Source organism: Natator depressus, chromosome 5, assembly GCF_965152275.1.
Source record: "Natator depressus isolate rNatDep1 chromosome 5, rNatDep2.hap1, whole genome shotgun sequence".
Lineage (NCBI taxonomy): Eukaryota > Metazoa > Chordata > Testudines > Cheloniidae > Natator > Natator depressus.
Window position 1 is genome coordinate 118,239,088 of NC_134238.1, and position 57,096 is coordinate 118,296,183.

A 57,096-nucleotide genomic window follows, 5' to 3' on the forward strand; every position below is an offset into this window, starting at 1 on the left:
GTATACATGCCTGCACTGTGTGTGGGCTCAGCAGCTCTGATTCAGCAATTCTGATCCCAGCAGCCTGCTTGTTAACCCCCAGCCACACTCTGCATACAGCAAGATGACCCCAACACACTCCTAGTGCTGAATTTTCCCAAAACTGTGTGCTCTGTGAAGCCCATCCCTCTTCTGGACCATTCAGGGAGATACTTGGTTCATTTGCTCCTTTAAAGAGACAAAACCCAACAGCCTGCCACAATAACTGGAGTTAGCAGTACTTTAAAGCAAACACTGCACTGCGTTGGTTTACATTAAAAGTAAAACAAGTTGATTAACAAAATAACAATTATAGGAGCTGGTAGGTGATGTTCTGTGGCCTCTGATGTGCAGGAGATCAGACTAGATGATCATGATGGTCCTTCCTGCCCTTAACGTCTACGAATCTAAAAGGAGATAGGATTTTAAGTGAGTTCAAGTATAAAGGATAGAGTTAGAAGTTACAAGCAAATAAGAGTGAAAAACGCTTTCTAGAGACTAAGGTTTAACAGAACAAGCTACAGCCTTCATTCAAGGTAGACTTCTTACCCATCTACCTTCCAGCATGATGCCTGACCAACCCCTTTAGTCAGGATCTCCCACAAAATCCAAAGTGCTCAGTTCCTTTGTCTTCTTGCCCCTGCCTTTATAGTCCAGTGAACTTTTGAAATGGATTCGTCTGATGATTACCCCACAAAGTAAAGTTCATGCAAGCTGTGGGAAAAGCAGCATGGAGTCTGCTGGTGAAGGAAATTTCATGCTGGTTTCTTCCCCCACTTGGTGGTGATTGCTAAAATGCAAATTACTTAGTTCCTCCCCTCCATGCCCTGCAGTGTAATTGAATGAACATTAAACATGTGACTGAGAAACTCCTCCCCCCATCATGATAGTGTGAGGTTTTGCCTCTACCCCTTGTTAGCTCAATAGATCTGTTTATGCAATATGTAAATCCATTTTCATTCTCTTTCAAAAGTAACTCCCTGGTGGGGAAACCACATCCCTTTGTCTAGAGTGGAATAACTCCTGCTCAACTGGCAAACACAGTTTGAGAACTATAATTTCAGTTTATGTCTATAACTTTGCATCAGTTGCTTTCATCTACATTATATGATGATAATAATAACCAGTGAGTTATGAGCTTGTTATTGATACCTGGCATGATACACATCAGGTATGTTTCATGACTTTAAAGAATTGGGGTACACTAGAACTTGGCAGGCCAGCTGAAACTCACTAACAGATGCCAATGAGCCTCTTGCCCTCTTGGTTGGAGTGCCGTTACAGTCACAGACTGTGTTACTATATTAAAAGTTGTTAACCCTGTCAGTGCTGGATATCTTTGAAACTTTATTTGGGTTTCAGTTTTCATGTATTCTGTAAGCAGGCTGTATGACGACCAGCGGCCTGATTCCCAGTTCTGTTTGAAATCTGCACAGCACAGAGAGAGAGGAGAGAGAGAGGCTTTATGCCACCTTTGTACTTCTTGGTATTCTGGGCCTCAAGACTGCTCTAATTTACAATCAACTGTCCATGGATACAAGGGTATGCTCTGGCAGTTGAGAGTAGCAGAATACAGCAGTGCTTTCTTCCTGGCTATGCCTCCAGCACAACCCTACCCCAGACATTAAGAAGGGGCATATAGCACCATTATGCCAGTTATGCACCACCCAGAGAATCCCCTTACACAATTATCCACTCTCTGAAGCCTCTGGTTTTATGACTCTTTATGCTGTCAGAGTGGTGTAAAGTGGCCCTGGGCATATCGTTGGCATGTATGAGAGAGATACTGATCCTGTTCACAAAAGGAGACGAATAAGCAAAGGGCAATAAAAGCACACCATAAAGACTGTGCAGCATCTCCCAGGCAGGATAAATCACCTGGGAGCTTGGTACATGGTGAAAATCCTTTAAAGACACAAGGACAGCCTATGGAAATGAAATAATAAACAGACATCTTTTGCCGGAAAGAAGGTGTGTAACTAAGCAGTACAATAACTGTGAACCCATCTGATAAAGAACCAGGGATTACCTCTAAAGCTTGGTGAAAGGGGATACCTGTTTCTACCGGAACAAAAAGAAAGGGTCTATTAGGAGTTAGAAATATTTTATCTTTACAGTCAAACATTTATCTGTTTGCCAGTTAAAATTGTTCTTATTTTTCTCATTAACAATCAATTTAACATTTTGTATTCCCTTTGGCTTGAGCTCCACCAACCTCTAAACCATGTATATTTTATAGGGTACAAATATTTATGTCATCTGTGTGCAAAGGACCTGGAAATCTATTCATCTTGATAATCTGTCTACAATTATAGGGACACCCAGTAACCATAGTATCTAGAGTGAAAAGACAATTTGCACAACTACTGAGTCACATTTTAAAATCACTCAACTTAATTCATTCCAGGATTTTAAAGCGTGCAGCAAACACTGAAACACAAGCAATGAGCCCCAAAATACACCCCTCTAAAAATAATAAAACTCAGAATACACCAAAACCCAAAATACACTATAAAATGTTATTTTAAAAGTTTCATGCAGTTTGAAAGATTTTAATGGGATTGTCCATTTTAAATATGAGAAATATTTTTGAACCCAGTAGACTCTTTCCAACTGGTGGAACTTTTTTTAAGGGTGTTCACTGCATCATTATTATTATTTTAAATGTATAACCAGGTGTCATAAATATAAAGGGAAGGGTAACCACCTTTCTGTATACAGTGCTATAAAATCCCTCCTGGCCAGAGGCAAGACCCTTTCACCTGTAAAGGGTTAAGAAGCTAAGATAACCTTGCTGGCACCTGAACAAAATGACCAATGAGGAGACAAGATACTTTCAAATCTGGAGGAGTGGGGGGAACAAAGGGTTCGCCTGTCTGTGTGATGCTTTTGCCGGGAACAGATCAGAAATGCAGCCTTATACCTGTTAGTTAGTAAGTAATCTAGCTAGAAATGTGTTAGATTTCCTTTTGTTTAATGGCTGGTAAAATAAGCTGTGCTGAATGGAATGTATATTCCTGCTTTTGTGTCTTTTTGTAACTTAAGGTTTTGCCTAGAGGGATTCTCTATGTTTTGAATCTGATTACCCTGTAAGGTATTTACCATCCTGATTTTACAGAGGTGATTCTTTTACCTTTTCTTTAATTAAAATTCTTCTTTTAAGAATCTGATTGATTTTTCATTGTTCTTAAGATCCAAGGGTTTGGGTCTGTGTTCACCTGTACAAATTGGTGAGGATTCTTATCAAGCCTTCCCCACGAAAAGGGGTGCAGGGCTTGGGGGGATATTTTGGGGGAAAACATCTCCAAGTAGGCTCTTTCCCTGGTCTTTGTGTAAGATGCTTGGTGGTGGCAGCATACGGTTCAAGGATAAGGCAAAGTTTGTACTTGAGGAAGTTTTTAACCTAAGCTGGTAAAAATAAGCTTAGGGGGTCTTTCATGTAGGTCCCCACATCTGTACCCTAGAGTTCAGAGTGGGGAAGGAACCTTGACACCAGGGCTAGTTTAATTTAAGCAATACAAGTGACTACTTGAGATTTCATAATTGTAGGAAGTCTGTGGTCCAACACTGACTTGGGAACTCAGTAACCCCCCTGATTTCTCCTTCTGAAACCAAAAGAAGAGAAAACTTCACGGCAACTTGCAGGCTCTCAGAAAAACCATAAATCATACAGAGTCGACTAAAACTACTTAAACAATGCACACTGGCTGGACTTTTTCCAGTAATATGAGCTGTAAATAGTGCTATGCACAAGCAGCAACATCAACAATGACCAGTGAGCAAGGAGTGAGGGAAGGAAAGCATATGACTTCTGAGTAGGGCCTGTGCATGTGAAATACTTCCTGGTCATCATTACACAGCAGTTTTTTCCGAAGTCACTGAGCTTTTAGCAGTCACTGAGAGCCATGAGCTATGTAAGGAAACGTAGGCCCGCCCTCAGCATGTTGCTGTGACTAATGCTGCATACAAGCATCTCTCGCTGTTTGATCAAAAGTTGCTTTAACGCCAAAAATTCCACTACCTACTGCCCTCTCTTTTTCGCCCAGGTGACACAAAAGAGGCCCACTTTAATTCCAGAGAAACAAACACATATAGGAAATATTTCCGTCCATGTAATCATTTTTTATTTTCCATAATTAAAAAAAGAAAAACACCCTTTTATTTCTTAACATCTGTTTTCAATTTCCCCAAAGACAAAATGCATTTGCACTATGACACTAAGCATCTTCACCCAGACCTCAGGGTTCTTTTTTGCTTTATTGCTGCAAGTGCACGCCAAAGCACATCACCACAATTTTTACTTTGTACATTTTGAATGTATGTGTTTTGTATTTCTCTAATTTTTTTTTTATCTGTAGGTTTCTTGTGTTTTATTGTGTTTTCATTTATATAGATAAATATGAATACATAAAAACTGCCTTCCTCAGAAAATTTTAGTTGAAAAACGGCACGTCTTTAAACCAAAATATTCCAGGTGAAAACCAAAACTGTTCAGTATTTGAATTTTCTACCAACAAATTGAAATTTGCTGCGAAATCCTCGCTTTTTTTTATTATTATTATTTAATATACAAGTTTTAGTGCCCTTTGTGGATTTGGAGGCTTTCATCTCACTGGCCGTGATTCGGTTTTCAACACATCTCACACATTTTATTCCATTACCTCATTTAATTCTTGCCCCTTGGCATCCCTATTATTTCGGGGTAGGGGGACGTGCCTGCGCCCAGGTTAGCAATCGCAAGAGCAGCCTAGGGCATTGTGACCTGGTGTGCGGAGTTCCAGGGCCACTCAGATTTGGCCCTGCCGCCCCGCTGTCACAAGAGAGGGGCGGCTAGGCCAAATCTGAGCTACTAGCTCTGTGACCCCACCTCACCCTGCCAGGAGGGGGGAACTGGGGCAGGAGCAGCCACTGTGGGGTGAGGGCAGGCCAGGCTCACTCTCCTGCCCCCCCTCCCGTAGGGCCTCCCCGCTGCAATTTTTTGGAAGAGTGAGAGCCTCGCTTGCAGATTTGGCCCTGCCCAAAAAAACACTCGGTGCGGCCCCGCCCAAGGCAGGGAGTTGGCTGGCTTCGGCGCTGCCCTGTGTCGCTCCCAGGCCGAGGAAGGAGACCTCTCTCCTTTGGGGCCGAGGGGGTGACACCTGCTCTGCGGGGGAGCCAGTGTCCGCAGCCGCCCTCTCGCTGCGGGGCGGGAGACGCGGTGTGGGGATTCCTCAGGAGGATCCCCCCGCCTCAGCCGCCTGACAGCTCAGCGGAGACCCGCCGCCCAGCGAGCGGGAGGGAAGCGGGGGGTGAGGGGGGGCTAACTCGCGCCACTCAGCGCGCGCCCAGCTGAGGGGGAGGGAACGGACACCGGCGAACAGGAGCTCCGCTGCGTCAGCCGTTCGCGCACAACCGCCTCTTCTGGGAAAAGGAGGGGCGGGACGCGAACCGCGCGTGCGCACTGAGGCGGGGGGGGTTGGCCTCTATATAAGCAGGGGGCGGCCATGCCATCCCACATCGACGGGCCAAGTCTCAGTGAAGCAGTGTCTCGTGAGCGCAAGCCGGGTGACAAAGATGGTGAAGGCTGTGGAGAACCTGGTGAGCGGCTGTTAGTGGCGGGGCGCCCTTCACCAGTGTCTCGGGGGCGGGCAGGGCTGTGCGCCGCCCGCCCGCTGCGCTCTCCCTGCTGCCCAGAGCCGCTGGGGGCTCGGGGCGGTTCAGTGCTCGCGGGAACGCGCGCGGGCGCAGCCCCGCCTCGTGCCCGCGCCCTAGGGGGTGGGTGGCCCCTGCCGCTGAGGGGGGCGGCCGGGCCCGGGGCGGTTCTTCTCCCCCGCCTTGCCTCTGGGGCGGCGGTGTCCTCGGGGCCTGGGCCGCGTTGCACGGCCGCCCCCACCCCATTGCTGCGGGGGGGGGGCAGGGACTCTGCGCCAGGCCTCGGGGAGCTGCTCTCCTGAGGAGCCTCTGGCTGAGCCAGCGGCCGGTCTGCGCGGGGGAGGGGATCCATTACCCTCCCCCTTCCGGCGGGCCCCCTTGTCGCGTGGGTGTGGAATGTCCTCTTCCCCTCCCCCCCCCGGTTACTGGCCGTTCGAGCGGTCCCCTTGCATGGCGCTGCTGCTCCTAGCTGCCAGTCACGTTGGCCGGAGCGGCGGTCGGCTGCAGGGTGAACTGTAGGCCCCTGCAGCTCGGGTTGGCGCTGTCGGCGCACCGTCCAAGTGGGCGCTGCATGAAGTTCATTACAAACCACTTCAGCAGAAACTGATGTCGGGCACGCCCTGCGCTGTGAAAGTATAGCTCCTGACTTGCCACTGGCAGGGGTAGCGTTTTAGAGGCCTTGATGCATCCGATGAAGTGAGCTGTAGCGCACGAAAGCTTATGCTCAAATAAATTGGTTAGTCTCTAAGGTGCCACAAGTACTCCTTTTCTTTTGCAAATACAGACTAACACGGCTGTTACTCTGAAATCTTTCCTTACAATGTGTATGATAATCAAGGTGGGCCATTTCCAGCACAAATCCAGGGTTTAATAAGAACGTCTGGGGGGGGGGGGGAGTGTGGTTAGGAAAATAAGGGGAAATAGGTTACTTTGCATAATGACTTAGCCACTCCCAGTCTCTATTCAAGCCTAAGTTAACTGTATCCAATTTGCAAATGAATTCCAATTCAGCAGTCTCTCGCTGGAGTCTGGATTTGAAGTTTTTCTGTTGTAATATCGCAACTTTCATGTCTGTAATCACATGACCAGAGAGATTGAAGTGTTCTCTGACTAGTTTATGAATGTTATAATTCTTTTACGTAGAGACTGTCCAGTTTGACCAATGTACATGGCAGAGGGGCATTGCTGGCACATGATGGCATGTATCACGTTGGTAGATGTGCAGGTGAACGAGCCTCTGATAGTGTGGCTGATGTTATTAGGCCCTGTGATGGTGTCCCCTGAATAGATATGTGGGCACAGTTGGCAACGGACTTTGTTGCAAGGATAGGTTCCTGGGTTAGTGGTTCTGTTGTGTGGTATGTGGTTGCTGGTGAGTATTTGCTTCAGGTTGGGGGGGCTGTCTGTAGGCAAGGACTGGCCTGTCTCCCAGGATTTGTGAGAGTGCTGGGTCATCCTTCAGGATAGGTTGTAGATCCTTGATAATGCATTGGAGGGGTTTTAGTTGGGGACTGAAGGTGACGGCTAGTGGCGTTCTGTTATTTTCTTTGTTAGGCCTGTCCTGTAGTAGGTGACTTCTGGGAACTCTTCTGGCTCTCAGTCTGTTTCTTCACTTCCGCAGGTGGGTATTGTAGTTGTAAGAATGCTTGATAGAGATCTTGTAGGTGTTTTGTCTCTGTCTGAGGGGTTGGAGAAAATGCAGTTGTATCACAGAGCTTGGCTGTAGACAATGGATCATGTGATGTGGTCAGGGTGAAAGCTGGAGGCATGTAGGTAGGAATAATGGTCAGTAGGTTTCCGGTATAGGGTGGTGGTTATGTGACCATCGTTTATTAACACTGTAGTGTCCAGGAAGTGGATCTCTTGTGTGGACTGGACCAGGCTGAGGTTGATGGTGGGATGGAAATTTTTGAAATCAAGGTGGAATTCCTCAAGAGCTTCTTTTCCATGGGTCCAGATGATGATGTCATCAGTATAGCGCAAGTAGAGTAGGGGCGTTAGGGGACGAGAGCTGAGGAAGCGTTGTTCTAAGTCAGCCATAAAAATGTTGGCATACTGTGGGGCCATGCAGGTACCCATAGCAGTGCTGCTGATTTGAAGGTATATGTATATATATATATATATATATTTTTGTCTACACTGTAAAGGTGACTCTGATGAAGACAAGTTCGGTGTCATCTGTTGATTAGCTTGGCTGCTACTGTAGCAGTGTAACAATTATAGGAAGCATGCAGATTCCCTTCGGGGGGGGGGGGGGGACATTAGGTCAAGAATGGTTTGTGATCATCTGTGCAAGTAGTTTGCCCAGTACTTTGGGAAGTGGAATAAAAGGGGGACCCAATGTTGACAATAAACCAGGTCACCTTACTAGTGGACTTAAGTACTTGGCTTGTCACAAGATAGTGTTTCCAGAGAGCTAGCTATGTGTAGGCAAAGCTGCTGTGATTGTGTCCTCTTAGTTTAAAACTTAAGCTGTTAAATAAAAATTATTCTGGTATTGAATTGGGTCCTAGTTTCTTCATGTAACCGAAAACTGGGTTTCCCAAGGTAGTCTTCAGCATAAAACTGAAGCAGATCATACCCACTGGTTCCACCCTAGTGAATTCCATTGGCTTTATGGATGCAGTGAAGTAGAGAACATGACTAAATGTCTGAATCGCATGTCGGGGTAGTTATTGGTGGCCAGGTAGGTTAATGTGGTCTCTGAACCAGTATTTTAGTGCTCTGTTGCCTTATAGCTTCCCAGGTTATCTAAAGTGTAATGCTGGTTCCTTCAAAAACTGAATTGGTTTCTTTGATCCCTTAACATCAAGAATTGTTAAAATGGCACATCTTGTACATGGCCACAAATAGGAATAAATGAGTTTTATATTATACAATTTAATTATAATTAGTGTCACTGTATTTCTAAGGACTACAAATTCATGTGACATGGCTACCTTGAAATCCAGGCTGTAGCAACACAACTAAATCCAATTTGTACAGATGACCGTCTCTGCACTCTACAATACAGCAAATTGCATAGCAGAATTTCCTTGTGGATAATGTTCAGCCAACAGTAAAATGGTACATGTTCTGTTCGTCTCTCAGTTTTATCTGTAGCATACAAGTTGGGCTGCTTTTGTCAGCCATCTGGCTAAATTTCTGAATTATAATATACTAAAGGAACACAGCAGTCTTTTAAAATACCTTAAGGTGGCTTGATCTAGAGCTAAGCAAACCTAGTGAGCTTTTAATTGCATTCATTTAAATGTTGTGTGGGATTGTACCCTTTGAGTCTTGTGCTCAAATTTAAGCCAGATGGTTTAAGTGAAATTCAGGTAACGCCTCAGTCTTGGTACAAAATATAAATCTGCTTCCCAGACTCCTTGCAGTGGTGTTGGCTCAAAACTAGCCCACTTTCACAAATGTAGATGGTGTTTCACTAGAGGAGTCTCACAGCTCTAGCTATATCTGCTGCACATGTAAGCTGCTTAAATAGAAAGAGTGGTTCCATCCTTTGCTGAACTTATAGAAGACTTGGCTGTTGGTGCAGGAACATGAAGAAAATTGTTTTCCTGGTGGAGTCTAAATGATTGTGCAGTTTTTAACATACAACAGGAAAACAAACAAAAGGTAGGGCTTTGATAGTTATGGGCATAAGTCACCTGCTTTGCATCAAAACCTACTGCTTTGGTGGTATTTAAGGGTAAAAGTTCTAAAATGTAGGATGGAAGAACTGGACAGACTTGACTGATTGCAGTTAAAATGGCATTTTCAGAAACAGTTGACTGGAAACAAATGTTTGTATATAAGGAGAAGCTGTGTTTCTATCTGATTAGAATGATAACAAGTCTAATAAAAGAGACCCTCATGCATCAAACATACCAGAACACCAGCAGTCGGAAGCACCTGCTTCACTAGTTAGAGCAAGTATTTGATTAGAGCTCAGCACACTCTCTCCCTCCTTCACTCTTGCCTTACTTGCATGCCCAGTTTCTTTTTAATGTAAACTTAAAAAAAAAAAAATCTAGACTCAAGTATTTCTTTTGTTTGGCTTTGGGCCAGCTAGTACAACAAATCTGCTGCTACAACTTGGTGGGTAATTCCTACATGAGAACTTGTTCTATTGCTGAAAAAGTAATAAGGTTACTGTAATAGCTTTTGGGTTGGTGTGGGAGACCCTTTTTTGGACTCATGCTAGTGTATTAAAAATTCACTGATTCTAAAGAAAGTCTTGGTATGCAACACTGGCCATTAGGATTGAGCCACCAGAATATCCAGTCTGGAAACGGAGTATGACCTTCAAAAACAAGATTAGAGCACACTTGCAAAAATAAAACTTGGTGTTGAATCTCTTCTCTACAGGAAGAATTTAAGTCTGAATTGAAATCTGCTGGTGATAAGCTTGTAGTTGTTGACTTCTCAGCCAAATGGTGTGGACCATGCAACATTATCAAACCTTTTTATCATGTAAGTAACAATTCCAAACTCAATACTCTGCTAGTTTTTACAGCTGAGACTTGACTAGTGCAAGGATATCCTACTATAAAACTAGGTCACTATAGATGTCTGAACTGTCTTATGTTAGTTGATACTCATGGGGGAAGACTTGCGAGAAAACCTCAATTGTGATCTACGTGTGACTAACCAAAACAATGATATTTCTAACATTGTCCAAACAATTCTTCACCACTCTCTTTAAAGCATTCTCCCTCCAAAAGAGTGAAATGCTCTTCACCACTTATTGTGGGGATCATAACAAACTGACAAGGTCAAGAAAATTGAAATAAAATTCATAGTCTCTGGTGCCATAAAAGACAGCCTTGTCAAATGATTTTGAAGTCTAAATCTCAAATAACATTCTAACAATCAAAATGACAGAATAGGCTGAAGTGATATTAACACTTATGACCCAAACTAGAAAAGTAAAGAACTGTAACCCTGCATGCTAACTCTGAATAGCCATCAGTGAAAACTAATCATGATTCATTAGTGTAAAATGTGGCTGTAAACTATTACAAATGTGTAGCTGGGAAATTGTACTAATATCCTGGTACAGTAGATCCTCAGAGTTATGAACACTTCCAGAATGGAGGTTGTTCATAATCTGATCAAAACATTATGGTGGTTCTTTTAAAAGTTTAAAAAAGAACATTTACTTAATACAGCATTGAAACTTTACTATGCAGAAGAAAAATGCTGCTTTCCCTTTTTTAGTAGCTTAACATCGTACGGTACTGTTTGCTTTTTTGTGTCTGCTGCTGCCTGATAGCATACTTCTGGTTCCAAATGAGGTGCTTGACTGGTCAGTTTGTAACTGAGGCTTTACTGTATCTGCTTACTTTATCAAGAGTAAACCTTTTTGATGAATGAACATACTTCACCTGTGACTCTCCAAAGTCTCAGCTCTATTAAAACTTTGTTCTAATTCTCTTGAGGAATTGAGTCAAACTTCCACAAATCATCAATTTTCTTCAGTCAAAAGAGAAACATTACAATCTTTAAAGCTATTAAAAAGGAATACATGTTTGAGATTCATTTCAAGGAAGAGAGTGCATGTATCACTCTGTAAATCTTACTCTTCAGCTGACTTGCAACTTGCTTAATGGTTTTAAAACTTAGGCACATGCAAATATAATCATCCTAGAGACAAATCTGTCACATGACCTTGTGGTTGAGGGAAATGCCCTAATTTCCTAATAAAAGATCTCAGTAAAAAGCATTTGAAACTAAAACGTACTGCTAAAAATCTTAATGACTTCTATTGTACATGTAAGTGAACTCTTGATGCTCCAGCTAGTGACATCATTGCTCTATGGCAAATGAAACTTTTTTACTTTTTAGTAAAAGATACTAACTGGTAAGACTTGTTTTTCCCCAAATGAGGCTCTTATAGAAGACTATCCTAGAGCACTCTTAAACAAGGTTTATGTGAAATAAAAACTGCAATTTTAACAATTTTTTTTGTTTTAAAACTTTAGAGTCTTTGTGAGAGGTTCCCAGACATAGTGTTTCTTGAGGTTGATGTGGATGATGCTCAGGTAAGGTCCTCAAACAGTATTACTTGTTGGTGCACTGTGGCAGAATTGGCAGTAAAGGTTAACTTTGCCATACAATCTAATACTGGGAAACCTTGTCTCCTAAAACTTGAGGTGGACTTTGCTCTCAAAATGGGTCAGTCCCTGCAACAGTAGTTACCTAGAGCAAGAAACTAGGGATTAATTGTTATTTCTAAAGGGGGTATTTTAGTCCCCCTGTTGGAGAAATGTTGAATTACTATCATGTACTTTAATTCCTAGCAAACACTAATTGACAAGAGATCGGTCTGATTGCTAAAGTGATCTTGATCCTGTACTCCTTGCATATCCAAAGCTCCTGTTGTCCTCAGTGTATGTGAATAACAAACTTGATAAACATTCAGACTAGACTAAAATATCAATTTTAAAGTCTCAATGTTAATAGGGAGATTTCTCTAATATTTGGAATCAAGCCATATTAAAGTGTAAACTTGAGTTCGTTTTCAGTTCTTCTAATGAAGCTGAGATCCTTTCAGGAGACTTCTTATGTTCCTAAAAGCTCATGGTTTCAGGGTTTCAGCTGGCTATAACAGTCAGTTAGGGATTCTCTTGCACTCTTACACCTCCTCTATTGTATTCTGGGTTTTTAATATCCTTCCTCTGAAGCATTGGGGTGACCATTGCTGCAGATGAGACATTAGATGGTGAGGGACAGGGCTCTGAGGTGGTATCACTGTGCAGTCTCTGGTGCCTGGCTAGCTGGTTCTTGCTCACATGCTTAGGGTGTAACTGATTGCCATGTGTGGAGTTGGGAAGGAATTTTCCACCAGGTCAAATTAGCTGTGACCCGGATGGGATGGGAGGGGAAGGGGGTTGTTTTCCTTTGCAGCATGTGGATGCAGGTCAGTTGCCAGAATTACCTGGGTATATTGCACAGTCACTGCCATGCTATTGTGGGGGCCTTGGGCACAGGTGCACCTTGATCCTTGCTTTTGTTGCTTGTGGCACATAAGTCTAGTCTCTTGTGGGTTGTAATACTTCGGTCAAATTTCAGTTGTTGGGTGTATTGTGCAGGGGATGGCCTACAACATACAGGAGGTCAGACAAGGTGATCTGATAATCCCTTTTGGCCTTTAATTCTGATAACTGCTCAAAGCTTCCACTTGGCCCTTATATAAGTGATACAACATTTGTTGCCTTCTGAAGTACTTACGCTGTAGGCTTGTCTGTGTATTGGAAGTATTGCTAGCTTGCCCGCAGATCTTGTTTAGAACCTGCGGTAATCTTGCACTCAGCTCCCATAGTTTCCTAATATTATAGAGGGGAAAACTACCTACTTATGTATTTCCTTTCACAGTAGGAGCACAGGATGACATCTTGAATAGCATAGGCACTGCTCTCTGCAGGGGGTGTAGCTGATCTAAATTTCACTCCCCCTCTCTTTCCCCTTCTCCTCCTCCCCAAATCTTTCAGTTAGATAACCTAAACAACCTTTGATTAGATATCTGATCTCTTACAGCTGATGCATCTCACCTGAAGCTATTCTGTGCTAGTGATAAAATCTTCTTGAGTGGTGATAAACAGCAGGAATGCTACTCATTGCTTAAAAGTACTTGTCCTTTTGTAATGAATGACAAATACTTCTAATTGGAATATCTTCATGAGCCTTTCTGATACAGGTTCAGAACAGGTTGGAACAGGTGGAAGTAACATCAGACTGCAAACCTGGCTGACTAGTAGAGGCTTGTTTAACAAACTCATTAGGCAGACATTCAGCTGTAAAATTACCTTACAAATAAGGCATGATATGGAAGAAAGTTAGCTTTCTCTAGTATTGTGCTACTTTCTGCAGGAGTAGTCTGTCTTGTTTCTGTCTAAACAAATCCAGCAAAGAGGATGAAACCGCTGCTAGTTGTAAATCCAAAACAGGAAGACTATAGTATATTCACATAACTGACTGGTCTTAAACTGACCAGAGTAGCAAATAATTACTTGGTTTCCTTTCATTTTCTGTAATCTGTTAACTAACCAGAAATTAGATTTGTATGTTTAATTTGCCAAGCTAAAATTGCAGTGAAACTTTTTTTTTTTAGGACATTGCTTCAGAGTGTTCAGTCAAGTGCATGCCAACATTCCAATTTTACAAGCAGGGCAAAAAGGTAGGTTTTCAACATTCTTAGTGAAACGGTGTATAGGGGTGGGGAGGATGCTGAAACAGTAAATATGAATTAAAATAACTACATGTATGGGGTCAGAAAAAACATGCTAATGAGATTTAACTCAGAGCTGCTGGAGGTTTTATTCTAGGGAAAAATAGGACACTGGGGCAAGTGACCCCACACAATAGTTAGCCAATTCCTGACTCTGGAGAAGTGGCACCTTGTGAAGATCTCTCAATAGCTTGCATCTCAGTTTACCTCCTGAGCAATATAGTTCACTTACACTCTCTCACTTAGAGCACAGTTGGCTTTAGAGTAGCCTCAGAAACAAGGAAGTTCATATTGGCACCCAAAGAGCAGGATAATGCCTAGCCTACAGCAATAGGTCACTAATGTTAGAAACTACTTCTAAATGATCTAACTGCATGTAGCAAGTTCTGGCAACACTCTAGGTTTGTATTCCATGTAAATCCTAATGTGAAGTTATGACCCAGACTTTGAGCTTCTCTCTTCAGAACCTAATATGTCTGAAACCTGCTTTATGCACCTATCCCAGCTGAAGGCCATCTGGACTTAATTTTAATTACTAGTCCTATCTTTTTGGACCCATAGCTAAATTCATTGCTTGTTTCAAAAAACAAGCAAACTAATCTATTTATATAGATGTGTTTATTCTTCAGCTATATAGAAAGGCTAAAGTAACAAATTCAATACTTCTGCACAATAACAAAATTGTAATTTCTGTAAATTATGGCAGAGCTGATGCTTAAGTCTAAACTCCAGGCGCTATAATAAAGAGAACTTGGGCAAGACTTCTCATGCTTTCTCTCAACCTAGAGGTGAGCTTCTGGTTGGAATATCTGATTTAGTAACCTCATTTGGCTGGCTGTTCTCCAAAAGCACTTAGTTATGAAATAATTGGATGGATGGCTGTGCTCTGATATAAAACAGGTCCTTCATACTGACTGACATCTTCATTGTGGGCTAGTGTATAACCAGACTTGCAGGCACATTGCTCAAATTTCCTTCATTTTAGGAAGGGTGTTCCGGGGGTGGGAGCTGTGGCTTTCAAAAACTAAATTTGCCCATCAGAAAATATGCCTCAAATGTTAGGTGGATTGAGTAGGTGGTTACTATGTCCAGTGTAGACAAGATTCTTATCTTCTAGAATCTCTAGTAACTTTGTCTTTAAAACTAAATATATCCTTTTGTTGCTGAGTTTGTGCCTTGTTCACAAATCTAACTCAGCTGGAGAACATGTTTTCAAAGTGTTACTTATCTAAAGTTAATTCATCTGGATGTGAAGTGGTGTCAACCCCTTAGTGCAGTAGGTGAAAAGACATGGTCTTGCATCCAGAGTTTAACTGAATAGTTTGACTTCTTGTGGATAATATGCAAGATTTTGGTAAGAAAAGTTTAATTCTATACAACTTAATATTTTGAGAGCCAAGATTGGCCTGGGATGTGTAGCTGGTTCATATGAAATCTGTAAAACTGTGTGTGTAAGACTGGAGAATATATTAGGGTCTGGCCCAAAGTGTGTAAAATACTTTGGGATGCAGAGCTGCAGAATACAAAATCTGGAAAGCAAAACAATACTTCAGACCTCCAGTGCTGGCCACCTATTATAGTATGGGACTAAAATTGCCAATATCTTTCCAAGGATTATAAAACTGTTTGGGCTAAAATCACTGTTTTTAAATGGCTATACTTAAAACAAATTCTTGTTACAGGTGCACGAATTCTCTGGGGCAAACAAAGTGACGCTGGAAGAAAGTATTACCAAGCTACGCTGATCGAACACTGAACAGTTAATGTTGACTGTTTACATATAGCCTGTAACTTTTTCTACTTATGGAAACTAATCAAGGTAGCTAAATATGTATCCAAAAATTGTCACTTCAGACTGTAAATGAGTACAATAAAATGTAAATTCTTCACTTACAGAGACTGCTGTCCAGTGTGTGAAACTAGGCAGCTTGCATAATATATAGCTGTATTGCTTCTGGGGATGGATGGCTAGGTGGTAATGTGGTGGTCTACTGGATCAAATGCTAGATATTAAGTTAATCCCTCTGAAGTACTCCCCTAAAACTAGATGGCTATTCTCACTAGTATTGACCTGCTTTGTATAGCAGGAGATCGCTAATTTCCAGCAATCTGTCCTGTTTGAACAAAGTTTTCAGTGCAAATAGTTCACCATAACTCATCTTAATCCAAAAAGCATGTTTTTTGCAGTAATAGCTGATTTGTACCATGTAATGTATCCATCTTACTCTGCTCAGGTTTGGAGGTGCCAGCACACTATGTTGTCATGCTAATGTCTGGCGAGAGGTACCAAAACTAGTTTTAATGGCTTTAGAAGGTCACTATGTTAGAAAAACATTCCTAGGATTCCATATTCAAGATGCCTCGCTTGCCTGGCTCAGAAGTAATATAGTGAGAACTATTTGCTGCTAAAACTTGAAACGAGGGTGGGGAAGAGGGGTCCAAAACAACCTTAGCAAGGTTGGTATGTGTTATCTGCTGTCAATTGGCTTCATTGTCTAGATGACTTCAGGTTGAAGCTTTTTTCAATTTCTAAGTCCACAAAAAGCTCTTTGGTGCCGTTTTGTCACAAGATCCAGGGTCTGGTCTATTCCCCACCTGTAACCAGTCCCCTGGGAGTGCCCAAGGACCCACACCATTCCACAGGGGGCAGGCCCCTGGTCTCTATGACTGAATGAGGTCTTGGGGCACTAGCAATACCTGTCTTTAGTTCCCTGTGACAAATCTAGACAGACTTGTACAGTACAAGGCTCCTGCAGCCCTTTAGGGCACAATGCACTGAGTATTTGCATCTGCCTTCCAGAGTTAAGTGTCGATTGTTAGTCATTGGGTTTTGCCTTGTTTCTTTGATTCTCAGTTGATATGGGTTGGTTTCACCAAGTTCTTTACTGACCCATTGGTGACACTAACACCTCATGTCTCACTCCAAGAGCAGTGTTAACCTTTTGCTCCTCTTGGGTAGCAATCAAAAGCACAAAGGGAAAGTGAGGCAGACACAAGCTTCATAAATGACAGAAGATTCCTGCTGTCACACTGCTGAACTCAGCTGACTAGAGCTGGGAACTTAGTGTGACATCTTGTGTATGTATTCATCACACAGCAACCTTACAATAAGTTTAGTGGCTAGGAGGTTTTATTGCATGGATCATCAAACTTAATAGTTTAGTACTGCATTCCCTAGCACAAATCAGCATAGGTAGAATTTACAGATCAAGTTTAAAAAAAAAAAAAAAAAAAACTTACTACAATAGGTCAGCCTTGACAGGTTTTGCAAGTGTTTTTTTTTTTTTTTAAGATGTGTCCTGGTCTCCCATTCTTCAGCAAGAAGGCTGAGCTGTATTTGTGGGAGTGGGCCAGGGCTTGCTTTCAGCCAGAACTACTTGCTATCTCTTCATCAAGAGCAGTGGAGCTGCAGGCTGTAATTCCCATTGACTATCAAAGTTGTGCTTGAGTCTTTTTTCCTAGGTAACTCTTAGGCTCTCAAGCCTGTGTTCCTTGGCAATAGGTTAGTCAACTGCCCTAACCTTCAGGCTGTTTGTGAAGTTAAGATAGTTGTACTGCACTGACAACTGGAAGGCTAAAGATGTATTCTTTATACCACATGATAGTTAAGAATCTAGCAGGGATGTTTGCTATTGCCTTAGTGTCAGGCATAGGACACTTCAGGTTTTCTCTTTATAAGATGTTGACTTTGGACTCCATTGGGCTTCCTGGAGCCTCCCAATCTGTCTTGGCAATAGGGGCTGTTGCCTAATTTTAAGGTGCATTAGCTGCTGTAGCACTTAATACATTCAGTATTCATTTATCTGATAGTCAGAGCTAATATAATAAGCCCCCACTTGGATGACGTGAGCATGCTGTGTGAACCTTTTAGTTGCCAGGTGAAAGGCATCAGGCAGTCTGTTTACACCTTATTCATTTTTAGGGGCTCTGACCTCCCTGTTGTCTCCATAGAGTTTGCTGTTTCTATGTGCACCTCCAGATGGGGAGCTCTGATGTTATTCAAGGTACTTACTACTACAAGCTCTCCATCTTAGGCTATATTCAATATCTTTGAGTTGAGCACTTTTGTCTATCTGGACCTCACTTACCTCTTCCACAACACAAGAGATCGTCTTTAGGCACTCAGCTCACAGGAGGTAAAGGCATGTGACCACTAAGTTCCTGCAGAATTTCCTAGATGTGGATACATACTTGTCCTTATTTTAACTCAAACAGCTCTTCATATTCACTAGGAGTTGTCCTCAAATTGGTATGGTGGGTGTGGTCTGAGGGAAGGAGGTGGTGTGTAAAACAGATTAAATTACAAAATTGGTAGATGTCAGTCTTTCCCAAATTAATCTGGAATGCATAGCTGATCAGTCAGGTTATTTATGCACAAAAACAGTCATAAATATTGCCACTCCATGTAGTCAGTTTCTTGTCAAGATAAGAACCATTTTCTTTATCAATAAGATTATAACACTAGTTGAATATTTGACCATTTAATGGGTGATCTTTCTTTGCATGACAATACAGTATTAGAACAGCTCTAAACTATTTCATCAGATTACTCCTGGGCTATATGTTGCTGTGACTCTAACAAGCATGTTATTAGCTACAGAATAAAATCTACATTTTAAGGAGATCTAGTACAAATCTAGTTAAATAACTGTTTAGCAGATAGTATTTAAAAGACTGCAGTTGACTTTTCTGCTCTCTGCATGGACCTTAGTTCACATCAGGCTGTCAAGCAGCTCGGTTAAGGTTACCTGCGTTTTTAAAAAAGGTCAGATCCTCAGTATAAAGCCATATAGCGGCACTGACAGTTTACCTGGCTGGCTTTTTTCAAAATGCCCATGAAATTAGTAGAGTAGTGCACTCTTGTAAGCCTCAAAATCACATTATCACTGCTTTAATCAGTCCTCATTGATACAAGTGGATTAATTGCATAACTGCAGGAGCAACAATTTGTAGCATTGTATTTAAGGAAGCCGGTTGGAGACTTGTCTAATTTGAACATAACTTTTAATGGGCTAAAGTATCTAGTGAATTATGGCTGAGCATTTGGTGACAAGATAGACAAGCTATTTATTGGTATGGCTTTCCTAATGGAATGAACCACATGCCCTTTACACTTTTACTACTGCTTTTCCAAGGTTTTCTCCCTTTAACATTCCCATGAAAGCTGCTGGCATTTTTTCAAATCCTTCAGTAACATGTTCTTCACACTTAATTTTCCCCTGTGCAAAGAGAGACAATTTTTACTCAACTTATACTGTGCAGGTGGTCTAAACTAGCTAGATCCCTTCAACTCATAATTCCTAGCAGCTGATGTGAACTGTGGTAGCTCTGAAATCAGTGGAACTGTACCTGTTTACATCAGCTAAAGAGCTCACCTTTTGAGAGTAAACAGTAATGTCTGTAGTGAAGTTTTCGGGGTGTGTGGTTTTTTTTTTTTTTTTTTGTGACCTCTCACCATTAAATACTGCTCAGCAAAAGTGATTTAAACATGGTTGCTGCTTTTGGTGGCCCATCTACCATTGTTCCTCTGATGCCAAATTCCCTGTGGATCACTTACTTCTGCAGAGACTAAGTCTTCAGGTGTGGAGCATTAGAACTCCAGAAACAAGATTTCTCTTCCTCCCCTAGTAAGTGCAGTATTGCCAACCCCAAGTGTTCAAAAGCTGTAATAGGCCCCACAACAACTTTGTGGTTCTTTGATGCTTAGTGTTGTCTTTAGGGCTAATTTTCAAGCTTTTCTCTGCAACCAAACTGAGGTAGTTAAAAAAAAAAAATTCACAAAAATTGGCCATGCTGTTAGTGGAGGGGAAAGGAATAGAGCAAGTACTTCAAATATTTGCCAGGCGGCAAAAAAGGCAAAGTTGAAAAGTAGTTGGACTAGTTTTGAAATGGGTCTTGTTAAGAGACTTGCATTTATGTTTAGGGATATCTTTGGCCCCCTTCTTACTCATCGGCTGACTGACCTTACAGTAGAGATGAGCTGAGTTTGGTACCTTGCCCCTTCATTTTTGGCCAAGCATAGTTTTGGCTGCTGCATGTGCTCTTCCTCTTTTCTGTATTGTGTTCAGCATGGTTTGACTCTGACTCTCCCCCTACACACAACCCCTGCTTGAGGGACATGTTGGGTATGGAAGAGCAGCATATGACAGCAGACTTGGCTCTTGTTAGTGTAGTCTTTTGTAAAGAAGGAAATAGCAGCATGAGTTCACATACTGTAGTCTGAGAAACTGTCCATCTCTTACCTCAACAACCCATCTTAACAGTATCTTCAGGGCCTCCTCACGCTTGTGATTCCACCGAGAGACAAGAAATCCTTCCATGTAAAGCTCATTGAAGATCATTGGAATCTGAACATAAGGTCCTGTTGGAAATGGTAATAGACAAAAGAGCAGTAATATTACTTGATTTAAAACCAAACCAATGTGCAGTAAGGAGAAGCTGAGATGCTGGTAAAGCCAAGCTAGTCAGTGTGTCATCAGCCCAAGGCTGTACTCATTGACCAGATTGGGCCCTGCACAAAATGGTGATACTGGTGGTGCAGACCACCTCTCCCCATAGGCCAGTGGTTAGAGCACTGACCAAGGAACCTGGAATGTCAGGCATTTAATATTTATTCTCTCCTTACCCCTCCCCCCCCAGCTCCCATTGATTTCAATTGAGTTGACAGTACTTAATATCAATGCAAATCCCACCATAAAAGTAAAACCATCTAAAGCCCTAGGGAAAGAACTCTTCCATCTAGATGGCTGAACTGTGTAATCAGCTTTGCTACAGAAATAGCATGCATCAGGCTGTTTTACCATTGCTGTTTAATTTAAAACATTAAATACCACCCTAAAGATGATAAAGTTGGAATTCTTGAAACAACCCAGCTCATTCTCTACTGCCCTCTAGTGGTGTGCAAGAGTGATTGTTGTAAAGTCTCATTTAAGTCACATCTACCAACTATCACCAGGTCTGTTAGTGAGTTCTCTGGTTGTACTCTGTAAGGGATTCCTTTCTTGCTGCTATTTTAGATGAGAGGTCCAGTCACTGCTTTTGCTGAAAATTAGTAATTTGCACTTCTTGGACAGTTTATTTCTATGGTGGTTGCCAATCACTACTCTCTTCCCCATTCTTGTTAAACCAATGTTCATTTCCCCCACATCTTGGTAGATGGACAATGAGATTTAACTATCTGGAACTATTTAATGTTAAATATCAGATCAGTTATTATTGAAGTGAGGAGTTCTCCCATTTGAGGGATATCTCCATCCCCTGCCATATTCATTCCTATTTACTCAGATGCAGCTTTGACTACAATGAGCCTTGCTGTTTCTGTGAAGCTTTACCATTCCATGGTGGGAAAGGACCATGAACTAAAGAGTTTGTTTTGTTTTAATTCTGGGCAAATACTTTTTTTTTTTTTGGGGGGGGGGGGCACAGAATACAAGATTGATTAACTTTGTCCTAAAAATACAGCATTGGGGATGAATTTGCTTGACAAAATATATATTTTAATTGAGGGTTTGTTTCACATTGAAGCAACATAAAAACCATTAAAAGAATTCAAAGAGGAAAGTTTATTTTTTCACCATAAAAACTGACCAAAAGCTTCATACCTTTCTGGGGCACTGTGTCATTGTATCCAGAGATGGCTCCGCACACAGCAATCCGCCCAAATTTCTTCATTTGATTCAGAACAATACTTGAAAACTCTCCACCCACCTAAAGTAGTCAGAACATAGATAAAGTGACAGATAAAACCCATACTGATCATTGGGGACTGAACTTGTCACCATTTAAGCATGTAAATAACTTCTCATGTGAGTTATCCCATTGAGCAGTGCAGATCTAATGGGGGGGGTTAGTTGCTAGAGTTAGTTACTCATAAGCTTAAGTGCTTGTAAGAGCAGGCCCTTATTTGGAAGTGTTTGACTCAGAAGCACTGCTCTGCGCCCATCTCTGCTATATGTTATGTCACAGTTCCATAATATCAAGACTGAGGGTCAGGGTCATCTTGGCATGCAGTTTCCTATTTAGATAGCATTTTAAAAATACATAAGAGGACACAGTGCCTGCCCTGAAATGTTCATCTAAATTAGATGAAGGACCAGGAAGAGATTGAATTTGAGAGCAGCAAGATGAACGCCTTGGATCTAATTTAATATCAACCTGGAAAGGTGAGTGAGGTTAAACAGATAGAGGCATGGTATGAGAGAGGAGGTGGATGGGTAGCAGGTAAAGTCTAACTAGAAGCAGAGTTTTTAGAAAGGGCGTGGGGGGGGGAAGCAGCTGATCTAGGGCAAATGTGAAAAGGGGAGTGGACAAGAAGAAGGCTTTGATGGAGGTATAAGGAGCTGGCAGAGTGCAGGTACAAAGGGGCTCAGAAGACTAAGTGCTAAGAGGTAAACTGGGCAGGATCTTGAAAGTAGCACCAAAATACCAAGCAAGAATTTCTGCTTACAGTATTTATATTTACAGTATATCCCATTAGGACTCCAGCACTGGAATGATCAGATCTTCCAAATGGCCTGCCTGGTGCAGGAGTGCTAATTATTTAAACCATTAGACAAATGGTAGTAAGCTACTGTTCCACAGCTTTCTCATAGGAGTCTGTGCAAGAAGTATTTTGTAACATCCTCTCCTCAGCTTGACAAAGCTTCACTAGCGACATGCTTTTTCCATTTGCTTGGCAAAATATTGAATATTTTTCTGTTTCTAAATGGAGATGTTTTCATTTGTGCACCAGCTGTGCTGATGTCAGCCCACTTCAGGATTTACAGCCTTTTCCCAGCTCCATAGCCAAGCTATTTCCAGAGGTCATGCCCTGAGCATTTTAGGAGAGTTAACACTGCGTTTCTTTCATCCTGACCACCCTCCCCACATATATTCTCAGCTGTTGACTTTCATTCAAACAATATGTCCATAGGGCAGCTACTTTCCAAATGCTCACCCAACATCTGCAGGGCACCGGAGACACTGTTGACTGGGATTTAAAGGTATGGTGTGAGATCATGTCAGATGGGAGCCTAGGCTTTACCTTAACCAGTTTGGATCTACTAAAGAACAACTTGCCTTGACTAGAGCTTTTGAAAGTGTTATTACATTGAGCGAAATCAGTCTAGCTCATGCAGTCTAACAACACGCCTAATTGAGGCAAAGGCTGAACAGCTAGAATCTGCTAGAACTGAAACATGGTTGATGTAGTCAAGGTACTGATGGCTATTTTCCCAACCTGCCACCCAATAGGTGTGTCCGGGGCTCTGTCACACCTAGGTGGACAGGTCCTCCACTGCTGAAAGTCAGTGGAGTGCCACCGAATGGAATGCATCAACACCAATTTACCATCGCTCAGGGTGACTTTAAGTGTCTTCCATGATGAAGCCACACCTTATTATGAATAAGGGCGTATGCTTGTCAAGAAAACCTGTGAAGATAAAAGGTTTTTTTTTTTTAAATCTGTAATTATTGACATTTGGGGACTTTTCCATGTTGCTGGAAGGGAGGGGTGGGGGATGCATTGTGATGGTAACCATTTTCCCTGAAAACGTTGAGGGCTGCCAAATCAGGGCAGGAAGGACCATTAAGTGAGCAAGAACTCATCATCAGGGCCAATGGTTTGCCAGGGATTTCTTGACTGCTTTGATCTTTCTGGGGAAAAGTCAGAGCCGCTCGCTGGCTTAAGGATCGCTGTGTTGTGCTGCTTTTCCCACTGCCTTTGCAGAGGCTGAAGGGAGAAAGCTGTGGTGGTGAAGAGAGTCATGCTGTCCTTCCTGAGCCAGCAGGCAGGTGAAGGAGTTGTTTTAAACTATTAGTTATGCTTTTAGTTTTATACAGTTTCTATAGTAAAACTAGGGCCATTTTGATTATGAGCCAGTATTGTCTATTTTGCTTTTTTAAATTCATTGTAGCTTGTCCTATTAGTATTTTATATGCTAGTGCTACATATTAGATCATTGTGCTAGGTACCGTACAGACCTAGAGAGACTGTCCCTGCCCCCAAAACCTTACAATCTAAACAGAGAGCCAAAGAGCAGAATAAAAGTGCTGTTATCCCCATTGTATAGATGGAGAACTGAGGCACAAAGAGATCAAGTAATTTGCCCATTGTCACACCTAGATCTAAACCTAAATCTACCAAGTCACAGTCAAGTGGCTTAAATACATGACCAGCCTTCCACTCTCCGAACCCCTCAGACCTGCCACTGACACACCACCTTAGATTAATTTTACATATAACCAAAGTACAACTTTCCTCTCCCTATCCCCCAAACAGCGAAAGCAAGAACAATTGTGCAAATCAACTCCCTGTTTCAGCGTTATTCCTCCTTTCCAATGCTCCTGAACTGGAACTTCAGAATTTCATGAAAACACAGGCCAGCAGTTTTTGCTAGCAAATAGGAATTTGAAAGGGAAAACTGAAACAGAGCGTGAGCCCTTACATTCTCTAATGGGGCTATTTCTCACAGCATGAGGCCACAACATTCCAAGTGCACATGCACGTCAGAAAGATGTGGACTTTTGCAACAAGCTGCACTCTTGCCAATCCTAGTTTGAACTCACGTTATCAAAGTAGCAGTCGTAGCCATCGGGTGAGGCCTTTCTCAGTGCTTCTTCCAAGGATCCTACAGTCTTATAATTAAAGGCTTCATCAAAGCCAATCTGTTTCAGATAAGCAACCTTTTTATCTGAGCCGGCACAGCCAACCACTTTGCAACCCTGGAGGAAAAGAAAATACATCTTAACTCACAGGTGGTTTCAGCATAAAATACAAGATACAAATGAGATGCTACATGCCACCAGACAGTAGAGCCTGCAACTCACCTTTGCCTTCCCCTGCCCTGCACAGCTTTGGAATGCTGCAGGCTCCCTACATCCCCAGCTCCCACTGCCTTGAGTTGCCCTGTGAAAGCTGATCTCCCCTGCTTCTCTTTGCCCTGCACAGAAAGTAGCCATCAGGCAACATGGGACTTTGAACTGCTACACTAACGTATTTTATAGATGTTCCGTTAGCCTCTGTGCTTTAGCTACAGGGATCCAAAAAGGGAAGATTGTCATTTTCAAGGATCCATCACTGAATGGGTTAAATTTATGACATATGACACAAACCACTTAAGTCACATTTCAGACCATTTCTCTTTGTGTTAATGACAGAGAGAAAAATGTTTCTAGAAGTGTGTACACTCTTCCCTTTTCCCCCCCAACATTTTAATCTCCTGTAAGGCAGGGGTTCTCAAACTTTTTCTTTGAGTGCCGCCACCCCTCCCCCCCACCCTCGCCCATGCTATAAAAACTCCAGGGCCCACCTGTGCCACAACTGTTTTTCTGCATATAAAAGCCAGGGCCAGTGTTATGGGTTAGCAAGCAGGGCAATTGCTCAGGGCCCCATAACACAGGGCCCCACAAAACTAAGTTTTTTAGGCTTTGGCTTCAGCCTCAGGTGGCGGGGCCCCAAGCTTCAGCCCTGCATGGTGGGACTATGGCTTTCTGCCCTGGGCACCAGTAAGCCTAATACTGGCCCTGGTTGGCTGCCCCCTATAACCTGCTTGTGGCCTTCCCAGGGGACCCCAAGCCCCTGATTGAGAACTACTGCTGTAAGGTACAAATATTGTATGTTGTTGACAGGTGAAGACTGGCTTGTGGTGTAGTGACAATGGAGCGATCCTCTACAGCTAAACACACGCTATGGGGTAGGGGCCGACTGCCAACTCAGGAGCAGCTAGGGCCACTGACAAGGAATGCATGAGGAAAGCACGTGCTGGATCACTGGCTCCGGAGAGTGCTGGTTGCAAGGTTTGCAGCAGCTGAATGATAAGTGCAGGCAGGAATTGGTCATGGCATATTTTATTTATTCCCTGGGGCAAGTCTGCTCTAAGAGACAGTGTCCCCCTTCCTCCTAAGCACTCAAATCCCTCCACTCCTCTCCTCAGTCTCTGGCGTTCATATGAACAATTCAAGCCACTCACTCCGATTTTAGCAATCTGCCCCACCACTGAACCCACAGCGCCAGCTGCTGCAGTAACCAGCACCGTGTCTCCTGCTCTAATCTTGCAGATCTCAAATAGGCCGAAGTATGCAGTGAGGCTGAAAGAGGAAGGAAATGATCAGTGGAGATTGGTGGAGATATTACAAACACAAAGTTGGATCATGCTTCATGTAGCTGCCCAGGGGAGGGGATATCTCATCCCATTAAAGAGTCTTTTTCCTCGTTCTATATGAAGTACTAGGAATTATTTATAATGTGTACAAAATCCATTCAAGCTATTTGAATGTGGAAAGCTACACATCTTGCCCATTTTTAAAATAAATGTTAAGAAGCTTCTGTTCTGCACAGATCACAAATAGCAAGCTGAAAGCTTTCCATGGGGCTTGTCCTTCTACAAATATAGAGGTAAGAAAAGAAGCAAGTTAGGAGGAACTAGGCAACAAAAAGCATGAGTGGAATGGAATTTCTTCTGTATTTAGGGCAGGGTCACCATGAACAGTAGGTCTGTTCAATAGGTACAGATGTGCTTTTGATGCTGCTATTTGACTGTAGAATTCTACAGCTGCATATGTTTTCATCTTTGTGCAAACTCTGGAAATACAGAGAAATCAGCGGAGCAAGATCAGTATTTTATGAACCCTGGCTAGTTACTACTGAAATCAAAAGGAGTCCCTTCCATCAACTCTAATGTCTGTTGGACTGGGCCCTTGGCCTGCTTTTTAATTCCAGCCAGGGGTGAAAGTAACTTAAAGGATTTACTGGTACGCCGGAGTTCTCAGCAGGGAGTGGGTCCTCAACCGGAAGAAGTGGGCCCTTTAGCGCCCCAGGCCCTTTAAATCAAGATTTAAAAGGGCCCCGGGCTCCAGCTGCGGTAGTGGTGGCTGGGAGCCCCGGGCCCTTTAAATCACCCCTGGAGCTACCAGCTGCAGAGGCGGCTGGTGGCTCGGGGGCCATTTAAAGGGCCTGGGGCTCCGGCCGCTGCTACCACCCCGGGCCCTTTAAATCTCCACCGGCTCTGGCAGCGGGGCTCTGGTGGCAATTTAACGGACCCGGGGCTCCAGCCTCTGCTGGGAGCCTCAGGCACTTCAAATTGCCGCCTGGGGAAGCCGGTCTGGTACGGTGTACCAGCTCTTGCCGGTACACCGTACTGGGGCATACCAGCTTACTTTCACCTCTGATTCCAGCACAATACTCTGGCCCCATCACCATAGGGCCAAGAAGCAACTGTGCAGGCTCCAAGTAGGGGAAAAAGAGGCTCCAAATAGAGATATAGAGCTATAAGCCTCCCACCCACAGGATGGGTCAAAATTCAGTCCCTCTTCAGAGGCAAGAGCCTCTCAGAGCATGTGGGGCATGGTAGAGCCTGCACACAGATGGCTGGAAATCTCAATGCAGCAAAGTTTGGTTAGTCTTTATATAGCATGAGCTATGACTTACCCTGGCATGCCAATTGTCCCAAGAGCCAAAGATCTGGGAATCTTTTCCGGCCAAGGAGGAAACAGCTGTAGATCTTTCCCATCAGAGATGAAGTGAGTTTTCCAGCCTGAATTAGCCACAACATAGGTCCCTACTGGGTAGGTGGGATTCTTGCTTTCCACAACTCTGAGAAGACAAACGAAAGCCACACTTCACAAACAGCTCCTTCTCCCTAGCTTTACTAAATATTTACATAGGGCTAACACATGGGGTTATGTGAGGGTTAGGAGGAAATGCTCCCTCTAGGCAGATGAACACAAAACTAGCTACACTGCATATTTCCTGCACCTTTTTCTGAAACAGCTGGTACATGGCCATAGGAATTACCACACTGGATCAGACCTATGCGCCTAATATATGTTAGGGAGGATCCCAAGCCAAAACCCTGATTGAAACACCAGTTCAGTTTGAATCCTGAGTTGATCCCTGCAGCTGGGCCAGAAGGCGAGAGGAAGGTTGGGGAAATGGTATATCATAGGGCAGAGGAGAAGAGGCAGTTCCTTATTCAGTAAACCAGGTCCCTTTTCAAAGGCTGAAGACATTTCACCTTCTAAAGGCTGCTCCTCTTTTAGGACAGGAAGGGCTCTTTAAGAACAGCTTGAAAACTGTATTGGCTTGGGACCCTAATAATGAAGATATTCAAACAAAAACAACAAAATTCAGCAGAAGTTGCACACAATCCTTTGGCACCAGACGCTGCAAATTCCTCAGCTCATTTCAAATGAAGTGTTACAACTATGGATGGTACCTGACCTCTCGCTCAGAAGATTAGGACTTAAATTTCCTCCCAACCTCTGGTTTCCCACACAGGACCACAAAGAAGTCTGATGATGATGGAGACAGTATAGCATTCCTTGGCAATGGTGAAGTCACCATACACCTTATCAGCAAAAGGTGGCTGAAGAGTATTCTCAGCTGGAATTGCTGACTGTACCGTTCCTGGGTGAACAATTACACAGCACGTCCTACATACAAGAGGGCACTTCAGGATATGCCCACTTGTGCAATGTTAGCCTTTCCTGCCCTGTCTTGTAAGAACTCCCTTCAGTGGCATTGCTCATGTGAGAAACACAAGTAAGGGTTGTTTCAAGGCCTCCGAACAAACTCTTAAGTAGGACTAGAAGGCAGTACAGCTTCACAGGGTGTACTTGCTTTCTGACAGGTTACAGACTAATAAAGAAAGCAGCTGCCAGGAAATATGGGGCCACCCAGAGAAGTACTGCCTAAAAGGTGTAGCCAGTTGCGATTCGTAATGAAAAATGTTTGATACGCCAAGCAACCAAACTTAGCCAAATTTACTGTCTAAAAACAAAAACAGCACAACACAAAAAGGAGATATACGTACCCTCCTTCCCGGACGCAATTCTTATCTCACAGCATGTCTTCCTTACACAGAAGGCGTGCCTCAATGATACACCCCCAAAACCACTCATATTTATATCATGGCTGATTACAAGTTAAAAAGCACCCTATACATCATCTAAGATCTAACCCACCAGTTCCTTAACTACTTTTTCCGCACCTTTCTCTCTCTCTTTTGGATAGCACATTCCAAACAAGTTGGACATAGAGGTACATCCCAACCTCTGCTTGGACACATCATTTCTGTATCTTGTCTTTGACAGCTTTCCTAATGCCAATTTGCTGACTTCAGATTCGCAAAGTGTTGTGGGATACTTAACATGCGGGAACAGAATCGTGGGGAGACCATAAGGCATACCTTCTCAACATAACTTCTGAACATAACTTCTCAACACTTTATGTATATAATGTATATTATATTAGTATCGTGCACATAATACCTATTAATGTGCTGCATTGGCTAACAGAAACTAATATAGGCTGCATGCAATCATCTCTGAAAAGTGATGTTGAACCTTCTCTAGTGCTTTGAGTCTCTTGCATGGAAAGATGATAGTGAGTTAGGAAAAAAGAAATCAAGCAACTAACGAAGACCTTACCTAGCCACTTGACTGCCTATCATGATGTCTCCCTCTTTCATGATTCTCCCACTATAAGGTCTGAAACACACAAAATGGAGATAGAGCCTTAATTAAGTGCAAAATAGTCACAACAGATTATTGTCCATTGTCTGATTAAGACACAGTGCACCGAGGGTCTCACTGCCGACTCTGCCAGATATCTGCAGAGAGATAGAGAGTTACGTTCTCAATTTAACAAAAATAAAATATGGTTCCTAGCCAACCACCCATGAGTGGAGATGCCCCTTGATCAACTACCGTGCTAGGATAATTTATTACAAAATGCTCGTCCCCTGCCATTACGAGGTTACAGTTACAATTAGAGAACCCGGCTAGTACCTTCAAGATGAGGCACGGGTCAGGGACTCAGAAGAACTGGGTTTAATTCCTGGCTCTACCACAGACTTCCTTTGTAACTTTAATCTCTCTGTGCCTCAGTTCCCCATCTATAAAATGGAGATAACACTTCCATTCTCATGCCCCTTGTCTGTCTATTTAGACTAAACTCTTCGGGGCAGGGAGTGTCTCTTGCTGAGTGTATGCACAGCACCTAGCACGGTGGAAGCCACTAGGTTCTGTTGGAATATAAATAGTAATAATAATAATAATAATAATAATAATTAGGACTTGCAGCATAGATGAACAGAACTGCGTTTCACCTGAGTTTCCGAACGGTCCATTAAAATTTAGTAAAGCCCAGTGACATTCTATGGCCATAGTATAGTTATTGCACAGTTCAGTCCGGTCTACTCTGCATGACTGAACTGCGCTTTAGCCTTATGTTGTGGAAGTGGGGAGGATACTGTGTTGTAACTAGGGCCACCAATATGGTAGTTGCTACAGTGTCAAAGGGACTTTGGTGAAGCCACAGGTGGGGCTTCGGTGTTTGTATAGGGCAGGCAGCCCCTGAGAAGACCGCGGAAAGCCAGAGGCTCTAAATAAGCACTGATATTTTAGGATTCAAGTAGCAATTCAAAGTAGTAAACTAAAAAGGAAGAAAGAAAAGAGTACCTCATGTAAGGATCAACACTGAGAAACACAGCTTCAAACAGCACATCTGCAATAAAAAGGATTAGCAATTACATTAGGACCTACAGTAAATAAATATCAAATGTTACAAGACAGTGCACTGACCTATCACTAGAGTGCTCTGGATTCCCTTTGCAGAGCTACTAAGCTAAAGTGACAGAGATCAAATCAAGTTTCTAGGCTTTGTCTAAGTTACTGCTACACTGTTAGCAGAGAAGGCAAACAGACATAGCTTTCTGTTTTGTTTTTGAGACTGTTGTGGAAGGAAGGTTTTTGGGACACACCTTTTCTTCTTAGCCTGTCTTCCTTTCTAGTACCCCAGGGATAGGCAACTGTGGGCCATGGGGCCACATACAGCCAGCTAGATCATTTTATTTGGCCCACCATGGGTATAGCCACAGGTGGGCCCAAGTGGACCGTCACCCACCCAATTAGACTCCAGGCCCATCCAAATCAGAGCCTGAGAGGTGGTGGCTCTGCCTGCACCCAGAGGGAGGGAAGCAGCAAGAGGCTCTGCTAGCCCCGAGCAGAGGATGCTGAAAGAGGGAGAGTGGTGGCTCTTCCCACCATCCGGAGTAAGGGCCGGAGGAGGAGGCAGCTCCTTGATCACATCGGGATCCCTCCAGGATGGCCCTGGTGGACAGCGCCTGGGGTTATTGAGCAGGGGCTGTGCATCCCAGGTGGCGGGGACTGGGGCAGAGGTGGTGTCCAGGAGCATGGGCTTGTCCACATTCCTGGAGATTGTGGCGCTTAACATGGGCGGGCAGGTGTTTCTGCTGGTGGGCTCTTCTGCACCCTGAAAAAAGGTCAGCCAGTGAAAGATGTGTGTTTAACCTGGGGCTTTGGGGGTGGGGGGTTGTAGATAAAGGTTGTTCTATAAGGGGCTTGTATTGGGATGGCTGCCCCACTCCAAAGTAAAAGGGATTAAGAGCAGTTGAAGGAGGCTGGTGAGGTTGTTGGCGCCAGGTGTGGCTGGCTTAATCAGTCCACAGCTGGTCTGGATAAAAGGGCTATGGGGCCAGGAGACAGAGGAGTCTCACCCTAGCCCTGGAGTGGGAAGGGGTAGCTACCTGGGAGCAAGGTATTGAAGCTGAGCAGTGCTGGGGAAAAGGGCAAGAGGAGCTGGGGAGCTCCAGACTGGTAAACCCCTAGGCTGCAGACTTTGGTGAAGGCCTACAAAGGTACTGGGGCTACAGAGGTACACCCTGGGAATAGGCAGAGGCAGCTAGTCCTAACCCCTTGCAGTCCACACCAGTGAGCGGGGGGCTAGATGATGACTGGCAGTTGCCGTTGAGGCAAGGTGGGTTTAGAGGGTTGGGGCTCCCCTGGGAGGGGAGACCCAGAGAGTGGGGGTACTGCAGGGCAAAACCCTGAGGTAAAGGGCACTGGGGTCCAGGAGGGACACCGAGGGGCTTAGACAGGTGAGACACCAGCCAGCAGAGGGTGCTCTGGAGCTGGAGTGAGCTAATTCCCAGATGACCAGCAGGAGGCGCTGCACCGGTGAGTCATCACTCTGTTCTTAAATTTAAGAACATTTCTTTTACATGGTTAATACACAGATAATTGTATGCTAACATGCTGTACTGTAGCAAACTTTTTTAAGCTATGCAATATGTCGTCTCTACCAAAAAAAAAAGTATGACCTGCCAAAAGGTTTCAGTGGATTCTGCAGCCCTTAGAATTGCCCATCCCTGCTATATCCCGTTCCTTTGTAAGAGGCTCAGAAGTCCAAGCACCCAAACAGAGAACTCTTACCTTTTAAGACCCATGCATAAAACCCTTTATTAGCATTATTCAACCAACAGAGAGTGCGGACAGACCACATTCACCCACCCTGAGGCCCCAAGGCAGATTACTTTGGCCATAAATAGTAATACCCCATTTACTTTTTCTCTCTCAACTCTCCCGGAGGGGATGTTGTTTGGTAATTTTGGACCAGTTTGGTTTGTTTAACATTAGTGGTTTACAAGAACTAATGGTATTAGAAAAGTTATCATTTCAAAGCAATGAATGCTGGGGCGTGGGGTGCGAGATTGGGGTTGGAGGTGTCTGTAATCAGTGACAGCAAGAGTTTGTTAATACAACCCAGACATTGCAGAACTGTGCAAGTACATGAGAGCCAGAAAGTTAAACAGATTAGTCTCTTTGCATTCAAAGCCAACTTAAGTAGGGAAAATCTGCTTTAAAAAAACATTTAACCTAAAGGTATCCCCACCCACACTTTAAGGATTTAAAGGGGAAGGGAAATAACTAAGTTTTCTTAAATACACGCAGGAATGGAATTATATTTTTTTAAGAGTCCCTGCAAACTAGTTTCTTCCTTTTTAATGGATGTACATTTCAAACCTGCCATCTGCAACCATATCCAGATGTTTTATCTTCTCTATGATACTCTTAATCATGTAACAATATATTAGATAATGCTGCATCGTACCTTAATGCTCAGATGCATGGCTAGTGCCGAAGGCAAGGAAACACTTGTTGCAACTATTTATATATTCAGATTGTTTAAAAAAACCAAAAACAACCAATGCACAATCCCAGGCACATGCAGGTCCATTCTCTGTTGTCTCTCTGGGCAGGCAGTGTATTTAAAAATCCTGGATTTTTGTAAATTCCACTGGAATGACTGCTGGAAATGGCCAGGTAGTATGGAATGGAGAGGGGGGAAATAGTAAGCGTGACATGCATGGATGTTCACCAGAGACTGAAGAGGCAGGTCCATTTCTCCCCGGACAGTGTTGGGAGCAGTGCTTTAAAATGCAGAAATTCAGGAATATGACCTAGTCAATCAGGCGGACTTTTCTAACTTTGCCAACTCTGCTGAGCTATGTATTATGGGCACAGTACGCAGACTATTTCTATAGAGCCTTACAAATAGATTGGATAGACAGCCGTAGGAGACACGGCTCCCTCTCTCTAGGTTCAAAGCACTTTCTGCTATTGTAACCCCCTTAGGGTGTGTCTACACTGCAGTTAGACACCTGCAGCTGGCCAGTGCCAGCTGACTCAGGCTCCCAGGGCTTGGGCTAAATGGCTGTTTAACTGAGGTGCCAACTTATGGGATCAGGCTGAAGCCTGGGCTTTAGGACCCTGTGAGATTGGAGGTCCCAGAGCTCGCCAGCCACAATTATACAGCCCCTTAGAGCCTGAGTCAGCTGGCACAGGCCAGACGTGGGCATCTAATTACAGTGTAGACATGCCCCTAGGGTTTAGAGAGCATGTCCCGTGAGGCAGAGGAAGCACTGGCTGTTCCAGGGAAGGGCTGGAAAGAGGGAGCACGACAGGGCTGCGGGTGTCTCTGTAGCTCCAGCTCTCCTGAGAGGAACAAACCGGAGCTGGACCCAGCATCACTGCCGCCCAGAGCTGTATGGGGCTGAGTACTGGGGCTTGTGACCTTGCCTTGGGAATAAGGAGAGAGGCTGTAGCTAGCTACGTGGGGAGGTTGTCGCTCTGGATGGGTTTGCAGAGAACTGCAGAAGAGGGCACCAGAGGGGTTTGTTGGGGAAAGTTTACTGGTGCTGAAGATGACCAGGAGCACCCAAGGTTCACTGCCAGACTGGAACTCTGCCCAGGACTCCCGAACTCTTGGTCTAGATGCATTGGTCAGTGTCTGTCCCTGCATACTGGGGTACCATTGAGCCCGTAGGTCCATGTGTTGCATGTAACTCTGTTTTACTGCTCCCCCTATCTTCTCCCCCTGTTTTTCTCCATTCATCCCCCTGAAAACAAATATTTCCCTTTCCTAAATTGCGTGCTATGCAGGGGAGAGGGGTGCACTTTTTTCTCCCTCCTCCCCCTTCCTCCCCCCCACTGCAGGGGGTTTGGAGAAGGCGTGACAACTGCACACTTTTTTTTTTTTTTTTAAATAAAAATCCAGACACGAGTGTTTCTGAATTAGGCCTGCCTTCTGGCTGGGAGCACAAGGCAAACTTCACACTTTGCTGTGTCAATAATAAGGCTTGAAACGCCTGGCAGATCCCTACTGGCTGGAGAATTAAACCTACTAGCCAGAAAAGCAATTAAGGACAGGTTTGAAGTGAGGGCAAAAGGCACCAGTGGGGTCCAGGAGCAATGTCCTGGTAAAAGCCTAGTCCCCCAGCTACTGGTATTTCTACCATGATGCTGTCCCTGCACCCTGTTTAGGGCTTCCATCTTTCATGTCAATCTCTGGCTAGCAGGTGTTTCATACGCTTGAAGTTCAAGCACCTTCTTGCTGCTGGAAGGGAAGAGTTTTTTCTGTATCATTTCCCCAGTCCAGAGATTCCTGGTTAGTGTGCGGACAGGTGTCAACTACTCTACTCCTCTATTGCCTTTTTTTTTTTTTTTTTTTTTTGGGGGGGGGGGGCGGCAGGCAACTCCTGGTGAATAATTTGAGCTTACGCACATCTGCCACTTTCCCAAGCAGCAGCACCAGAAGGAAAATGACGTGATTTTCCATAACTTCTCTGCTGCTCACAGGGTTCTGACTACAAGCAGTGAAAGTGACCAGTCTTGTTAATTTAATTCCCCTTCCATATGATCAATCTCTGCCTGTCTGCAGACCGAGGAAGAGAACACGATATTGATTCACGTTCGGAAGGTTATCTTTACAACGTGATGATATGATGGCGATGGCGTAACTTAAAAAAAAAAAAAAACTTTGTTCCATAGGCTTCCATACGTTAGGCAATGCGGAGCACTTTAGAAAATCCCGCCCTAAATGTCTGCTCATCCACAGGAGCACTGCTGAGCCAGGTATTCGGCACATGAAGCCCAGGGGATTCTTTGTTGAGTCACACGACTCCATATCTTTGCCAGATCCCAGCCTGCTTGTACTTTTATAAAGCTCAGTTCACAGAAATGTATTAATTATTCTAGATTTACACACTGCGCTGTGAGTAAAAAGACGACAAAATATAGTCCTAACAACATCTACATAAAGGACCATTCTCCTTACCTCCATCCTTTAGCTTTGGCAGCTCTACCTCTTTCAGCTCAAAGTCACTTGTTTTGGGGAAGCCCTCAAAATGCTTTCTCAGTGTCCAGGACTTGGCTCTCACCATCCTGTACCACCTGCATGAGAAGACAGCACAATCAAAATCAAAACCTGGAATACAAATGGCTGCATGGCCATTCTGACACACACACACACCCCCCGCTGCAAGATTAGATATTGTCAGGCACCCATGCCTGAGCATCTCCATCTCTGTGCTTAACAATTTCAGGCTAAGCACTGGCCCCAAAAACATGGTAAGAGTTTGACAAGTCTTTTATACTTGCACTTACCAAGATTGTTTTTGCGGGGGGGGGGGGGGTTGGGTTTGTTTGTTTGTTTTGTTTTTTTAGTACTTTTCCCTGCCTCAGTGAAGGATGCCCGAGAGCTGTCTTAGTTACTCCAGGGACCTTTCTAGTCCTAGAGCAGCCCAGGAACAGGAGGGCATAAAGGCGGCTTAAAGTCCTCTCAGCCCCCACTACACTGGGCTGAGAATTCTTTGCCACAGTTCTTAAAGACACAGCACAGAATCTCATCCATATATTCTAAAAGAAATCTAAAAAGGTGGCTGCCTGATTGGTTCTAAATCCTCAAAGGATTTTTCCTTATACCAGTTAAAACTACAAATTCAGCCTGGTTAAATGGACAGTGCTGAAAACCAATTGTTACCAGTTTTAGCCAAAGTTCAAATCACAGCTGCAAAGGCAAATAAAGCCTCTGTACATTTTTAACACTGATACCATGGCTAACCCTTCCCCACGCTTCTGCCAATAGGTGGTACAAAACAGATTGATACACTTGATAAACGCAGATTTTAATAACCAAATGTTTCAGACAATGACATTAGAGTTTCTCAAGTTTTAGAAATACAGCACATTAAACTGAGAACACCCTTAAGCAGTGTTTTCCTAAGACAATCCAAGGGAACTTTCCCAGGTAAATCTTACACGTGTTTATATACAGATGCACAGCCTCTTTTATACCCTTAAAAAATTGGACGTATCCTCCCCTCAACAGAAGAAAAGGAGAAAAGTGGATACTTAGAGTAAAGATTTGAACTCTCTTCAGCTCCTGCTGGTAAGGAACCAGGTGGTGTGGTCTGCTGGCTGCTTTTTGTCAACAGGCTCAGCAGATCAGAGCAAAAGCCCAGTCAGAGACTGGAATAGCCAACCTCGGGATATCGAGGTTTCTTCTCTGCAAGGTGATCAGTCTCACAGATTCTGGAACCTCCACCTTTCCTTGAGTGGGAAGCTAACGGCAAAGATCTCTGCTTTTATCCACAATGGATATGAATTTCCCTTGCTCCGCCCCTACAGTGCCTATCTTCAAACCATGAGCAAATCAGGTTCACCAGTGATTTGACTCAGTCCAATCGAGTGTCAATTAGTTCATTTGTAGAAAAAGCCCCAATTCAGCAAACATTAACTCCTAAAAGGGTCCCCCATGACTAAGCAATTCTAAATACACAAAACATTCGCAGGTCACCCTGACTGCTGATCCAGGAGTCCTCCAAAAAACACATTGCCTTTCAGACAAAAGACACTGTTTTGGGGGCAGCTAGCAAGAGTGTTTGCTGGTCACAAGTCCAAAGGAGATATCATCTCACTAGCTTTAATGGAAAGTCCAATACAAAAATCCAAAAATTAAAAAAGAATTAAAACCGGTTACTCAATGCATCCAACCATTAGCAAAACAAAAATGGGTCCAAACCTATGACACACACGACTATTACCACTTTATCGTTCTTATTCTCAAAGCAGGCCTATGTTTTAATCTTGTTTTGCAGACAAAGCAATTTCAGCAACTTTTCTATTTTAGAACTCGGTTCTGTTTTCACAAATTTTATTTTTAACCTATATCTTTTGGTCAATTTACTTTAAAGACCATCATAAGGAGAGAAGAAAAAAAAAAACCCAACAACCCTATTTATCTTTAAACACATTTTTGTTTCCTGGGGCCCATGGGTAAAGTTTTCAAAAGCACCAAAATGATTTAGGAGCTGAAGTAAATTTCAGTGAGACTTAGGTTCTTGAGGCTTGGATCCTCAAAGGTATTTAGGGGCCTAACTCCCATTGATTTCATGGAAATTAGGTGCCTAAATAACTGAGGATTTGGGTGTTTATTCCTTTTGAAAATGGGGCTTAAGCTTATAAAGTCATTTAGGCTCTTTGGAAATTTTGACCATATATACCTATATAGGCCTGTTAGTTCTAACAATAGTCTTTGATTATCCAACTAGTACTGCCACTCTCCTTTAGCAAAAAGAAAAGGAGTACTTGTGGCACCTTAGAAACTAACCAATTTATTTGAGCATAAGCTTTCGTGAGCTACAGCTCACTTCATCGGATGCATACTGTGGAAAATACAGAAGAACTTTTTGTACTCCTTTAGCAGTCAACAAGTTGTTAAATATTAATAAGCTTTGGCACTTCACCACATTGTAGTGAATTGCGTGGTGTGAGAGGGACTCTGAATAGACTTCACTATCTTGGGCTTTACTGAGGGGCCCAATCACTCTTTCCTGTTACAATAACCACACCCACCAAATTCAAAGTCTATGCAGGATTTAACAAGGTGAGCGAATCAGCACAAAGCACCAGGCCTAACTACAAACAAGCCAAGACAGCAGTATTAGGGAGTGGTGGTTTTGCAGTTAAATGCTTTGCACTGATTTCAGATACTAAAAGACACGTGTGGGGTTTGTGGTAGGCCAATGGAGAACATACAAAAGGTGTACATTGTTGGATCATATTAAAGAAGTTCTGTATTAAAATCACAAATGAGTTTGATTCCCCAGAGTTTAAATTCCAGGGTATTACTAATTAAGAGGTCTCTTGGTTTTTGGTACTGTTTCTCTCCCTCTGTGTGAAACTTGCAAGCTGCTAATTGCGTTAGTACATTCTAAGACCAAGTCTGTTCTCAAAGCAATTCACACAGAGAGAGACTCAAAGCAATACTCTGTAACAAAAGAAACAGCACTCGGACTCCCCACCCTTTTGTTGTATTAACAATTGTGATTAAAATAGAGATAGAAGATGTATGTGGATGGATGCTTGGTGTGGATAATAACTGAATGATCAGGGAGGTGCCAGCCTAAGAATCCAGTGTCCATCAGCTGAAGAAGGCGTCAAGTGGAAATAACCAGAGGACCCCCCCGGAGGGCAGACTGGAATCCACCCAACAGCCTCAAGAATGGGAGAACCAAAGAACAAGATAACATCTGGCAGCACAGAGCCGTCAGGAATGTGCCATCTGCTGATGAAGCAATTCCCATAGACTGGCATAGGAAGAAATTCCTATAAAAATGGACTCTGGAAAGTGAGAACTTTGGGGTCTGATTCTGCAAACCAACTTCCAGGAGCATCAGATGAGCATCTGACAAGGCCCTGCTCCCTCCTCACGTCCAGGCCACCTGGCCAGTGGCTTGGCATGAGCAACTCTAAGGCTGGTAACTATGATAACAACCTTGCAGAACCTGTGTGTGTGTGTGAATGAATGTGTGAATAAATATGAAATTGAATGGAATGTTATAGCTATAACTAACTGCTTACTATGATTCTTTCTTTATTCACAATAAATGTGTTATTTTGCCTTTTTCCCTTTATTGGTATAACATTACTTTGGCCCACTTAAAAAGGAACTCTGCCACAATCCCTGGCATTCAGCAATGGTACATGTTACACGAGTGCATTAACTGATTTCACAAATAACCAGCAATTCTCATCTACCCACTGTGTCAAAGGTTAGAAGCAAGCTCCTTACATGCAGTAAAGAGGATAAACCTATATGATACCATGAATACCCTTCACTGTCTGTCTGCACCTGCTTTAGACACCTAAATCCCAGCAAGAACATTACACCTTTCGCTTCAGGTTCTGTCTTTCCCACACAGCCCCTATGCATGTAAGGTTATTAACAGAGCCATCTTAAAAACCGCCTCCCATAATCAATTATTGCATGATCAGGATTAGAGGAAAAGCCAGATGGTATTGTTATCTGTGGCCATGGGCACTCTGAACACAAATAAAAGAGCAGGAACTGACTCGCCACTCTGGTATACATGTGATCTGCAAATACAAAGTGACAGCCCTCACAGCTGCACCAAAATGTCTTTAAGAATTATTGTACAAGTAGAACCTAAGGAAACGAGAGTCACTTCACCTGGTGACTTTTAAAAATCCAGTCAGCATGAAAACATCATTGGCCAAACTTTGTCCTGACTTACCCCCCTGCATTTCACACAAATCATGTTTCATATAGCTCACAATCCTAGAGATCATTTGCTGTGTCAATTTATTTTAAAAACACTTCAGCTCATCTATGAGCTGATTCATTAAGAGTGTCTGTAACTCTGTGTCCAGATTATTATGTCCACTTCAGACTGGGAATGAAGCCACTCAGTCACAGATGCATTTGAAGCTCTTGGTTTTGCCTGAGGTTCACAGAATACTGAATATGACATGCTGCCTTATACTGGTTTATTGTTAAACTAAAGGAGTTCTCTTTAAATATGTAGAATAATTAGAATTCTCTACTGAATAGCTCTATAGATATTTCTGTAAGACCGCACAACAGAGATGCGATTAGCAAAAGTACATTTAATGGCTATTAAGGCTGGACATACCCCATCCACCAAAAATCTTATAAGAACGGAAATCAGAAGGGGAAAGACTTGTACATTCCTTTCCACATACATATTGCCTGCAGTGCTGTGGATAACGTATTCCAACACTCCATAAGGTTTTTGCTTCCATATCCAACAGATACCCAAAAGCAATGCGTGTCCTGCTTTCCTCTAAATCACACTGTATAAAGCCAAGTTTTAAATGATCGAGTTTGCTTTTATGTCAATTGTAGAAACAGATCAGCACATTTGACTGTCCCACATTCAGGCATTTGGGACGTTATTCTGCCTTAACGTAGCTGAGATGATTTGCGGTTTCGTGGCAGAGTGCAACTTTTGTTTCATTCCTTTGTCAGTTAGTATTGTTTCTCCCTGGATTCTTTATTTACTGTAAATTTTGAGTCGGACTCTGGTTTGGTTTTGCTGCCAGTCTCAGTTCATTTGGCCGTACTGCTGTGTGTGTTAGACCAAGGTCAGTTTTCTTCATATTCTCTCTGAAAAGGCTTAGAGGCTTTCCGACATGCATGACTGAAATGAAAATGTTTATTCCTGAGCACAATATATCCACTGTGCAATAGCTCAGTGGAGGTTTTGTGTTGTGGGCAGACACCCAGACTTAAAAAAACTAGAGAAATTATTCAGGGAAACAATATCTTACCCTGTTACCTCTCTTCCTTACCTGGTCTACGCAGTTGTTTGACACTCTAACAATAACAACAGTACTTAACATTTCTGAAGCACCTGTCAATGAAACAACCTGAAGAACTTTATAAATACTAGGCTGTACAGGTTATAGTCTGGAGGTGACATCAGGGGACTGGACAGCATCAGACATTATGGGATCTACTCCTGGCTCTGCCAATGATTCGATAAGTGATCTTGGTTATGTCACTTAAGGATTGATATTTTTGAGCAACTGCAGATCCCATTGACACCTATCTGCATTTCATATCCCTCATTGGCAATATGGGGATAATAATGCTTTCCTACCTTCATAAAGCACTTTCAGGTCCATGTGGGGAAATGTGCGCTATAAGTGCCAAGCCTGAATAATGAAATTATTTGCAGGACAAATTCCTGACCCTGCATCATGAAATCAGAATTGCTAAACTGTCATGACAATGACACTGCATTCTCAGTTCCTTCAGCACTGTTATCACAAACTGATAGGATATCACAGTGCAGAAATGCAAAGTCATCATGTGTCAGTGCTGCACTACAACCGAACGTCATGATGCTGCAAGGTCAAAATTCAATACTCTCCCTGCCTTACAGCGTAGACTCACAGGATGGAGGGCAAGACCAGTGAGAACCTGAGAAAACTGAGAACCTCCCATGGATTTTGGAAAGGTGAGCAACTCTACAGTACTAAAAAGCCCATTAAAATCTATAATGTCTGGACCTATACAAAACTAAATTGTAAGACCGTGGATATCTTATAGCCCAGAATATTTCAGGAGATTGGTGATTGACAGGCTAGCCAATAGTTTTCAATCTGAGGGTCGTGACCTCCAGGGGTCACCAATAGGTTTCAGAGGGCTTTACCAGATCTCTTTAAATTACACTTCTAGCCTTTTTGGTCATGGAGAAAACTGCAAAACCATAAGCCAAGAGTCAACTGCTTTAGAATGGGAATGATACCCTGGCTAAAATCCACAGCCAGCCAGAAACAATAGCTCTAAGAGGTATGAACTGCTCCATAAGTCACATTCAAGGCCCGGTGGACTCTAGTTCTGCAGCACGGAATGTGGCATTTTTCCAACAAGCCACAGAATTCTCCATTTTGCTGCACCCAGGAGCCTGCCACTTTGCTGCTTCTCCCTGTCCTAATGGGACCTGTATGCAGATGCCTCTTACTCAAAAGGGAAAGGAATTGCATTACAGTTTACATGCCCCTGCTCTGTTCCAGGCAGCAGGGCAGTTGTGACCACCCTCCCTTCGATGCCAGATGAAGATATAAGATAACTAAACTACAGCTTAGGGCACTGCTCTTTGCTATTTTGGAAATGGGGGCCACTTTGGCAAGAAACCCTCAATGTGAGAGCCACATCAATCCAACACAGATGGTTGAACACTCTGAGTTCTTGGTTGATTGATATGGTAATATCTGTAATATTACCATAATTGGTAATATTGCTTGGGGGGGTGCAGGAGAGGATATGGGGGGCTGGCTCTGGGAGGGGGCTCAGGGCTAGAGCAGGGGCTTGGGGTGCAGGGAGGGGTGCAAGCTCTGGGAGGGAGTTTGGGTGCAGGAGGGGACTCCAGGCTGGGGCAGAGTGTTTAGATGCAGGAGGGGGAACAGGGTGCAGGAGGAGGTACTGGGGGCTGGCTCTGGGAAGGGGCTCAGGGCTGGGGCAGGGATTTGGGGTGCAGCAGGGGTTATGGGGGACTGACCCAGGACGCTGCAGGTTGGGTGGTGGAAGAGCTATTCAGAACCTGCCCACTGAAGGGGGTAGCACTTACTTTGGGCAGCCCTGGCCTCACGCCGCTCCTGGAAGGGGCCAACGCACCCCTGTGGCCTCTGTGGGGGCACATGACTCTGCACACTGCCCCTCTCTGCAGGCATTGCCCCCGCAACTCCCATTGGCCACAGTTCCCCGTTTCCAGCCAGTGGGAGCTGCGGGGGCAATGCCTGCAGAGAGGGGCAGTGCACGGAGACCTCTGCTTCCCCACTTATCCCCCAGGGCCACGGGGGCGAGCTGGCCGCTTCCGGGAGCAGCGTGAGGCCAGGGCAGGCAGGGAGCCTGCCTTAGCTGCAGCCTCACTGCCGCTGGAGAGCGCGATCGACAGGGAGCTGCACTTAGAGTCCACGGGAGCCGCAACTGGCTCACGGGCCTTGCAGTGAAGAACACTGGCCTCGCAATGTTAGGGGCCTCTAAAGAAAAAACTGACAATTTTATCAAAATCGGTTGGTAAATAAAGGAGATCTGGGAAAAAAAGATTTTTTACTTTTACTTTACTTACGCAATTAGTTCAAAGAATTTGTCTAAAATTTGTCATGAAGTCATCGTTACAGAGAAGGGTGCTGAAAATGAGGATTATTTTTCTATTTTTAAAACTTTGCCTTTCTACATATGCAAATATAAAGCTTTCGGGTTTATATATTCAATGTCCTTTCTGTGAAAATAATAAATTGATTTTTTTTTTAATGGTACAGGGCCTCTTATGCTTGACATAGTTTAAGGCCTCCGAATATCATCATCCAGCCCTGCCTCCCTTTCTTACCATTTTCCCCTTCTTTATGGATCTGCCACTTGCAGACTGACTTTCCTCTCTTGGGGACCAGACCCAAGCATGCTTTGCTTCTCAGCTACTGTGATATTTCAAAGGCGTTTTCACAGCAGCCAGCAAAGGATTCTGAGGTTTGCTTATGACTATGGCTACGTTTTAGTCACGGGTATTTTCAGTAAAAGTCATGGGCAGTAAACAAAAATTGACAGCCCGTGACCTGTCCAAGACTTTTACTATACACCTGTGACTAAAACTTGGGGGGTTGGGGGATGGCCCAGGGGGTGCTGCGGGTGCTCAGGGGGGTGGGGAGGTGCCCGGGGGGATGGGTGGGGGGGCACAACGGGTGGAGGGTTGGCGGGGCTGGGGCAGGCTCCCTACCCAGCTGCTCCTGAGCTCCCCGTGCTTCCTCCACTCCACCCCAAGCCCCGGCTCTGCAGCTCCCATTGCCTGGGAACCGTGGCCAATGGGAGCTGCGGGGACGGTGCCTGTCAGGCCGGCAGAGGCAGCACGTGAAGCTAGGAGCTGAGGGAGGGGAGCCCCCCAGATAAGCACTGACCTGCACCCCAATCCCCAGCCCTGAGCCCCCACTCCACTCCCAAACTCCTGCCGCTGGGAGGCAGCGGCCCGAGGATGCCCCAGCCGGTGCACCTGGCCCAGGGGCTGCCCAAGCTGTTCAGGCAGCCCCAGGGCCAGGCACACCAGCCGCTGCAGAAGTCAAGGAGGTCACGTGACAAACATGGAGCCTTACTTATGACCATCAAAAGGAGGGAACACTGAGGCATGTGGAGAGGAAGCAATCAGCTTTATGTAAGCAGGGTCATAGGCCCGCTATTGTGGGGAACTTTCCTGTCTTATACACTACCCCAGTGAAATGGGCGAGCGAACGGATCTGAATCCTCACTCTCCCTTCCTTTACCCAGAGGCCTGACTGCCCTTGAGGGCTCCCCTTCCACCCTCCTGTGTGGCAGAGGCCTGGTAACCCCAACAAGGCTGGGCCCAGGACTTCTGGGGGGGCTCGACCCCCAACCTTGTTGTGGTCACCTAGGGCAGTGTCCCCACTCCAGGGTGCTCTCTCTGCACTGGATGCTTCCCTGACCCACTGATCATTACATACAGTTCAAGGCAAATACAATTTATTAAACAGCAGTCAATTTTTTTAAAAAACAGGAAAGGTTATAGGAAAACACATAACCACCACCAGCATCTCTGTAAGAGCAGTTCACAGTCTGTTCCTCACAAGTCCCAGGCCTCCTTCTCAGGCCCTGGCTGTGCTGTAGGGATGCTGCGGGTCGGACACTTGCTCTGGTGGTGGCCACACGCCCTCACCTCTAGGTGGCAGGATCCTTCTTCCCAGCGCTGACCCCACCCTGTCGGGATTACGATCCCCCTCCAAGTCTGGTCTGCAAGGCCTCTCGGCTGGGGGTGTCTCCCTTCGCTGGTCCTGCTGCCCAGGGTCCCCCTCGCTCTCCTTGGCTGCTCACCGCACCCGCCTCCGGACAGCTCCAGCTCCACTCTGTCTCAGCGCTGCTGCTACTCTGGCCCCACTGGCTCTGGTTGCTGCAGTTCTCCTCCCGGCACAGGTCTGCTCTCCGGGCTGCTTCTGTGGCTCTGCTCCCAGCCCTGGGCTGCTTCTCTGGCTTTTGTTGCCACAGCTCTGCTCCCAGCACGGATCTGCTCCCTGGGCTGCCTCTCTGGTTGGCACGGCTCTGCTCCCCAGCTCAGTTTGGGCCCCGGCTCTCTCCTTAGCTGGGCCCCACTCTGTCTGACCCAGGCACTTCCAGCTCACAGGGAGGACGGGACCGCCCTGGCCTCTTGACTCTGTCATTAGCCTGCCTGCCCTGTCAATCAGGCTGACCTGGAGCATTGGCCTCTCCCCATTCCTCCCAGGGACTGTCAGTCTCAGGGTCCTGATTTCCCATTGACCCTTCCCCTTTCTTTTGTTACTGGGAGCTAGCCAACCAAAACACCCCCAATGAGTTTTAGTAAGGGGCTAACAGAACCCTTACATTCACTAAAGAAACCCATTAAATTCCTTGAGCAACAATGCATGGGTTGACAAAATTAGAAGCTTGTTTTATTAAATGGCAATGCTGTAATCATGAAAACCCTGCATGCATCAGACTTGGGTTTGCAGTCAATACTAAAAGCTCCCAAGTCTCATATAATTGTGGAAACAATAATTACGTTGTCTCTCTTAACTGTTAATGTAATGTTGGGATCTGCCCGTCAAGGCAAAGCAGTTCCCCTCTCCCATGATATAGTCAACTGATGAATTCACAATATGGCTTCCAGTGGTCAGTAGCAGCTGTTCAGGAGAGCAACAATTTCTCACCACAAGTGGGTAAAACTAGAGATGTCTTCTGCCCAACATGTAACATGAGTTCAATATAGATAGGAAGGATGCATACATGAGGACTCCCTGTATTGCTGTCCATTCAGGGCATGCTACAGGGTGGAGGTGGGAAATCTTTGAAACTTTCCACCAATCAATTCTTGCAGCCAGGTTGGATTGGCATTGCTGTGTTGCTATTTGCACTGATGGTGCCCAAGCTACCACAGAAAAAGACAGTGAACAGAATCCAGTCTATTGCACCCCAACCCATTTGGGCACATTGTTCAACTCCCTGGGAAGCTTCAGCAGCTCACAGGATTCCAGTGGAGCTGAAAAGGGGACTTGATGAGGCTGTAAAAGTTCTGGGTTTTTTAATTCATGCCTCTTGGCTATTTTTTGTGAGGAAATGAGCACTCAATACTAGCAGCTCTGAGGGTGATTGGCTTTCAAATAACAAAGATCTGAACTGGGTGTCTGAGCACAGAGAATGCATAAGGATTTTCCTGGCTGAATGCAGCTCTGCCGTTGCTAAATAGGTCACAGACCAGTGCTGGCTTGCTCAGAGTACTTCTCTCCAGGGACTGGACAGAAGATGGGTTCTCCATCTCAGGGTTGCAACTACCCTACCTATATTATTAAGTGGGAGGGGGATCCCAGCTACACAGACAAAGGCCCCATATTTATTCTGGTGTGAAAAATGAGGTCCCCACTGTGGAAAAGGTTGAGAACAGTCGGACAGACTATCATGCATTCCTAGTGTTGCTACACAGTATATAAAAATTTCAGGACAAAGGTTCAGCATACATAAAATTATGAAGAAAGAATACAACATATTTCAGAACATTAACTATGATCCCAATAACTATGTCAGATTTTGCTTCCACTAAGGTCATTAGCAAAACTCCCACTGATTGACACAGAGCAGAATCCGACTTTTACATTGTTAACACAGATTATTAGGAAGCTGTGGTTCTATCTTGCCTACCATCTCTGAAGTAGTTTTATACAAATACAGATTCTTAAGAGGCTGATATCAAAGCATTTTTCAAAATTTTAAAATAAATTTTACTTGCCTGTTTATCCCAGTCTGTAGGAACCTTGAAAAACTTTCCACCTGGTTTAATTACTGGCATTTCCCCACTTCCAATCCACTTAATTTAAGGCCAGGTTTTCAAGAGTCCAACTCCCATTCAGGCACCAAAATAAAAGGCCACATTTTCATAGGCAGCACCCAGTGTGCTGAGTGCTTGTGGAAAAATCTTACCTTAGGGTACACTGAATCCCCCCTGCGCCGTGGCAGCGAATCTCAGAGCCCAGGTCAACTAATTTGGGCTCGTAGGACTTGCACTATAGAAGCTGAAAATAGCAGTGTAGACATTCCTGCTCTAGCTGGAGCCCAGGCCCAGAGATCCACCCTCCTCACCAGGTCTCAGAATCTGGGTGGGCATGTCTACACTGCTTGTTACTACAGGTCCCACTCAGGAGTTCTGGGCTGGGATAACACATGATTGATTTTTTTTTTTTTTTCAAAAAATTTACCTGCCAGATTCAAGAAACATTCTCAAGTTAAAGCCTAATTTCAAACAAACAAACCACAATTTTCATAAATAGTGTGAGACTAATAAACTCTTACATTCATAAAACATTTTTTAAAACTTTTAAAACTGTTTTCTTTATACCAGTATAAACCCAGAGTAATTCCATAAACTTTAATATAGTGACATTAGTGAAATTAAGGTCAGAATTTGGCTTTTACAGCGTTTCTCACCACTCATGTTTCTTTCCCGCCTTAAGCTCCGGCTAGACAACAAAAATATACTGAGCTTCCCTTTTTTATAGTCAGTTTCACTCTCTGGTTCCCCTGCACTAGTCTGGTGTTGCAGTGTTTGGCTTACAAACACTGCCGGGGACTATCTAAATTAAGTTTTTCACTGCAATTTATAATTTAAGGAAACATTTCTAGTACTCTTAGATTTCTGGAAAATGCTGTTTATTACAAAAACCTAAACTTTAGCTTACTCTGAGCAGCCATTTCTCTATCAGAATTAGTTTGAGATAAGACACAGAATTGGATCGACTTTCCAAATGTGTAAGAGCCTAGATAATGATGCCTTTTAATTATCATCAACTCAGTCCCAGTTACTACTGTTCATTCCTATTACCCATTACTAACCTGTGCAACAGTTAATGGATGCAGCTTCTTTGGACACTGAAGTTAGACTGCTCTGTTCTGCTTTCCCGCTCTTCTGGCTCCAGGAAGTAGGGTTCATGCCACTATAATTATCTGTACTTCCTCTGATGCCACCTGCTGTGTCTTTGTATCACTACAACTAATAGCTCTCTAACAGCGCTGCAGAAAGGCTGAGTTCCTAGACTGAATGCTTTCTTAAAGGACTTTTATATTCTCCTGACTTCTGTCTCCCTTTTCAAATGGAAAATTATTCCTGCACCTAGAACACATCTGAGATGCTATCCACTTGCTTGTACTACAGAGAAAAACCTGTTAACAACAGCACTGCTGGGTTTGGGTATTGGAGAGACTGAATGAGAGGGTGATATGGGGATGGGGAAGACAGCTAAGGAGGTGGTAAACAAGAAAATGAGGAGGGAATGAAGGAAGGGAACAGTGATTTGCACCTGGCACTCTTTGGCTCACGCATATAACTTCAGGTTGCAGAAGGCAAGTAATAACAAAAAAACAGAGGTTTGTCCTCTCCCGCTATAGAAAGTTATTAAACTAGTTCACTGTATTTCCTCCTACACGGAGTTTCAATTGCTCCAGTGTTCTGGATCATCACTGCAGGAGAGTGGGGTGGGGGGAGAGAAAACCTTTTGTAGTGGTAAACACCCATTTTTTCATGCTGTGTGTGTATAAAAAGATCTTCTATACTTTCCACAGTATGCATTCGATGAAGTGAGCTGTAGCTCACGAAAGCTTATGCTCAAATAAATTGGTTAGTCTCTCAAGGTGCCACAAGTCCTCCTTTTCTTTTTGCGAATATTGTACTGTGACTCCCAGTGCACTCACCCCCAGAAACAAAACAAAACATGGACATTCCTAATCTGGGAAAGACCCTGGGTCAAATTCATCTTTAGTCTAACTCCAACTAAGTCAATGGAGTTACAGCAGGGATCAGCCACCTGGATATAATAGTCTGAAAATTAGAAGTTTTGAAAGAGGTGACTTGAACAAAACCCACGCTGGAATCTGACGGTTTCTGGTGCCTGTAGTACTTCCTTAGCAGTTAATACTAGTGTGTAGATTAACTTTATGACAAGGGACAAATGTGGTCTTGAGACCCTCTCCTTGTAAGGCTGAGGAAAAATTTGATCAATTGGAATAGTGGCTGAATACCTCAATTTTTGGGTGCCCAAACTGAGACAGCTTAAATGGACCCCTGATTTTTAGAATGGATGAACACTCACCCTCTAAAATTCAAGCCCCTTTATTATATGTCATGGTGGGCACCCAAAATTTGAGGCACTCAAAATCACTGACAATTTTTTAAAAATCTCGGTCCATACATTTTTAATTCTAATCCATCCACTTAGCTTTCTTACAATAAGGCTGCTCCAACTTTACACTATTCAGACCTGCAGAGGCAGTTTGTCCGGTGCCTGAGGTCTGCATTTCACTATCTATACATGCTGTGACTCAAGTAAACACATACAACCTAGATATTTCTTTGACCTTGCAGTTTCTCTGATAGATTAAAAGAAGCTGCCAGTTGGCTGAATTTCCCAACAATAAAATGAAACATTTCACAAATGTTGGCCAACCAGGTGGCTTGGGATTGTCTAGTGGGTAAAAATAAAAGGGGTGAGGAGCGGGGGAAGCACTCAAATCCTGTTTCTCAGATGTTTATGAAATTGTCTCATCATCACTCAGTCTCCAGCAGAATCCTCCAGGAGCAAGTCAGGTACTGAGTTCAGAGAACCAGCTAGGTGCTACCCAGTAATGCATACTTCCTTGACAGAGCCGGCGCTAGGCATAAACAGACTAAGCAATTGCTTAGGGCCCTGAGAAGCTCAAGGGGCACCACTATTTGCTTTTTATTATGTGTTGTGAAGGGGAGGGCAAATATATTTCTGCTTAAGGCCCCCAATGGGCTAGAACCACCTCTGTTCCAGAGCCACTCGTGTAGAGCCACTGACTCTGGCACCGACTTTAGTACTGTTGAGGCTGACTCCATTGCCGGGGCCATCTACAGAGTTGACTGTTCTCTTGCATCCTGCTATCTACCAGACGTTCTCTGTGCTGACAACACCAGAAGTGTCCACAGTGGCCAAGGACCTCCTCTGCCTTTCAGTGCCAGACTCTCCACTCCTGCCCAGATGTCTTGGCATTGTCTTCTTCAATGCAAGCGCTGGTACCCACTACATCCTCAGCACTCGCCCATTCAACACTGGCTTCTACGGAGCAGCCCTCAGAGCAGTCTTCAGAACACCTCCAAATCAGATGATCGGTACTGTCACCAGGCAAGCCCCCAGTGCTTCACCCACACCTACTGCTTCTCCTCATCCATCCCACTTGCCAACTCCTTTTACACCACCTGGTACCAGAGCTCCATGGCCACTGGATTTCTACTCCTCCTCTTTGGAGTTGAAGGTAGGATCTTACATATCCAGGTCTGATTATGGCAGGGTTCAAAATTTGCTCCCACCCTCCTCATGGAGATCCAGATCTCAACACTGATGCTCTCATAGGAGCAGGTCTAGGGACAGCGCGCCATGGGGTACTTATAACTGGGGCCTGATGTCTTATCAGTAGCTGTTTTGGAACCGATGGGACATGCCTCCAGCTTCACAAACTCCTCTGGTGCCTCGTGCATCTAAGTCTCCTCCAAGGCAACAAGAAATGCTCAGTGTCAACACTATACCCTCCAGCAGCATGACTGAGAGCTACTTTGGGAGTCGCTGTGCATTTGGTGGAGCCCTGACAGCTAGTACTTCACCCCCAGTGAAGACAACAGTCTGATAACCTGGTCTTTGCCAGCAATCACATACACAAATTTTTGGCAAATTTGGTGGCATTCAACCTATGCACCAGTGTGGAGAATGTTCCCATGCAGTTTAGCAGCAGTGGTAACTTGCACTTCAGTTGGATCTAAGTTAGCAGCACCTAGACATGCCTCTCCAAACACAGCACCAAGAACACATCAGTGACATACCATTTTCACCTGGCAAGTCAGGAAACTGAGTTCCACCTGTAATGTCAGAGACAGAACGAACTGAACATCCACCACCCAGCATCACAAGTGCAAATACTTGCCATTGAGTGGACTGGCGTTCCTTGGAGAACAACCAGCTAGTCAAGTGGGCAGTCCCATTCTGCCCATTTGCTCTCATGCTCCAGGAGCTTATCCCATTGAGAGTCACATGGTGCACGCCAGCAGCTTGTCCCATTAAGAGTCCATAGCCTTCAGTTGGAGGAAGTTCCACACTTTCACCCTGCAGAAGCAGGTCAAAATATAAAGAGCACAGACACGATCACAGTTTGGGCAGCATCCACACTTATCCTACTCAAATTTCTGACATGTGTTAGAGCCTTAAATAACAGATAATCAAACTATGCATACAAACCACTTCGCCCACTACTGAAATACGACCACCTCTGGGGTACAATGCAGCAGCTGCTTAACCCCTACATAGCTATGCAAGTTGCAACTCCCATTAGGACAAGTAAAAAATTCCACCGCTCTAGGGAGCTGGAGATAGCTGAGCCCCTATCCTCAACCTCACCGCACCTACAGAATTTGGGGCAGCGTCAGGGACAGCAGCATCAGGGACAGCTGCCTTACAGCCTTATGTGACCTGACAAGTGTCAGTTTAAGGCTCCAAGTTGCTTTGTGGAGTTGGGAGACTGACTGACTGACTGACTGATGAGTGAGGCTACGTAGGAAAGCTAACCTAGTGGGGACCAGGTGATGGGCAGGCCTTGGGGGCACTTTCAGAGCCCAAGGTCACATACTGCTAGCATAGCGCATAAGTGTTAACCAGAATTTTATGTGATATCTTAAGGAATGAAGATCAAAAAGAACATAGGCTCCTATGTGCAGAGAGACAGAGGCTTGGACTCCTGGATAGAAACTCCATCCAGGCTGCTTGTTTCAGACTTTGTTGAATTTGAAGGATGGTCAGTTGGCTTCTGTCAGCGCTTTAACATGGCTGTGTAGTCGCGGCTCCAGTGCTGGGGGAGAGCTCTCCCAGCGCTGTAATAAAACCACCTCCACGAGGGGAATAGGTACCAGAACTGTCTACACTGCCACTGTACAGTGCTGAAACTTGCATCGCACAGGGGTGTGGTTTTTTTTTCACACCTTTCAGGATTGTGATAAATAAAGTTGGGGGATAGCTCCCTTTGATGGACACCCAGCCAGCCAGTTAGCTGTATGATCCTTCTTGGTAGCTGTTCTTTACTTGCTTTACCTGTAAAGGGTTAAAATGTCTTCCAGGTAAAGAAAAAAAAGTGGGCACCTGACCAAAAGAGTCAATGGGAAGGCTAAAACTTTTAAAAAGGGGAAAGAAACTTTCCCTTTGTCTGTTCTCTCTGGGCTGAGGGTCAGAGCAGCAATGCTGTAAGCAGCTTAAGTCAGGTATGATCATAACTCATCAGATCATGCCTAGAACTACTTATCTGAACTCCAGATGTGTAAGTAGATCAGAATGTTTAGCTGGACGCAATCAGGTTTATTTCTTATTTTGGCTTGTGGATCTCTGCTGTGCTAACCCCAGATGCTTTTGTTTTGCTTGTAACCTTTAAACTGGAAAAGTTATTCTTGATGATTAATCCTTGTGTTTTTTTCTTAAATCTAGTAATAGCCTGAGTTTCCAGATGTATTTTCTTTTTTTTGTTTTTAATAAAATTTACCTTTTTTAAGAACAGGATTAGGTTTCTGTGTCCTAAGAGGTCTGTGCACATGTTGTTTAATTAGCTGGTGACAACAGTTGATTTCCTTTGTTTTCTTTCTCAGCTCTTTCCGGACAGGGGTGTGTAAAAGGACTTGAGGGTACCCCACAGGAAGGAATTCCCAAGTGTGCCTTCCTGGGTTTTCAAAGAGGTTTTGCACTTGAGTGGTGGCAGCATCTACCTATCCAAGGTCAGAGAAAAGCTGTAACCTTGGAAGTTTAATACAAGCCTGGAGTGGCAAGTATTAATATTTAGAGTCCTTGCAGGCCCCCACCTTCTGCACTTGAAGTGCTAAAGTGGAGAATTAGCCTTGACAACACCCCTGAGCGAAGAAAGTTTCAGCGCTGTAAGTGGCAATGTAGACAAAGCCTGAGGAGACAGGGAATGGGATCACAGAGGAGGCCAGAGAGCTAGACTGCGGTCAGGAACACCAGCACGACAGACCTCTTATAAGATCAGGCTTTCCCTCTTGGAAGAAGAAATAGAAGGGTTACTGAATCCTATTTGCTATGTTTAATCAGGTTAAATAAAAGCTTAGAATCAATTGGTCTGACACGTTACAGTGGATGGTGCGACAGGGAGCCACAAAGTCTCCATGAGTTGAGATGACCAGGAAGTATGTGACTAGGGAGGTGATTAAATTCATACATAATTAAGGGGAGGGCTGGAGATTTCTCAGTTCGACATATCTTATTGGCACCCAAGTTATTCAGGGAGGATGGGGTACATGTATCCCACAGGGGAGCAGATATATTTTGTCCTTAATATATTATATTAAGGAAGGAATCGGTAAATATCTGGGAACCTGGCAGAGGATTGGGGGGAAGCCAAGTTATGTTGCTGGCATCTCCTTGTGGCAGATGTCCAGTGCAGGTACTTATTAAGGAGCCATCTTACTCCCTGCAGAGTCTGCAAACAGCTACCCTACAAGCTGCTATGAGGGAGGAGGCAGTATTTATGGTGGTTCCTTTTCCCAGCTCATTCCTAATTGGTTATGGGGAGATAGGAACCTTGCCTCATCCTCCCTACAAGGCTCCTGGCCCCAGGTCCTTGAAGATACAGTGAAAGGATTTCCTCCCAAGCATCATTCATTCCCAAGTCCGCTTCTTCTCTTGCCACATCACCCATAGGTTCTTATATTGGACCTTTCAAACCCTTCCAGGGTCATGCCATGAGGCAAGATGGGCTGTCCACTAGGTTCTACTGCCTTTAAGGGGCAAACTACCGTATCACAATGATCTTATGCTTTTGCACTACATGTAGGCCTACTTCCTTAACCCATTTCAACTTGAAAATATACTCCCCACCCCCGCATGCAACCCAATATCCCCCACTGACAGTCAGTGACATCAGTCACCTGAGCAAAAATGACCTTGGCGGTATGCATGGGGTTCTTTATGAAACCATCACGATTTCAGTAACTCTATGGCCGTTCAAAGTTTCAACTGGTTCATTGCTAGTTCTGTACAGAAGTATTTTGGATTGCAAGAAAAAAAATATTTTATTAAACAAACCAGCCAGTAAATATGTGCCAATATAAATGTGAAATTTTTGTAGCTCTATAATTATGTTAATGATAGATTGTTTAAAATTAGATCAAACAGTTGCAGTTAATAAGCAACCAACAATTCCAGACCTGTGCAATATAGACCTACTTGTGAAAATAAATCTACTTTATCACTTCCTTTCATACAAAGTACAAATACGGCCTCACTATATTCCTTTGTAGGGAAACGGGAAAGTTAAACAATCCATTTTGATTAAAAAAGCCAATTTAGATTGTAGCATAGAACCCATGAAATAGGGCTCTCTACAAAACCACAACAACAAAAACTATTTGAAATGGTTCCAGTAGTAAAATATTTCACATCTGTATCAAGACCTAAACAGAGCCTTTTTAGCCCCATTTCTTCTTAGACTGTATGGAAATACTATATAAAAAGGCTTCAACTACTTCTATTACTACGAACAACAACAATAGTAATTATACAAAACGTTTTATTATACAGGTCTTACAATATAAAAAGTTGGTTTCAACTGGGTTTTGAAAGATTTTTTTTTTCTATCATGGCTCTGGGTTATATAGGCCTAAGAATTATTTTTACTCTCCCTTCACTTTGGGAATAAGTGGTTCTGGATATTTCTAACCTATAATACACTGATTTATTGACTAAAATGGGTAATTAAAGTTTTAGTGGTAATTTTTTTTTAATTTTTTTTTTTTGGCAGTATTCTGTTATTCTCACTTAGTTGTATTATGTGCAATAATTTTGTTCTCTGTGCAGCATCGGAATTGAGTGTTCCAGGTGGTTTTATTAATAGTTGATCCCTTTATTGCCTGGAACAGGCAGTTAAAGTTCGTTTTGGCTCATTTTTCCATAAGTAGAACGTGGCTCACATTTAGCTTTATTACCAAAACAGCCTTTAAATCTCAGTTCCAGAGTGGCAAACAGGATGAAACTGATACATCTAATACAACTATTTATTGCTTTGTCAGGTTAAAGGTCAGTTTAGACATTTTTCTGTAGTATTGCCTCATTCTGTTAGTTTTATTATATCTCATTTTTGTCCTCCATGCCACTTCAGAACCCAGCGTTCTCAGTGGTTTTAGTAGTGAAGCTATTTATTGCCTGGAATGGCCAGTTTAAGGTAGATTCAGACACGTTTTTCATTGGTATTCTCTTGTTCCCACCTATTTGTATTATATGTATAATTTTCATCAGCTGTGCAACTTTGGGAACAACCATTTGGGCCCTTTTTGAGCTAGAGGGGTGAATGACAGTGTGCTATTAATTGATCCTCTTGTTCTCAAGGTTGCTGAACTATTTTGACTGTTTTTAAAGTAAGTTTTATTTATTAAAATGCCATTCTGGGCTATTCCAGATTTTACCCAATCCCAAATTTACCTACATTTTTTGATTTTTTTTTCTTCTTCATGAAATAGAGCAGTTAATCTGCACTTTACTCAGTATTTTGAACCTACAGCATGCATGTTATATTGCAGGGGTAGGCAACCTATGTCACGCGTGCTAAAGGTGGCACGCGAGCTGATTTTCAGTGGCACTCACACTGCCCGGGTCCGGGGGGCTCTGCATTTTAATTTAATTTTAAATTCATAGATTCATAGATATTTAGGTCAGAAGGGACCATTATGATCATCTAGTCTGACCTCCTGCACAACGCAGGCCACAGAATTTCACCCACCACTCCTACAAAAAAAACCCTCACACCTATATCTGTGCTATTGAAGTCCTCAAATCGTAGTTTAAAGACTTCAAGGAGCAGAGAATCCTCCAGCAAGTGACCCGTGCCCCATGCTACAGAGGAAGGTGAAAAACCTCCAGGGCCTTCCAATCTGCCCTGGAGGAAAATTCCTTCCCGACCCCAAATATGGCGATCAGCTAAACCCTGAGCATATGGGCAAGATTCATCAGCCAGATACTACAGAAAATTCTTTCCCGGGTAACTCGGATCTTACCCCATCTAATAACCCATCACAGGCCATTGGGCCTATTTACCATGAATATTTAATTACCAAAACCATGTTATCCCATCATACCATCTCCTCCATAAACTTATCGAGTTTAATCTTAAAGCAAGATAGATCTTTTGCCCCCACTGCAAATGAAGCTTCTTAAACATTTTAAAAACCTTATTTACTTTACATACAACAATAGTTTAGTTATATATTAAAGCCTTATAGAAAGAGACCTTCTAAAAACATTAAAATGTATTACTGGCATGCGAAACCTTAAATTAGAGTGAATAAATGAAGACTCGGCACACCACTTCTGAAAGGTTGCTGACCCCTGTTATATTGCATTTCTTTGTCTGGTCTCTGCTACTTCACACTGATATCCTTTTATTTTGTTCCTTTTCTTGATGCTGCATTTTTAAATAAAAAAGGCTAATTTTTTTAAGCAGTGTCATCAAAACATACCACAAAGCCTTAAACTAATTCTGACTGTTCATGGTCTATGTCTGATGACAGCAATACAAAAAGATCAGTAAATGTTACAATATTGGAACCCTTGTATATAAATCTAAGCAACAATGCATTGTGAATTGTTGAGACTGACTGACAAGGCAGAGGAAAGTGGACAACTGAGGTTTGGTTATGTGGTGGGTAAACGAACAGACTTAGGTAGTTGAGACTGTTCAAAGATGTTATTTCATATTCATCTGCTGCCATCTTATTATTCATGATTAGGAAAGAATAAAATGACAAGTGGCAAGGGAAATACACAGTAGAATGCAAGGTGTCCTAACAGATTGTATACATAGATTTTAATTAGGTGAGCAGTCTGGGAATTGTGATTTTTAGCAATTTAAAGCCATGGTTACAAGAATTACCCTACAGAAAGTAATGGTAGGACTAGCTGTAGTTTATACTGGCTTCTTTCAAGCATATAGCTGTTGATGTGACCTGTCAATTATCTGTCATTTGGCCTACAGAATTTTGATAGCTCTGTTCTATTATAAGGAAAGTATAGTTTTTGATCACATTTACAATTAAGACTACTGGTTCTATATAACTCAGAAGTGTCTTAAGAAGAATGGACTGATATATGGATATCCCGTTCCCCTCAAAGACACCTGAAGGAATGCACGTGGTAAAGAAATAACTACAGTGTTAATGTGAAATTGCTGTTTTCTGTGATATGGATGTTAATGACATGATAAAATACCATGGATCAGGCACTAAATAATT

The 57,096-nt window shown here is 43.7% G+C and overlaps 2 protein-coding genes across 2 annotated transcripts; one reads left to right on the top strand and one right to left on the bottom strand.

Moving 5' to 3' along the window:
• Positions 1-5,451: 5,451 nt before the first annotated feature.
• Positions 5,452-15,751, top strand: LOC141987071 (thioredoxin-like). The gene is made up of 5 exons (XM_074952112.1): positions 5,452-5,595; positions 9,997-10,101; positions 11,613-11,672; positions 13,742-13,807; positions 15,541-15,751. Exons 1-5 carry the CDS (start codon positions 5,572-5,574, stop codon positions 15,601-15,603), a joined length of 318 nt encoding a protein of 105 aa, XP_074808213.1. The 5' UTR covers positions 5,452-5,571; the 3' UTR covers positions 15,604-15,751.
• Positions 15,752-18,338: 2,587 nt separating this feature from the next.
• PTGR1 (prostaglandin reductase 1) lies at positions 18,339-47,769 on the bottom strand. Its single transcript, XM_074952113.1, has 10 exons — positions 47,649-47,769; positions 35,253-35,368; positions 30,296-30,341; positions 29,264-29,323; positions 27,264-27,428; positions 25,807-25,924; positions 24,404-24,559; positions 21,460-21,565; positions 20,101-20,219; positions 18,339-19,077 (listed from the first exon to the last, which is right to left on the bottom strand). Exons 2-10 carry the CDS (start codon positions 35,356-35,358, stop codon positions 18,967-18,969), a joined length of 987 nt encoding a protein of 328 aa, XP_074808214.1. The 5' UTR covers positions 35,359-35,368; positions 47,649-47,769; the 3' UTR covers positions 18,339-18,966.
• Positions 47,770-57,096: the final 9,327 nt, after the last annotated feature.

Coding starts and splice junctions, on each gene's coding strand:
- LOC141987071 (XM_074952112.1), top strand. CDS start 5,572: ATGGTGAAGGCTGTGGAGAACCTG. Junction 10,102..11,612: donor TTATCAAACCTTTTTATCAT/GTAAGTAACAAT, acceptor TTAAAACTTTAG/AGTCTTTGTGAGAGGTTCCC. Junction 13,808..15,540: donor TTTACAAGCAGGGCAAAAAG/GTAGGTTTTCAA, acceptor TTCTTGTTACAG/GTGCACGAATTCTCTGGGGC.
- PTGR1 (XM_074952113.1), bottom strand. CDS start 35,358: ATGGTGAGAGCCAAGTCCTGGACACTGAGAAAGCATTTTGAGGGCTTC. Junction 21,566..24,403: donor ACGACTGCTACTTTGATAAC/GTGAGTTCAAAC, acceptor TGACTACTTTAG/GTGGGTGGAGAGTTTTCAAG. Junction 19,078..20,100: donor TGTTAAGATGGGTTGTTGAG/GTAAGAGATGGA, acceptor CTCTTTGCACAG/GGGAAAATTAAGTGTGAAGA.